Source organism: Arachis duranensis, chromosome 3 (genome assembly GCF_000817695.3).
Source record: "Arachis duranensis cultivar V14167 chromosome 3, aradu.V14167.gnm2.J7QH, whole genome shotgun sequence".
Taxonomy (NCBI): domain Eukaryota; kingdom Viridiplantae; phylum Streptophyta; class Magnoliopsida; order Fabales; family Fabaceae; genus Arachis; species Arachis duranensis.
In genome coordinates this window covers 119,924,994-119,995,749 of record NC_029774.3, presented here as the reverse complement: position 1 = coordinate 119,995,749, position 70,756 = coordinate 119,924,994, and the positions used below count along the sequence as shown (strand labels likewise).

General features: G+C 35.3%; 8 protein-coding genes, 1 long non-coding RNA gene and 1 other non-coding gene across 10 annotated transcripts in view; 4 read left to right on the top strand and 6 right to left on the bottom strand.

The window, feature by feature from the left end:
* Positions 1–12,579: 12,579 nt before the first annotated feature.
* LOC127746023 (small nucleolar RNA R71) lies at positions 12,580–12,683 on the bottom strand. The gene has a single exon (XR_008007644.1). It is a non-coding gene; the product is annotated as a small nucleolar RNA R71 (small nucleolar RNA).
* Positions 12,684–21,200: 8,517 nt separating this feature from the next.
* On the top strand, positions 21,201–23,576 carry LOC107480798 (50S ribosomal protein L21, mitochondrial). Its single transcript, XM_016100972.3, has 5 exons — positions 21,201–21,782; positions 21,873–21,953; positions 22,228–22,329; positions 22,862–22,936; positions 23,018–23,576. The coding sequence occupies exons 1-5, from the start codon at positions 21,321–21,323 to the stop codon at positions 23,135–23,137; spliced, it is 840 nt and encodes a 279-aa protein (XP_015956458.1). The 5' UTR covers positions 21,201–21,320; the 3' UTR covers positions 23,138–23,576.
* A 15,221-nt stretch (positions 23,577–38,797) lies between these two features.
* LOC127745474 (uncharacterized) lies at positions 38,798–41,003 on the top strand. Its single transcript, XR_008006660.1, has 3 exons — positions 38,798–39,357; positions 40,121–40,184; positions 40,302–41,003. It is a non-coding gene; the product is annotated as an uncharacterized LOC127745474 (long non-coding RNA).
* Positions 41,004–41,022: 19 nt separating this feature from the next.
* On the top strand, positions 41,023–45,266 carry LOC107480799 (probable ubiquitin-conjugating enzyme E2 24). Its single transcript, XM_021139002.2, has 7 exons — positions 41,023–42,620; positions 42,711–42,848; positions 43,068–43,502; positions 43,592–43,655; positions 43,764–43,903; positions 44,208–44,519; positions 44,762–45,266. Exons 1-7 carry the CDS (start codon positions 41,187–41,189, stop codon positions 45,017–45,019), a joined length of 2,781 nt encoding a protein of 926 aa, XP_020994661.1. The 5' UTR covers positions 41,023–41,186; the 3' UTR covers positions 45,020–45,266.
* A 496-nt stretch (positions 45,267–45,762) lies between these two features.
* Positions 45,763–49,365, bottom strand: LOC107480801 (pentatricopeptide repeat-containing protein At2g15980). The gene is made up of 3 exons (XM_021139005.2): positions 49,041–49,365; positions 48,756–48,860; positions 45,763–48,300 (listed from the first exon to the last, which is right to left on the bottom strand). The coding sequence occupies exon 3, from the start codon at positions 48,078–48,080 to the stop codon at positions 46,611–46,613; it is 1,470 nt and encodes a 489-aa protein (XP_020994664.1). The 5' UTR covers positions 48,081–48,300; positions 48,756–48,860; positions 49,041–49,365; the 3' UTR covers positions 45,763–46,610.
* A 692-nt stretch (positions 49,366–50,057) lies between these two features.
* LOC107480723 (pentatricopeptide repeat-containing protein At2g33760) lies at positions 50,058–52,279 on the bottom strand. Its single transcript, XM_016100884.3, has one exon. It carries the CDS (start codon positions 52,255–52,257, stop codon positions 50,491–50,493), a length of 1,767 nt encoding a protein of 588 aa, XP_015956370.1. The 5' UTR covers positions 52,258–52,279; the 3' UTR covers positions 50,058–50,490.
* A 239-nt stretch (positions 52,280–52,518) lies between these two features.
* On the bottom strand, positions 52,519–53,880 carry LOC107480724 (CASP-like protein 1C2). The gene is made up of 3 exons (XM_016100885.3): positions 53,661–53,880; positions 53,451–53,553; positions 52,519–52,798 (listed from the first exon to the last, which is right to left on the bottom strand). Exons 1-3 carry the CDS (start codon positions 53,816–53,818, stop codon positions 52,574–52,576), a joined length of 486 nt encoding a protein of 161 aa, XP_015956371.1. The 5' UTR covers positions 53,819–53,880; the 3' UTR covers positions 52,519–52,573.
* Positions 53,881–63,794: 9,914 nt separating this feature from the next.
* On the top strand, positions 63,795–65,562 carry LOC107480804 (protein LOL2). The gene is made up of 3 exons (XM_016100978.3): positions 63,795–64,043; positions 64,698–64,807; positions 65,097–65,562. The coding sequence occupies exons 1-3, from the start codon at positions 63,893–63,895 to the stop codon at positions 65,163–65,165; spliced, it is 330 nt and encodes a 109-aa protein (XP_015956464.1). The 5' UTR covers positions 63,795–63,892; the 3' UTR covers positions 65,166–65,562.
* Positions 65,563–65,592: 30 nt separating this feature from the next.
* On the bottom strand, positions 65,593–67,735 carry LOC107480803 (uncharacterized). Its single transcript, XM_016100977.3, has 8 exons — positions 67,529–67,735; positions 67,332–67,421; positions 67,005–67,064; positions 66,868–66,907; positions 66,658–66,751; positions 66,062–66,121; positions 65,867–65,958; positions 65,593–65,723 (listed from the first exon to the last, which is right to left on the bottom strand). The coding sequence occupies exons 1-8, from the start codon at positions 67,642–67,644 to the stop codon at positions 65,631–65,633; spliced, it is 645 nt and encodes a 214-aa protein (XP_015956463.1). The 5' UTR covers positions 67,645–67,735; the 3' UTR covers positions 65,593–65,630.
* Positions 67,736–69,456: 1,721 nt separating this feature from the next.
* The window catches only part of LOC107480805 (E3 ubiquitin-protein ligase RMA1H1), a 1,699-nt gene continuing 399 nt past the window's right edge, over positions 69,457–70,756 (bottom strand). Inside the window, exon 2 of the mRNA XM_016100979.3 lies at positions 69,457–70,618. Within this exon, the coding sequence (XP_015956465.1) occupies positions 69,830–70,549 (720 nt within the window). The 5' untranslated portion in view covers positions 70,550–70,618 and the 3' untranslated portion in view covers positions 69,457–69,829. The remainder of the gene's footprint in view (positions 70,619–70,756) is intronic.

Here is a 70,756-nt window from a genome sequence, read left to right as displayed (position 1 = left end):
ATAAATAAGAACAAGGTCCAGGCATGGCCGAATGGCCAACCTCCCTAAATGGCATATGAATTCAAAAATAGGGAAAAAGACCCCTAATACAATAGGTAAAAGTTATATTTATACTAGACTAGTTATTAGGGTTTATAGAAATAAGTAAATGATGCAGAAATCCACTTCTGGGCCCACTTGGTGTGTGCTTGGGCTGAGCATTAAAGCTTTCATGTGTAGAGACTTCTCTTGGAGTTAAACGCTAGTTTGTAACTTGTTTTTGGCGTTTGACTCTAGCTTGCAACTTGTTTCTGGCGTTTAACGCCATAATAGCGCAGAAAGCTGGTGTTAAACGCCAGTTTTCGTCGTCTAAACTCAGACAAAGTATTGACTATTATATATTGCTGAAAAGCCCTGGATGTCTACTTTCCAACGAAATTGAAAGAGTGACATTTGGGTTTCTGTAGCTCCAAAAAATTCCATTTCGAGTGCAGGGAGGTCAGAATCCAACAGCATCAGCAGTCCTTTTTCAGTCTCTGAATCAGATTTTTGCTCAGGTCCCTCAATTTCAGCCAGAAAATACCTGAAATCATAGAAAAACACACAAACTCATAACAAAGTCCAGAAATGTGAATTTTGCTTAAAAACTAATAAAAATATACTAAAAAGTAGCTAGATCCTACTAAAAACTATCTAAAAACAATGCCAAAAAGCGTATAAATTATCCGCTCATCACAACACCAAACTTAAATTGTTGCTTGTCCCCAAGCAACTGAAAATCAAATAGGATAAAAAGAAGAGAATATATAATAAATCTCACAATATCAATGAAACTTAGTCCCAATTAGATGAGCGGGGCTAGTAGCTTTTTGCTTCTGAACAGTTTTGGCATCTCACTTTATCCTTTGAAATTCAGAACGATTGGCATCTATAAGAACTCAGAATTTTGGATAGTGTTATTGATTCTCCTAGTTTAGTATGTTAATTCTTGAACACAGCTACTTTATGAGTCTTGGCCGTGGCCCTAAGCACTTTGTTTTCCAGTATTACCACCAGATACATAAATGCCACAGACACATAACTGGGTGAACCTTTTCAGATTGTGACTCAGCTTTGCTAAAGTCCACAGTTAGAGGTGTCCAGGATTCTTAAGCTCATTCTTTTTACTTTGGATCATGACTTTAACCACTCAGTCTCAAACTTTTCACTTGAACCTTCATGACACAATCACATGGTTAGGGACAACTTGATTTAGCCGCTTAGGCCTGGATTTTATTTCCTTGGGCCCTCCTATCCATTAATGCTCAAAGCCTTGGATCCTTTTTATCCTTGCCTTTTGGTTTAAAGGGCTATTGGCTTTTTCTGCTTGCTTTTTTTTCTTTTTCTTTTTTTCTTTTAATTTTTTGCCACTTTTTTTCACTACTTTTTCTTGCTTCAAGAACCAATTTCATGATTTTTCAAATTATCAATAGTATTTCTCTTTGTTCATCATTCTTTCAAGAGCCAACAATTTTAACATTCATAAACTTCACTATAAAAAATATGCACTGTTCAAGTATTCATTCAGAAAATAAAAAGTATTGCCACCACATGAAAATAATTAAACTAATTTCAAGATAAAACTTGAAATCCAAGTACTTCTTGTTCTTTTGTAATTAGGCACATTTTTCATTTAAGAGAGGTGAAGGATTTATGGAATTATTCATAGCTTCAAGGCATAGATACTAGACACTAATGATCATGTAATGAAGACACAAACATAGACAAACATATAAAGCATAAAATCGAAAATCAGAAAAATAAGAACAAGGAGATTAAAGAACGGATCCACCTTAATGATGGCGGCTAGTTCTTCTTCTTTGAAGATCCTATGGAGTTCTTGAACTCCTCAATGCCTCTTCTTTGCCTTTGTTGCTCCATCCTTAGTGCTTTTGGTGCTCCTATCCTTAGTTGCTCCCAATAGTTATGTGGAGGAAAATGTATTCCTTGAGATATCTCAGGGATTTCTTGATGAGAGAATTTCTCATGCTCTTGTTAAGGTCTATGAGTGGGCTCTCTTATTTGCTCAATCATTTTTCTAGTGATGGGCTTTTGAGATGAATCTCTCCATCTTCCATGACTCGGAGGTGGAAGTTTTTGCCTTTCTTTTCCTCTTTTTAGAGGTTTCTCCGGCCTTAGATGCCATAAATGGTTATGGAAAAATAAAAAGTAATGTTTTTACCACACCAAACTTAAAAGGTTTGCTCGTCCTCGAGCAAAAGAAGAAGGAAAAAAGAGGAAGAAGAAGAAAATGGAGGAGATAGAGGGTGGAATGTGGTTCGGCCAAGGGGTTAGGAGAGGATTTGTGATGTGTGAAAATGAAGGAGTAGAGAGGGGTATTTATAGGAAAAGAGAAGGAGGTTGGCCGAATGGAATTGGGTTGGTTTGGGAGGGAAAAGTGTTTGAATTTGAAAGTGAGGTAGGTGGGGTTTTTGGGGAAGAAGGATGGAGGTGATTGGTGAAGAGAATATAGGGAAGAGAATAGGATTTGATAGGTGAGTGGTGTTTTGGGTAGAGTGTTATAGAGATGTATGAGGGGGAGAGGTAGGGTAGGTGGGAATCCTGTGGGGTCCACAGATCCTGAGGGGTCAAGGATTTTTCATCCTTGCTCCTTTTGGGCGTGCAAAACGCCCTTATTGTGCAATCCTGGCGTTTAACGCCAGACTGCTGCTTGTTTCTGGCATTAAACGCCAGTTTTTATTCCTTTTCTGGCGTTAAATGCCAAGCTGCAACTTGTTTCTGGCGTTTTACGCCAGTTTGTTGCTTCTTTCTGGCGTTTAACGCCAGTCTGGTGCTTTTTTCTGGCGTTTAACGCCCAGAATGGTGTCAGACTGGGCGTTAAATGCCCATTCTGCTACCCTTTACTGGCGTTTAAATGCCAGTAAGTTTATCTTCCAGGGTGTGCTATTTTTAATGCTGTTTTTTATTTTTCTTTAATTTTGCAGTAATTTTTGTGACTCCACATGATCATCAACCTAAAAAAAAGAAATAACATAGATAAATAAAAATTGGGTTGCCTCTCAACAAGCACTTTTTTAATGTCAATAGCTTGAAAGTGGGCTCTCATGGAGCCTCACAGATATTCAGAGCATTGTTGGGACCTCCCAACACCAAACTTAGAGTTTGAATGTGGGGGTTCAACACCAAACTTAGAGTTTGGTTGTGTCCTCCCAATACCAAACTTAGAGTTTGACTGTGGGGGCTTTGTTTGACTCTGCATTAAGAGAAGCTTTTCTTGCTTCCTCTTCATGGTTACAGAGGAAGATTCTTGAGTTTTAAACACAAGGTAGTCCTCATTCATTTGAAGGATCAAGTCTCCTCTGTCCACATCAATCACAGCTTTTGCTGTGGCTAGGAAAGGTCTTCCAAGGATGATGGATTCATCCTCATCCTTCCCAGTGTCTAGGATTATAAAATCAGCAGGGATGTAAAGGCCATTGACCTTTACTAGCATGTCCTCTACCTGTCCATAAGCCTTTTTCATGGATTTGTCTACCATCTCTAATGAGAATTTGGCAGCCTATACCTCAAAGATTTCCAATTTTTCCATTACAGAGAGTGGCATTAAGTTTATGCCTGATCCCAGGTCACACAGAGCCTTCTCAAAGGTTATGGTGCCTATAGTACATGGAATTAAGAATTTACCAGGATCCTATTTCTTTTGAGGTAATGTCTGCCTAACCAAGTCATTCAGGAGCAAGGGAGTTCATCCACCCAAGTCTCATTACCAAATAACTTGGCATTCAGCTTCATGATTGCTCCAAGGTACTTAGCAACTTGCTCTTCAGTAATATCTTCATCCTCTTCAGAGGAGGAATAGTCATCAGAGCTCATGAATGATAGAAGTAGGTTCAATGGAATCTCTATGGTCTCTAGATGAGCCTCAGATTCCTTAGGTTCCTCAAATGGGAACTCCTTTTTGTCTAGAAGACGTCCCATGAGGTCTTCCTCACTGGAATTCATGTCCACCTCCTCCTCTCTAGGTTCGGCCACACCAAGTAAGGTTATGGCCTTGCACTCTCCTTTTGGATTCTCTTCTGTATTGCTTGGGAGAGTACTAGGAGAAATTTCAGTGACTCTTTTACTCAGCTGGCCCACTTGTGCCTCCAAATTTCTAATGGAGGACCTTATTTCATTCATGAAACTTATAGTGGCCTTAGATAGATCAGAGACTATGTTTGCTAAGCTAGAGGGGCTCTGCTCAGAATTCTCTGTCTGTTGCTGAGAGAATGATGGAAAAGGCTTACTATTGCTAAACCTATTTCTTCCACCATTATTAAAGCCTTGTTGAGGCTTTTGTTGATCCTTTCATAAGAAATTTGGATGATTTATCCATGAGGGATTATAGGTGTTTCCATAGGCTTCACCCATATAATTCACCTCTGCCATTGCAGGGTTCTCAGGATCATAAGCTTCTTCTTCAGAAGATGCTTCTTTAGTACTGTTGGATGCATTTTGCAATCCATTCAAACTCTGAGAAATCATATTGACTTGCTGAGTCAACATTTTATTCTGAGCGAATATGGCATTCAGAGCATCAATTTCAAGAACTCCCTTCCTCTGAGGCATCCCATTATTCACAGGATTCCTTTCAGAGGTATACATGAACTGATTATTTGTAACCATTTCAATGAGTTCCTGAGCTTCTGTAGGCATTTTCTTTAGGTGAATAAATCCACCTACAGAATGGTCCAATGACATCTTAGACAATTCAGACAGACCATCATATAATATATCCAAGATCGTCCATTCTGAAAGCATGTCAGAAGGACACTTTTTGGTCAGTTGCTTGTCTCTTTCCCAAACTTCATAGAGGGATTCACCTTTTTTCTGCCTGAAGGTTTGAACATCCACTCTAATCTTGCTCAGCTTTTGAGGAGGAAAGAATTTGGCTAAGAAAGCCATGACCAGCTTATCCCAAGAGTTCAGGCTATCTTTAGGTTGAGAGTCCAACCATATTCTAGCTTTGTCTCTTATAGCAAAAGGGAAAAGCATAAGCCTGTAGACCTCGGGATCAACTCTATTGGTCTTAACAGTATCACAGATCTGCAAGAATTCAGTTAAGAACTGAAAAGGATCTTCTGATGGAAGTCCATGAAACTTGCAGTTCTGTTGCATCAGAGAAACTAATTGAGGCTTTAGCTCAAAGTTGTTTGCTCCAATGGCAGGGATTGAAATGCTTCTTCCATGGAAGTTAGAATTTGGTGCAGTAAAGTCACCAAGCATCTTCCTTGTATTGTTGTTGGGTTCGTCCATCTCTACTTCTTTTTCAAAAATTTTAGTAAAGTCCTCTTCAGAGTGTTATGTTTTAGCTTCTCTTTAGCTTCTTCTTTAGAGTCCTTTCAGGTTCCAGATCGGCTTCAACAAGAATGTTCTTATCCTTGCTCCTGCTCATGTGAAAAAGAAGAGAACAGAAAAGGAAAGAAATCCTCTATGTCACAGTATAGAGATTCCTTTATGTGAGTAGAAGAAGAGAAGAATAGAAGAATGATGTAGAGAGAAGAGATGAAGAATTCGAACACAGAGAGGGAGTGGGGGTTCGAAATATGAGTAGAAGAGAAGTGTTAGTAAATAAATAAATAAATAGAAGGAGATGAGAGAGAGAGAGAGAATTCGAATATTAAAAGAAGAGAAAAGAGAAATATTTTTATTTTTATTTTATTTATGATGTTAGTTTCAAAAATTAAGAGAAGAAATAAAATTAAATTTAAAACAATTAGTTAATTAAAAGAATTTTGAAAAAGAGGAAGGTGATTTTCGAAAATTAGAGAGAGAAACGTAGTTAGGTGGTTTTGAAAAAGATAAGAAATAGTGAAACAAACAAAAAGTCAATTAGTTAATTGAAAAAGATTTGAAAATCAATTTTGAAAAGATAAGAAGTTAGAAAAGATTTTGAAATTAAAGTTTGAAAAAGATATGATTTGAAAAAGATATGTTTGAAAAGATATGATTGAAATTTATTTTGAAAAAGATTTGAAAATGAAATTAAAAAGATTTGATTTTTAAAAATTAAAGTTGATGACTTGACTAACAAAAAACTAAAAAATATGATTCTAAAATTTAAAGTTTGAATCTTTCTTGACAAGAAAGTAACAAACTTGAAATTTTTGAATCAAAACATTAATTGTTAGTGTTAATTTCAAAAATTATGAAATAAAGATAGGAAAAAGATTTTGAAAATCAATTTAAAAAAAATTCGAACATATAAAAGAAAAATGAAAAAGATTTGATTTTTGAAGAAGATTTTGAAAAGATAAATTTTTGAAATTGAAATCTTGATTTGACTAATAAGAAACAACTTATTTTAAAAAATTTTGACTAAGTCAACCCAAAGATTTCGAAATTTATGAGAAAAATAAGGGAAAGATATTTTTTTATTTTTGAATTTTTTAATGAGTAAAAAGAAATACCACAAAATGACTCAACACATAAAAATGTTGGATTAAAACAAATGATGCATGCAAAAATACTATGAATGTCAAGATGAACACCAAGAACACTTTGAATATCATGATGAACACCAAGAACTTATTTTTGAAAAATTTTCAAGAAAAGAAAAACATGCAAGACACCAAACTTAGAAATTTTTATTGCTTAGACACTAAGGATTCAAAAATGCATATGAATAACAAGAAAAGACACAAAACAATAAAATGTAAAGATCAAACAAGAAGACTTACCAAGAACAACTTGAAGATCATGAAGAACACATGCATGAATTTTCGGAAATTTTTTTGAGAAAGATAAAAATATGCAATTGACACCAAACTTAAAAATTGACTCTAAACTCAAACAGGAAACACACAATTTTTTTATGATTGTATTAAATTTTTTTTGTAATTTTTCGAAAATTATTTTTAGAAAAAACGAAAAAGAAGAAAGATTTTGAAAGATTTTTTTTGAAAACTTTTTGAAGATAAAATAAAGGTTGAAACAAGTAGAAAAATACCTAATTTGAGAAACAAGATAAACCGTCAGTTGTCCAAACTCGAACAATCCCCGGCAACAGCGCCAAAAACTTGGTGCACGAAATTGTGATCTCAATGGTGCCAACAACTTGGTACGCACAATTGTAATATCACTCTTTTTCACAACTTCGCACAACTAACAAGCAAGTGCACTAGGTCGTCTAAGTAATAAACCTTACGTGAGTAAGGGTCGATCCCACGGAGATTGTCGGCTTGAAGCAAGCTATGGTCATCTTGTAAATCTCAGTCAGGCGGATTCAAATGGTTATGGAGTTTTAATAATTAAAAGATAAATAAACATAAAATAAAGATAGAGATAATTATGCAATTCATTGGTGGGAATTTCAGATAAGCGTATGGAGATGCGTTATTCCTTCTGAATATCTACTTTCCTACTGCCTTTATCCAATCCTTCATACTCCTTTCTATGGCAAGCTATATGTTGGGTGTCACCATTATCAATGGCTACTTCCCGTCCTCTCAGTGAAAATGGTCCTCTACGGTTTCTGTACGACTAATCAATTGTCGGATTGCTCGTCTAGAATGAAAAATACCATGCACAGATATCGTATGGCTAATCAGCTATTGGTTCTCAATCGTGTAGGAATAGGATTTTCTATCCTTTTGTGTCTGTCACCATGCCTTACAGTCACGAGTTTAAAGCTCGTCACAGTCATCCCATCCCAGATCCTACTCGAAATACCACAAACAAGGTTTAGACTTTCCGGATCTCAGGAATGCTGCCAATGGATTCTAGCCTATACCACGGAGGTTCTAATCTCATATTCAGATGCCCCATTGTCAGAAGGGAGTCGATGTGAATCGTTGATTAGAAACCCAAGAGATATACCTTCAAGCTTGTTTTCATGTAGAACGGAAGTGGTTGTCAATCACGCGTTCATAAGTGAGAATGGTGATGAGTGTCACATAATCATCACATTCATCATGTTCTTGTGTGCGAAAGAATATCTTAAAATAAGAATAAGCATTAATTGAATAGAAGAACAATAGTACTTTGCATTAATGCTCGAGGAACAGCAGAGCTCCACACTTTAATCTATGGTGTATAGAAACTCCACCGTTGAAAATACATAAGAACAAGATCCAGGCTGGCCATTCCTAAATGGCATATGAATTCAAAAATAGGGAAAAAGACCCCTAATACAATAGTCAATAGTTTTATTTATACTAGACTAGTTTTTAGGGTATACAAAAATAAGTAAATGATGCAGAAATTCACTTCCAAGCCCACTTGGTGCGTGCTTGGGCTGAGCATTGAAGCTTTCATGTGTAGAGACTTTTCTTGGAGTTAAACGCCAGTTTGTAACTTGTTTCTGGCGTTTGACTCTAGCTTGCAACTTGTTTCTGGTATTTAACGCCAGAATAGGGCAGAAAGCTGGCGTTGAACGCCAGTTTGCGTCATCTAAACTCGAGCAAAAGTATGAACTATTATATATTTCTGGAAAGCCCAGGATGTCTACTTTCCAACTCAATTGAGATCGCGCCATTTGAGTTTCTGTAGTTCCAAAAATTCCATTTTGAGTGCAGGGAGGTCAGAATCCAACAGCATCAGCAATCCTTTTTCAGTCTCTGAATCGGATTTTTGCTCAGGTCCCTCAATTTCAGCCAGAAAATACCTGATATCATAGAAAAATATACAAACTCATAGTAAAGTCCATAAATGTGAATTTTGCTTAAAAACTAATAAAAATATACTAAAAAGTAGCTAGATCCTACTAAAAACTATCTAAAAAGAATGCCAAAAAGCGTATAAATTATCCGCTCATCACAACACCAAACTTAAATTGTTGCTTGTCCCCGAGCAACTGAAAATCAAATAGGATAAAAAGAAGAGAATATACAATGAATCTCACAATATCAATGAGCGGATAATTTATACATTTTTTGGCATTATTTTTACATAGTTTTTAATATGTTTTAGTTACTTTTTAGTATATTTTTATTAGTTTTTATGCAAAAATCATATTTCTGGACTTTAATATGAGTTTGTGTATTTTTCTGTGATTTTAGATATTTTCTGGCTGAAATTGAGGGACCTGAGCAAAAATCTGATTCAGAGGCTGAGAAAGGACTGAAGATGCTGTTGGATTCTGACCTCTCTGCATTCGAAGTAGATTTTCTAGAGTTATAGAAGCTCAATTTGTGCGCTCTTAATTGCGTTGGAAAGTAGACATCTTGGGCTTCTCAGCAATATATAATAGTCTATACTTTGCCCGAGATTTGATGGCCCAAACTGGCGTCCAAACACCCACCAGAAACCCTTTTCTAGCGTAAAACGCCAGAACTGACACCAAAGTTGGAGTTAAACGCCCAAACTGGAACCAAAATTGGCATTTAAACTCCAAGAAGAGCCTATGCATGTAAGAACTTCAATGCTCAGCCCAAACACACACCAAGTGGGCCCCTGAAGTGGATTTCTGCACTATCTACACTTAGTTACTCATTTTCTGTAAACCTAGTTTACTAGTTTAGTATAAATAGCACATTTTACTATTGTATTCCTATCTTTAGATCATTTTTAAGACTATATTTGGATCAATTTTGATCTCTTGATCACGTTTTGCAGGCTGGCCATTCGGCCATGCTTAGACCTTCATCACTTATGTATTTTCAACGGTGGAGTTTCTACACTCATAGATTAAGGTGTGGAGCTCTGTTGTTCCTCATGAATTAATGCAAAGTACTATCATTTTTCTATTCAATTCATGCTTATTCTTTTTCTAAGATATTCACTCATACTTCAACCTAATGGATGTGATGATCCGTGACACTCATCATCATCCTCCCTTATGAACGCGTGCCTGACAACCACCTCCATTCTATGTGCAAGAGCTTGAGTGTGTATCTCTTGGCCTCTTGGTTCACAACACATGGTTGCCTCTCCTGACAAGTGACAACAGAGCCTTCCATTCCGTGAGATCAGAGTCTTCGTGGTATAAGCTAGAATCAATTGGCAACATTCTTGAGATCCGAAAAGTCTAAACCTTGTCTGTGGTATTCCGAGTAGGATCTGGGATGGGATGACTATGACGAGCTTCAAACTCGTGACTGTTGGGCGCAGTGACAGTGTGCAAAAGGATCAATAGATCTTATTCCGACACGATCAAGAACCGATAGCTGATTAGCCATGCGGGAAACCGTAGAGGACATATTTTCACTGAGAGGACGGATAGTAGCAATTGACAACGGTGATCCACCAACATACAGCTTGCCATGTAAGGGAGTACGCATGATTGGATAAGAACAATAGGAAAGTAGAGGTTCAAAGGGAACAAAGCATCTCTATACGCTTATCTGAAATTCCCACCAATGAATTACACAAGTATCTCTATCCTATTTTATGTTTTATTTCTCTTTTTATTATCAAAACCTTATAACCATTTAAATCCACCTGACTGAAATTTACAAGATGACCATAGCTTGCATCAAGCCGACAATCTCCGTGGGATCGACCCTTACTCATGTAAGGTATTACTTGGGCAACTCAGTGCACTTGCTGGTCAGCTGCGCGGAGTTGTGAGAGAAGTGTGAACTCACGATTTCGTGTACCAAGTTATTGGCGCCGTTGCCGGGGATTGTTCGAGTTTGGACAACTGACGGTTCATCTTGTTGCTTAGATTAGGTAATTTTCTTCCTGTTTCAACCTTTATTTTATTTTCAAAAAGTTTTCAAAAATCTTTCAAAAATTTCTTCTTCTTTTTTCGTTTTTCCAAAAAATTTTCAAAAAAATTATAAAATCATAAAATAAAAAATATTTTGTGTTTCTTGTTTGAGTCTAGTGTCAATTTTTAAGTTTGGTGTCAATTGCATGTTTTTATTTTTCTAGCATTTTTCAAAAATTCATGCATTATGTTCTTCATGATCTTCAAGTTGTTCTTGGTGATTTTCTTGTTTTATGTCTTTTCTTGTTTTTCATATGCATTTTCGAATTTTTAGAGTCAAAAGTTTAAAAATGTTTAAGTTTGGTGTCTTGCATGTGTTTCTTTTCTTAATATTTTTCAAAAATATGTTCTTGATGTTCATCATGATCTTCAAAGTATTCTTGTATTCATCTTGACATTCAAAGTGTTCTTGCATGCATCATTGGTTTTGATCTTAAATTTTCATGTCTTGAGTCATTTTGTTGTTTTTCTCTTTCTTTTTTAAAATTCAAAAATAAAAAAATATCTTTTCCTTATTTCACTCATAAAATTCGAATTTTTGGGTTGACTTAGTCAAAAAATTTTAAAAAATTTAGTTATTTCTTATTAGTCAAGTCAAAATTTCAATTTAAAAATTCTATCTTTTCAAATCTTTTTCAAAAAAATCAAATCTTTTTCATTTTTCTTCTTAATATTTTCGAAAATTTTAAAAATTTATTTTCAAAATCTTTTTCTTATTTTTATTTCATATTTTTGAAAACCTTGCTAACAATTAAGGATTTGATTCAAAAAATTTCAAGTTTGTTACTTTCTTGTTAAGAAAGGTTCAATCTTTAAATTCTAGAATCATATCTTTTAGTTTTTTGTTAGTCAAGTCATCAATTTTAATTTTAAAAATCAAATCTTTTTAATCTCTTTTTCAATCATATCTTTTCAAACATATCTTTATCAATCAAATCTTTTTCAAATCATATATTTTTCAAATTTTCAAAATCTTTTTCTAACTTCTTATCTTTTCAAAACTTAATATTTCTTATCTTTTTCAAAACTACCTAACTACTTTTCTGTCTCTCTAATTTTCGAAAATAACTAACAACTTTTTCAAAAATCTTTTTTCTTTTTTAACTAATTATTTTAAATTTTAATTTTCTTCTATTCCTTTAATATTTTCGAATTTTTCTTCTCTCTCATCTCTTTCTATTTATTTATTTATTTATTTACTAACACTTCTCTTCTTCTTAAAATTTAAACCCTCTCTCCCTCTCTGTGTTCAAATTCTCTTTATTTTCTCTCTACCTCATTCTTTTCTTCTTCTCTTCTTCTACTCACATAAAAGAATCTCTATACTGTGACATAAAGGATTCCTCTTCTTTTTCACATGAGTAGTAACAAGGATAAAGATATTCTTGTTGAAGCCGATCCTGAACCTGAAAGGACTCTGAAGAAGAAGCTAAGAGAAGCTAAGAGAAGCTAAAGCACAACTCTCTGGAGAGGACCTGACAGAAATTTTGAAAAAAGAAGAAGACATGGCAACCGAAAATAACAACAATGCCAGAGATGTAAGGAAGATGCTTGGTGACTATGCTGCACCAACTTCTAACTTCTATGGAAGAAGCATCTCAATTCCTGCCATTGGAGCAAACAACTTTGAGCTTAAGCCTCAATTAGTTTCTCTAATGCAGCAGAACTGCAAGTTTCATGGACTTCCATTAGAAGATCCTCAACCGTTCTTATCTGAATTCTTGCAGATCTGTGATACTGTTAAGACCAATGGGGTTGATCTCGAGGTCTACAGACTTATGCTTTTCCCCTTTGCTGTGAGAGACAGAGCTGGGACATGGTTGGACTCACAACCTAGAGAAAACCTGAACTCTTAGGACAAGCTGGTCAATGCTTTCTTGACCAAATTCTTTCCACCTCAAAAGATGAGTAAGCTCAGAGTGGATGTCCAAACCTTCAGACAGAAGGAAGGTGAATCCCTCTATGAAGCTTGGGAAAGATACAAGCAATTAACCAAAAGGTGTCCTTCTGACATGTTTCCAGAATGGAGCATCATATGTATATTCTATGATGGTCTGTCTGAGTTATCCAAGATGTCATTGGACCACTCTGCTGGTGGATCTCTTCATCTGAAAATGCCTGCAGAAGCCTAGGAACTCATTGAAATGGTTGCAAATAACCAGTTCATGTACACTTCTGAGAGAAATTCTGTGAATAATGGGGTGACTCAGAGGAAAGGAGACCTTGAGATTGACACTCTGAATGCCATATTTGCTCAGAACAAAATATTAACTCAGCAAGTCAATATGATTTCTTAGAGTTTGACTGGATTGCAAGCTAAAGACGCCTCCTCTGAAGGAGAAGCTTATGACCCTAAGAATCCTGCAATGGAAGAGGTGAATTACATGGGAGAAGCCTATGGAAACACCTATAATCCTTCATGGAGAAATCACCCAAATTTTTCATGGAAGGATCAACAGAAGTCTCAACAAGGTTTCAATAATAATAATAGTGGGAGAAATAGGTTTGGCATTAGCGAACCTTTTCCATCATCTTCTCAGCAACAGATAGAGAATTCTGAGCAGAGCCTCTCTGGCTTAGCAAACATAGTCTTTGATCTATCTAAAGCCACTCTCAATTTCATGAATGAAACAAGGTCCTCCATCAGAAATTTGGAGGCACAAGTGGGTCAACTGAGTAAAAGAGTCACTGAAACTCCTCTTAGTACTCTCCCAAGCAATACATAAGAGAATCCAAAGAGAGAGTGCAAGGCCAGTAATATGACCAAAATGGCCGAACCTATAGAGGAGGAGGATGGCATGATTTCCATTGAGGAAGACCTCAATGGACACCCACTGACCAATAAGAAGTTTCCTATTGAGGAACCACAGGAATCTAAGGCTCATCTAGAGACCATAGAGATTCCACTAAACTTACTATTACCATTCATGAGCTTTGACGAATATTCTTCCTCTAAAGAGGACAAAAATGTTACTGAAGAGCAAGTTGCTCAATATCTAGGAGCAATCATAAAGCTGAAAGTCAAATTATTTGGTAATGAGACTAGGGAGGATGAACCTTCATTGATCATCAATGAACTAAGTGCATTGGTTCAGCTGAAGTTACCTCAAAAGAAAGAGGATCCCAGAAGGTTCTTGATACCTAGCACCATAGGCACCATGACCTTTGAAAAGGCTCTGTGTGACCTAGGATCAAGTATCAACCTCATGCCACTCTCTATAATGAAGAAACTAGGGATCTTTGAGGTACAAGCTGCAAGAATCTCACTGGAGATGGCAGACAAATCAAAGAAATAGGCTTATGGACTTGTAGAGGATTTCTTAATGAAGGTTGAAGGCCTTTACATCCCTGCTGACTTCATAATCCTAGACACTGGAAAGGATGAGGATTAATCCATCATCCTTGGAAGACCCTTCCTAGCCACATCAAAGGCTGTAATTAATGTGGATAGAGGAGAGTTAGTCCTTTAGTTGAATGAGGACTACCTTTTGTTTAAGGCTCAATGATCTTCCTCTGTAAACATGGAGAAGAAGCATGAAAGGTTTCATCCAATTCTCTCCATACAGAGTCAAGCAGAGCCCCCACACTCAAACTCTAAGTTTGGTGTTGGGAGGCCACAACCATGCTCTGAGCAATTGTGAAGTTCTGAAAAGAGCTCACTATCAAGCTATTGACATTAAAGAAGCGCTCATTGGGAGGCAACCCAATTTTATTTATTTATCTATGTTAGTTTATGTTTTCTTTATGATGATGATCATGTGGAGTCACAAAAATAACTGCAAAAGTTAAAAGCAAAATAAAAAATAGCATAAAAAATAGCACACCCTTGAGAACGAGCTTACTGGCGTTTAAACGCCAGTAAGGATACCAAAATGGGCATTTAACGCCCAGCCTAGCACCATTCTGGGCGTTAAACACCAGAACTGGCAAGCAAACTGGCGTTTAAACGCCAGTAAGAGTAGAAAAATGGGCGTTTAAACGCCCATCCTAGCACCATTCTGGGCGTTTAAACGCCAGAAAAGGGCATCAGCTCGGTGTTTAAACACCAGGAATGGCACATAGAGGGCGTTTAACGCCAACAAGGTGCAGGGATGAAAAAAAATCCTTGACATTTCAGGATCTGTGGACCCCACAGGATCCCCACCTATCCCACCTCACTCTCTCTCTTATTCACACTTCTCCATAACACTCTACCCAAAACACCATTCACCTATCAAATCTTACCATCTTCGCTATATTCTCTTCACCACTCACATCCATTCCCTAATTCCCATAAACCTATCATACAACCCACCTACCCCCACCCACTCAAATTCAAACCATTTTCCTCCTAAACCCAACCCTTCTCACACGAACCAACTCCCTCTCTTACCATATAAATATCCCTCCTTACTCCTTCATTTTCACACATCACATACACTCAAAACCACCGTTGGCCGAACCTTCTCAAGCCTCCATCTCCCACTTCTCTTCTTCTACTACTCTCTTCTTTCTTCTTTTGCTCGAGGACGAGCAAACCTCTTAAGTTTGGTGTGGAAAAAGCCTTGCTTTTTAATTTTCCATAACCATTAATGGCACCTAAGGCCGGAGAAACCTCTAAAAAGAGGAAGGGGAAGACAATTTCTTCCACCTCCGAGTCATGGGAGATGGAAAGGTTCATCTCAAAGGTCTATCAAGACCACTTCTACGAAGTTGTGGCCAAGAAGAAGGTGATTCCCGAGGTCCCCTTCAAGCTCAAAAGGAGCGAATATCCGGAGATCTGACATGAGATTAGGAGAAGAGGATGGGAAGCTCTCATCAATCCCATTCAACAAGTTGGAATCTTAATGGTTCAAGAGTTCTATGCTAATGCATGGATCACCAAGAACTATGATCAAAGTATGAACCCAAACCCAAAGAATTGGCTCACAATGGTTCGGGGGAAATACTTAGATTTCAGTCCAAAAAATGTGAGGTTGGAATTCAACTTGCCAATGATACAAGGAGATCTTCATCCTTTCACAAGAAGGGTCAACTTTGATCAAAGGTTGGACCAAGTCCTCATGGACATCTATATGGAAGGAGCCCAATGGAAGAGAGACTCCAAAGGCAAGCCGGTTCAACTAAGAAGGCTTGACCTTAAGCCTATGGCTAGAGGATGGTTGGAGTTCATCCAACGCTCTATCATTCCTACTAACAACCGATCCGAAGTAACTATGGATCGGGCTATCATGATCCATAGTATCATGATTGGAGAGGAAGTGGAAGTTCATGAGATCATACCTCTAGAACTGTACAAAGTGGCTGACAAGCCCTCCACTTTAGCAAGGTTAGACTTTCCTCATCTCATTTGTCACCTATGAAGTTTAGCTGAAATTGTCATAGAGGAAGACATCCTCATTGAAGAGGACAAGCCCATCACTAAAAAGAGGATGGAGCAAACAAGAGAGCCCACTCATGGACCTCAACAAACGCATGAGGAAGTCCCTCATCAAGAAATCCCTGAGATACCTCAAGTGATGTATTTTCCTCCACACAACTATTGGGAGTAACTCAACACCTCTTTAGGAGATTTGAGTTCCAATATGGAGCAACTAAGGATGGAGCACCAAGAGCATTCCATCATCCTCCATGAAATTAGAGAAGACCAAAGAGCCATGAGGGAAGAACAATAAAGGCAATGAAGAGACATTGAGGAGCTCAAGCACTCCATAGGATCTTCAAGAAGGAGAACTAGTCGCCATCACTAAAGTGGACCCGTTCTTTAATTTCCTTGTTATTTGTTTTTCTGTTTTTCGATTTTTTATGCTTTATATTTTTCTATGTTTGTTTCTTTATTACATGATTATTAGTGTCTAGTGTCTATGTCTTGAAGCTATGAATGTCCCATGAATCCTTCACCTTTCTTAAATAAAAAATGTTCCTAATTACAAAAAAACAAGAAGTATATAAATTTTAAATTTTATCTTGAAATTAGTCTAATTATTTTGATGTGGTGGCAATACTTTTTGTTTTCTGAATGAATGCTTGAACAGTGCATATTTTTTATAGTGGAGTTTATGAATGTTAAATTTGTTGGCTCTTGAAAGAATGATGAAAAAAAAAGAGAAATGTTATTGATGATCTGAAAAATTATAAAATTGATTCTTGAAGCAAGAAAAAGCAGTGAATAACAAAGCTTGCGAAAAAAAAGGGTGGCGAAAATTAAAAGAAAAAAAAAGGAAAAGCAAGCAGAAAAAACCAATAGCCCTTTAAATCAAAAGGCAAGGGTAAAGAGGATCTAAGGCTTTAAGCATTAATGGATAGGAGGGCCCAAAGGAATAAAATCTTGGCCTAAGCGGCTAAATCAAGCTGTCCCTAACCATGTGCTTGTGTCATGAAGGTCCAAGTGAAAAGCTTGAGATTTGAGTGGTTAAAGTCGTGATCCAAAGCAAAAGAGTGTGCTTAAGAACTCTGGACACCTCTAACTGGGGACTCTAGCAAAGCTGAGTAACAATCTAAAAAGGTTCACCCAGTTATGTGTCTGTGGCATTTATGTATCCGGTGGTAATATTGGAAAACAAGATGTTTAGGGTCACAGCCAAGACTCATAAAGTAGCTGTGTTCAAGAATCAACATACTGAACTAGGAGAATCAATAACACTATCTAAATTCTGAGTTCCTAATGGATGCCAATCATTCTAAACTTCAAAGGATAAAGTGAGATGCCAAAATTGTTCAGAGGCAAAAAGCTACTAGCCCCACTCATCTAATTGGGACTAAGTTTCATTGATATTTTGAGTTTATTTTATATTCTCTTCTTTTTATCCTATTTTGTTTTCAGTTGCTTAGGGACAAGCAACAATTTAAGTTTGGTGTTGTGATGAGCGGATAATTTATACACTTTTTGGCATTATTTTTACATAGTTTTTAATATGTTTTAGTTACTTTTTAGTATATTTTTATTAGTTTTTATGCAAAAATTATATTTCTGGAATTTACTATGAGTTTGTGTGTTTTTCTGTGATTTCAGGTATTTTCTGACTTAAATTGAGGGACCTGAGCAAAAATCTGATTCAGAGGCTGAGAAAGGACTGAAGATGCTGTTAGATTCTGACCTCTGTGCACTCGAAGTGGATTTTCTGGAGTTACAGAAACCCAATTGACTCGCTCTCAATTGCGTTAGAAAGTAGACATCTTGGGCTTTCTAACAATGTATAATAGTCCATACTTTTCCCCAGATTTGATGGCCCAAACTGGCGTCCAAACACCCATTAGAGACCATTTTCTAGCGTAAAACGCCAGAACTGGCACCAAAGCTGGAGTTAAACGCCCAAACTGGCACCAAAACTGGCGTTTAAACTTCAAAAAGAGCCTATGCACGTGAAAGCTTCAATGCTCAGCCCAAACACACACCAAGTGGGCCCCTAAAGTGGATTTCTGCATTATCTACACTTAGTTACTCATTTTCTGTAAACCTAGTTTACTAGTTTAGTATAAATTGGTAGCATTCTTGAGATCCGAAAAGTCTAAACCTTGTTTGTGGTATTTTGAGTAGGATCTGGGATGGGATGACTGTGACGAGCTTCAAACTCGTGACTGTTGGGCGCAGTGACAGTGTGCAAAAGAATCAATGGATCTTATTCCGACATAATCGAGAACTGACAGCTGATTAGCCATGCGGGAAACCATAGAGGACATATTTTCACTGAGAGGACGGATGGTAGCCATTGACAACGGTGATCCACCAACATACAGCTTGCCATGGAAGGGAGTACGCATGATTGGATAACGACAATAGGAAAGCAGATGTTCAGAGGGAACAAAGCATTTCCATATGCTTATTTGAAATTTCCACCAATGAATTGCACAAGTATCTCTATCCTATTTTATGTTTTATTTCTCTTTTTATTATCAAAATCTTATACCCATTTGAATCCGCCGAACTGAGATTTACAAGATGACCATAGCTTGCTTCAAGCCGACAATCTCCATGGGATCGACCCTTACTCATGTAAGGTATTACTTGGACGACCCAGTGCACTTGCTGGTTAGCTGCGCGGAGTTGTGAGAGAAGTGTGAACTCACGATTTCGTGTACCAATCTTCCCTTGTTGAGTGAGGCACTTTTACCCTTTCTGTGTTGTTCCATACCCGACAAATGTACATGGTAATGGCCTGAAATCTAATTTGTGCTTGTTGAAAGGTGTTTGGTGAGGAAAGCATGGGCACCCAAACACTCTTAGGTTCTCATAGGGAGGTTTCTTCCCAAACATTTTTTCAGTAGGCGACTGTCCATGTAAAACTGGTGTAGGTAATACATTAGTCAACTGGGCTACTGTTATAAATGCCTCTCCCCAAAATTTGGTAGGCATTAAGGCTCCAGCCAACAATGTTAGCCCCATCTCAACTACATGCCTATGTTTCTTCCCTGATTATAGTTTCTTGAATCTTCATAATTTCTTGAATCACTATAATTTTCTCTTCTATACTGCCCCCTTCCATAGCCAAATGAGGACTGGCCTTGTGTTGCTTTGCCTCCATTGTATAATTCTTGTGCCATTCTGTCGCTTGTATATGAGCTTCTTTTGGAGCCAAGGAATGTACAGCAAGCATTTCAATCCCCTGAATGGAAGGCAGCTATGAATTTGGAATATGAAGCCCTGTTGAAAAACAAAATGTGGAAACTAGTCACTCATCCAAAAGGTTAAGCTGATAGGAGAAGGTAACACTAATGGTTATATCTCTAACACTCCCCCTCAAACAAGAGCCCCTTTTGGGGTTGTTTGATTTTTTTGCATAGGCTTTCTTTTCTCTTTTATTTGCCTTATGCTATTTTTTACTTTTGGAGTTCACCAATGATCGAACTCTTGACCTTTCGAATATAGAGCTCTGATACCATGAAAGGTATCAAGAACCTAGATCAAAGATTCAAAGAGCTAATAGCAGGTTCAGAGAAAATAGAAGAAGTGAAGAAGAGAGAAAGAAATGAATATGTGAATTGCATTGTGAAAATGAAAAGTAGTTACTGTAGCAGTGGGTTTTGCTACTTATAGTAAAAAAGTCTCTAGAATTTTCTAGCCACTAACTAGTTTCAGTTTAGCAGTTGACTGGCTAACCAACTAGCTCAACTAAAGGTAGTTACTAAAACTTAAGCATACCTAACATACATGCATACTAAGTATGTATATTCATGATTTAACGATTGAAATGGATATCAAAGAGACGTCTAATAAAATAAAAGATATTATCTGTACACTAAAAAATCAACTATCAAAATCACTTATCATATATTTCTATACAAATATATATAGTTTAATTCGTTTTTAATATATATTTAATATTTTAATACGTATTCGATATATACTAGTAGTTTAATATAATTTAATAATTAATTTTAATATACACATATATGCTACAATGAGCAACTTAACTCATACACTTCATCTAATTACAATCTTTACTCTTTATATAATTTATTTTTTATCAATTATTTTATATAGAATTAGTAAATTATTGAAAGGAAAAAATGAGAAGAAAAAGACAAACAAATATGTGTGCATGGTTGCTTTATTAATTTGTACAACCACTTTGTTGAAGCCAAGTTGTATTTGTATATGTACGAATGTTATGGTAATACTACTAAAATGTAACATACTATATTCTCTTCCATTTATATTATTATGTTAGAGGCGTTAGCCCCTCCTGCTCACAAAGAAACAAGAGTCTTATCGTCATTTTATATAAACAACTGAAAGTTGTCTTGAGAATAACAATATTAACGATAATAATTAGTAACTACTAACTTGCCTTAATTTTATGTTTATCTATATCATGTTCTTTTATTGGTTGTCAGTTGTCACGTTGGCTGAATTATTAGGTGTTTAGCAAAAGTGAATAGCCCCACATATTATCAAATACAATAATAAGGGATCAACCTTAGCTTGTTATTTTATTAGGGAAACGATTACTACTATATATTTTATTTGTACATTGTTACGTAATGCTTTAGTGATTAATCAATACATAGTTGCGTAGACATGTTTTAATTTTGTGGATTACAGCTTAATCCTTCTATTATAATGCAACTAAAGCAAAGTTAAAGGCCATGATATTCGTGTGATTTCTTTTACTTATTTAATTTAATGTTAAGTGACCTTCAAAACCGAAAGTTAAAGTCAAATAAAAACAGTTGTTCACTATATAACTTTTAAAAAAGCTAAACTTGTCTATATATCTCTTTCTTTTTTATTTTAATTTGAGATTAAAAAAAATGCATAAAGACAAACACGTTATAAACGGATTAACGCAAAAACAAGAAATCATTATTTATTTTATAATTGAAGGATTAGCATACCCAAAAAAAATAGAAAAAAAGGAAAATATAATCAATAATTGATCATAATAAATTAAAACGCAAAAAAATTTGTCGAATAACTAGAATATACTGAGCTCATTTGCCCCAAAAGAAAAATAATCTAATCTCAATTTTCATGGGCTTTCCCTTTCACAATTTTTATACAAGATAGTTGTTTCAGCTACAACTCTATGTAGACATACAAAAAAGGTTAAACTATTTTTGTCCTAATTTTTGGGCTTAGGCCCAATTAACAGGAAAAAAAATGGAGAAAGTGATGAAAACCTCTCCAAAAACCTAACTTTCCTTCGCTTCTGCAAGTACTGCTTCATCGTCCATGGCGAGCAGGAGGAGGTGTCTCCAAGCTTTAGCTTTAACGCGCCAAGCTGCAAACTTTGCCCTCAATAAGCCTTCATCGATCTCATTTCCAAACCCACATCTCAATTCTAACCTCTCGCCAACTTTTCTTCCCATTTTCACCCAATCACTATCTCGTTCTCTTCCGCAATGGCACCATCCGCGGTTTTTCTCTTCTTCCGGTAAAGAGGACGATCGCGCGAGCAAGGACGATAGTGGCGTGGAAGAAGACGAGGATGAAGATGATTACGATGATGATGAAGTTGATTATGAGAGCGAAAGTGGGGAAGATGAGAGTGGTTTGAGGTCAGGTGGGAAAAGAGTGTACACGCCGGAGGAGAAGGAAGCGGAGGCGGCGAATATTGGGTACAAAGTGGTTGGGCCACTCACCAAGGGTGATGATGTTTTCAAGCCGTACGAGCCTGTTTTCGCTGTTGTTCAGGTTCACTTTATTTCGCTCACCATGTGTTTGTATAAATGTTTCGGTTTAAACTCGATTTTAGCTTTGGTAACTTTGTTTTTGTTGGTTTAGATTGGTTCGCACCAGTTTAAAGTGAGCATTGGTGACGCCATTTTCACTGAAAGATTGAAATTTTGTGAAGTGAATGATAAGGTCAGTGGTCCTTTTGCTTGCAATTGCAAACACATGTAATCTTTGTCAATACTTGTACTGTTGTACATGTGTTTAGGATGGGTGAGCGAGTTTTACTGTAACTTTACGATAGTTTTAAGGATTTTTGAAGCAATTACATTCTTGGTCTGTATATGTATGTCTCTTTCAATATAATGTGTATGCTAGTATTGTTATTAGCAATGGCTTCTGTGTTGTGTACTAATTATTTGTTATAGATTCTTTCATTTTGTTTGATTTAAATCTTCCCATGCAGTTGACTCTGAACAAAGTTTTGTTGCTTGGATCCCCTAGTCAGACAATCATTGGCAGACCCATAGTGCCAGATGCAGGTGTTCATGCTGTTGTTGAGGAGCATGTAAGTTTGAAACTTCTCAGCTTAATTGAATTTCTTTAAAGTTGTTATAAGGACTTGGTTTTCTTAGCTTAAGATGGCTCTATGGCAGTAGGAATCGAATATATTTCAAATAGAGTGATCTTTCCTCTTTCAGTTAGGTTGCAAATCCTTTTCTTTAATTCTTTCCATTAAAAGACTTGCTTCCTGCTATCATGATGAGATGGAGTCAGAATTATGATTTAGTTTTTAAATGTCATAAGTTTCTCATCTTAAGATGACTGCAAGACTTATATAGTACACTTAATTCTACAATTATAATCATTTGATTTCATTATAATAATATTATAGTTAAACCAAAAACTGATGATTGCATGCATTTTCGTTATGTATGTGTATTAAAGGGTTTCTTATTGAATTTTAGTAGTGAATTTGAAGACGACACTTGGTAAAATTTGTAGACATTTCATCTTGCCAAATGGTGGGATTAAAATATTGAATATCTATGTTTTCTATGTGGAAATTTGTATGATTGCTCATGTTTCTTATTTATCAGGCATTAGATGCAAAAGTTCTAATCTTCAAGAAAAAGAGAAGAAAGAATTACCGAAGAACCAAAGGGCATCGCCAGGTATGTTGGGATCGAATTATTTAATCAAATGTAGTTTTGCCCTATTTGTTAATATTAAATATGCTTGATGCCTATGTTCAGGAGTTGACCAAGTTAAGGATAACTGATATTCAAGGAATCGAGAAACCTGAAAATGTCCCAGCTTCAAAGCCTTCAAAGGCTGCTAAAAAGGAACAGGAAAAGGTTGCTGCTACTGCTTAATAAGGATGTATCCCCTTGGCTGTTTACAATAGTTGCTATCTTAGGTTTGACAGTTGGATGCCGTGTAATGAGCATGATTTTGTTCTTGAGGCACCATCTACATCTGGAAATTCATTTTAGGTGGACATTGTCGATGACCCAATGAGTTGGCAAGTTTTGTAGGGATTTGTCACACAATTCTTTTCCCCCTTGTAATGTTATATTTAGTGGTGCAAAATTTGATCACAAAATCCATTGATTCTTAAACAGGCTAAGTTCTAAACAAATTATGTATTCACTTCTTTACTTCGTTGTTAGTTAACAGCATGACACTTGATTGTACCAATTTCTGACACAAATAAAATGGTCTCGGAACTTAAGCTTTCTCGTCCTGTTCCGACCTTCTGGGTAAAGGAAAGAGGGAAGGAGATAAAGGATTCTGTGCTTCTTACACTGCAAACTATGTCTGGTTCTGTGTTATCCAAAATATCTGCATTTGTCTGTGACCATTACTTTGTTAATATCTTTTGCTTAGAGGGTTGAAAGTTGGAACACGGTTCCACTGAGGTTTAAGTTTTAGCTTAAGCAGCATCCAGTCTCTTGAGATTGTGTGATCAAATCTCAAACATAAACACGTTTCTTTATGGATGTACCTTGAAAGAGCCAAAGAGGTGTTACTGTTACACTAATTGTAAGTTATCACATTTTAACTGGAACCAGAACTAGAGTATTAGTTGGGTTCTTAAGAGAAATTCAGCGTAACTCAGTGATACCCTGGTTTATATTATAATGTTCCAACACATGCTTATGTTGGTCACTGTTAAATAGGGCTGGCAATTCAAATCTTACTCGCGGGTACCCAACCCGGTCCAACCCGCTCGGATAGGATAGGCTATCCGACCTGCTGCGGATAGGTTTAAGTTTTAGCTTAAGCAGCATCCAGTCTCTTGAGATTGTGTGATCAAATCCCAAACATAAACACGTTTCTTTATGGATGTACCTTGAAAGAGCCAAAGAGGTGTTACTGTTACACTAATTGTAAGTTATCACATTTTAACTGGAACCAGAACTAGAGTATTAGTTGGGTTCTTAAGAGAAATTCAGCGTAACTCAGTGATACCCTGATACCCTGGTTTATATTATAATGTTCCAACACATGCTTATGTTGGTCACTGTTAAATAGGGCTGGCAATTCAAATCTTACTCGCGGGTACCCAACCCGGTCCAACCCGCTCGGATAGGGTAGGCTATCCGACCTGCTGCGGATAGGGTAGGGTACGGTCCATGTATGCTTACAGGTAGGGTAGGGTAGGGTATGGGTTTAGGGTGTATCCTACCCTACTCTACCCGCATTTCATATATAAGTATATAACACATATTTTATAAAAATTAGGTATATAATGAAGGAAGTGAAAGTTGAACCCACAACCTCCTTTAAGTAATGACTTACAATAAGTAAACAACCACTAAACTATTTAGTTAATTTAGTAATTTAAAGCATTAGTTTTTTATTTTTTATGTTATTAATATGTATAAATTTTGAAATGATTGAATTTTATATTTACTTTGAAAAAATTAGATATTTCTGCAGGTAGGGTAGAGTAGGGTAGGGTTTAGAACTTTAAGGTGCAGATAGGGTCAGGGTTAAGAGATTCTCAACCCGCAGGTAGAGTAGAGTAGAGTTTTAATAAAATTTTCAAACCACGGGTAGGATTAGAGTAGAGTCCAAACTCTACCCTACCCTACCTATTGCCAGCCCTACTGTTAAATTAAAATAGTGGGACACACATTTCATAGAAGTTACAAAATCAATGGTGATTAATCTTTCACTTTACTACTTTATCAACTTCCTCATTTTAGAGGATCCAAATTTGTTGGTGGCATCATATGTTGTGGCCTATTTTTTTGGATATACACCAAGACAACAACATAACCTATTTTTTGCATGATGAATCTGCTAAGATTGCACACTTTCATTCATAGCCATTCTTGTATGCAACTAAAGAGTAAAGAGTATACTTGTCATGCTTTGTCAATTGTCATTGTGAAACACGTTTAATTATCCCCAAACTAAGGACATCTACAACACATTGCATAGTGCCATTAACTGAGTTTTGCATTTTCAACAGTTTCCTATTATATTTGGAATCAAAATATCCCAAGCTGAAAACCTTTTCTCCTGTTCTATTGATTATTTCAGATGGGCAATGGCAAAATTTATTATACCACTACCAAATTGGGTAAACCCCCGAACCCATAATATATTAAGGCTCTCCCATCTTGAAATGCATATTATGCTTGGAATCATACTTCAAATTCATGAATATCCTCTGCATTGATCCCTTTATATCACACATCACAGACATAGACATGACCAATGTGCCAGTACTGCTGGACTTTCTCTTAACTGGACATTTGGTGATTTAAAGTTTTAAACTCACCACTAAATTTAGTCTGCTATATGAACATCTGATTGGTACTATTTACTTCCAACTTTTATAATTTGTACTTTATACATAGAACATTAATCCCTTAAGAAGTTTGCATTTATATTTTTTATAATTCCAAAATGTACTCTGCCCATTTTATTTGATTAGAAATATTGTTAGTCATTCTATTAAGAAATTATGTTAAAAGAAAAAAAAAAGAAACAATATATTGTAAATTTTTAAAAACTATGTGGAATTTCAAATACTTAAGAAAATAAAAAATGTGTGTTAGACTTTTCTTTTTGTTTCCTCTCTGCTGCCTTCTAATATTGTAAGTTGGTGGGTCATTGGAATGGTTAGGTTAATTAAAAAGAAGATTATTAGAAGAATAATATCTGGTTCGATGGAAGAAAGTGGCTGTAAGTGGAGTCACTTTCTTTGTCAGCTATCAATCTTCTCTAGCTACATTGCATATTAGGACTTGCCACATTGTAAAGCACTTCCCCTTAACTCCCACTTTCGTTTTAATTATGATTATGTTAATGAATTGTTTGTTGCAATAGTTACTCCACTTCTTCCCACTACCCACTATATACTATACAATATAGATATATATATAAACGTTTTATTTAGTCCTCCAGGTTATGTTTCATGATTCAATTTATATATGTAACTCCTTTTTAAAATAAGTCACAAAATATAATCTTGAATTCTGAATTAAATCGTGCTTACAAAATCAAAAACTTATGGTGAGTTGTATGGTGTCTTTGTTATGGTATCCAAATTATCTAACTTATCTTTTAAAGTAAAAAATAAAATATTTAAAATAAAAAATAAATCATGTAAAATTTATTAAATATTATTTATTTATCCTTTTTAGTAATTTAGGTACAATATGATAGGCACCATAATATTCACTTAATATTTATTTATTTTTCAATTATATATTTATTTAATGCCATGGTGCATGTTGGGTTTCGATTAGAATCTATTAGCAAAACATGGGCCACTATCTTAAAGGTTTTCCATTCTGGTCAGACAAATGAGAGAAAGATCATGATTTTACAAAATTCATAGTTGGAAAAATAAAAATATGTTATGGGTAGATAGATATGTACCCAGTGGCGGAGCTTGAAACGAAATTTTGGGGGGGCCAGATAGAAGATAATTGTCAAGATGCTTTTGATATGAATCTCATTTAAGATAAGCTCGTCTAACCTCATCTTTCTGATTTGGGTAATATTGCCAAATTTAAAACCATTTTTCAGGGTATCGTTCTAAAGAATTAAGGTCAAACTCATCAGACGTAACTCTTTAAACTTTTGAAGGTTGTATCTTACTTTCTTCGTGATTCATTAAAGTAGAAGAACTATCTACAAATGTTGATATTATAAAAGTTATATGTTTTTCTTTTTGAATATTAGCCTTCCTCTTAAAAAATGCATCATCAACTCTTTGATTTTTTATGACTATTTTATATAAAAATTTGAATATATATCCAGTAAAATATGTAAAAAAGAAATTAGAAGGACAAATATTAAAATTTATAATATTTATTGAATTTTTTTATCAATTTATACGCATACAATAATATCAATACTTATTGAATATTCTAATATTTTTTATCATATAAAAAATTAAATTAAATAAACGGTAAAATATAAAATAATATTAAATTACATAAATAAAAAATACCTAATTTTTTATATTTGAACTCAAAGGTAAAGGGAGTGTTGCTTATTGAATAGAGAGCTGCGAAATGCGAATACACTCAATTCATTCCAAATCTAATATATTTTGAATGTTTAAAACTAAAAATTATTGTGCAATAAAAACAAGAGATGAAGATTAAACTTTGATATTTTAAGTCATAATAAAATATTTGAGCCAACTGAACTATTTTTTATTTTTTAAAAAAATATTACTAATTTTTTTAATAAAAGTTTGGGGGCCATGGCCACCCCTTGTCTGAACTAAACTCCACGACTGTATGTACCGCTATAATTGCATGGGTGCAGTGCTTGACTGATGCTAAGAAGGTTCAAAGAAACAAAAGGAAAAAAAATCTTAGTATCAAATTAAATAAATGCACGTGTGTGTTTGTGAAAGTCCACTTCAGTAGTGTTGTGACTTTTGAATAATATATTTACCAGCCAGAAGCACTACCCCACTTGTGGTGGGTTCCAAATTTCACAGTTGGAAATTGGAATGCTATTTTACTTGTTTATGTAATTGTGGTATTTAGCGGAGGGAAAGCTAAGGATTATTTTACTACTAACCATGGATTGATTTTAGGTGTGTGTAGTCATGATTACTATGTTATCAATCAAAATTTTACACCACAAATTAAATTGGATATTTAATTAAGGTGAGTTCTATGATGTAGAAAGGAAAAAATTTTTATATCTATAGATATGTGTTAATTTATTAGAGAGTTTGACAAGTGTTTAAAATGAAACAAAATCTGCACTCTTTACAGAAACAGTACAAAAATCTTGTGTTTTTTGCAAGTGATTAGTTCAAAATTTTGATTGACTAATTATATTAATTAAAATTAAATTTAGTAAGATGATGATAGATCTCACCACAAAAATTATTTTTCTCATCGATCTTTAACAACTATTAAAAAAAGGCTTCAGTTTATATATTTTATTTTGTTTGAACTTTGAATTATCTTAATCTTTTAATAAACTAACTTATTATTTTTATTTTTAATCCATATTTATTATTGTTATTACTATTATAGTAAATTTTGCTAGATCTAAATAAAGATTTAATTATTCCGTTAGTTCTTATAGTTTTGCAAAATTTTCAATTAAATTTCTATATTTTTTTATTTTTAATTTGGTCTTTGCACCAAATTTTTTTTAATTAGGTCATTTTTAACAGTAATTAATTTAATTGTATAGGAATCCAACTAAAAAAAATTTTGGTGTAAGAACCCAATAAAAGAAAAAAACGGTATAAAGACCCAATTGAAAAAAATTAGAACAAGGACTCAATTAAAAAAAAATATAAAGACCTAATTAAAAATTTCGTAAAAGTATAGAGAAATAAAAGACATATTCATTATATTATATTGTAAGCCAAAATACAATTGTAATGTATTCCAGAAATACAGCTCACATATTACATAATTAGTCATACTAACAATATCGATTTGTAATTAATTTTTTTCTTTTTTTTATATTATGAGCAATGTATACTGAATGATCTTTTTATTATTAAAATAAAATAAATTACACTAATTTTTGCTAACATCTAAATTCACTAAATACATTTAATTAAATTAATAGTTAACAATAAAAAATACCACTTGTCATATTGTTATTTACAATTTTTAAATTTTGTGACAGTGAACATATTTCTAAGACATTTTAAGAATATGAAACTTATGACACAAATATTTTTTTTATTAGATATATCATACAACCGTTTATTTTTAAACAATATTGCCATATAAACTAATTTACTATATATTTTGTAAATAAAAAATAAATTTGGATTAAATGGTTAATACTTGATACATGTGTTTCTTTTATTGGTTTGGCAATTTATGATTTGTTAGTATAATAAATGACCGCTTAGACTGAGTCGTTATTTTTCGAACAATAATAAAAAAGAAATTCAGCTTATGATGAGGTCTGTTGTTATGTCAACATAATTAGTCATAATGAAAATAATTACTCACTTAAACTTTATGCTAAAAAAGAAAGTTTTTCTGTATCATTGCTGCAAAGAATATAGACTTTGTTTCTCTAAATATTTGTCAAACTTTTTAATCAGTCAACATATATCTATAGGTATAGAAATCCTCTCATTTCTATACTATAGAACTTACTTTTAATTAATAAATGCATAGTAGCATATTAAGATACACCACATGAGACGCGACACGCAGATATACAAATTTTAAAATTTTATAAAATACAAGACCAGAACATATATATAAAATATAAAGTATTTTTAAATAAATTATAATCAGTAGAATTTTGACTTCTAATAGATATAAAATAATATGAAATTGAACATTACTCACAATAATACTCGCTATATATTTTGTAAAGAGAAAAAGCAATATGAAAGATTTCTTCTAACCAACTTTATAAGATGATGTAAATAAGGATATTGTTATTGTTATTAACTTCGATTACAATTCTAGAGACGTATATATAATATTTCTATGCTATAACTTCAATGAATAAGAATAAAATTCTCCGACAAAAATTTTTTATTAAACATTTTTGAGTTCTCTCTTATTAAAACTCATTTATTTTACTTCCTAAAATTACTCCTATCCTTCCTTTATTCTCACAATTCTCCACCTCGGTCACAATTTGAAATCTACTCAAATTTTGGACGATCAAAATATGGTATTCGTATCTCCATACCTAACATGGAACAACATTGAGCAATTTCAAACAGTGTTAGAACTTGCTTTCTGACACTACTTTAGTCAGCATGTCTGCGAAATTTTCATCTATGTGTACTTTTACAAGAGAAATGTTGCCTTTCTCTATAATATCATGCACGAAGTGATATCTTACATCAATATGCTTGGTACGAGCATGATGAACCTGATTTTTAGCCAAATAAATTGCACTTTAACTATCACAACTCAGATTCACGCAATTTTGCTGAAACCCCCAAATCATCTAAAAGACCCTTTAGCCACAATGCTTCTTTCACCCCATCTGCTACTATCATGTACTTAGCCTCTGTAGTAGATAGTGTCACTGTAACTTGTAGCATCGATCGCCAACTAACTGGAGCACCTTGTATTTTATATACATAACCGGTCATAGAACGTCTTCTGTCTAGATCACTAGCATAATCAGAATCAACAAAACCGTTGATTTGACATGATTTTCCACTAAAGCATAAACTTATATCAATGGTACCCTTCAAGTACTTTAATATCCACTATACTGCTTCCTAGTGTGCTTTATCCGGATTTGCCATGAACCTGCTAACAATATTGACTGCCTGTGAAATATCTGGGCATGTACACACCATAGCATACATTAGGCTACCGAGTACCGACTGCACTAGCATAAGGTACATTTTTCATGTAAGCATTGTCTTCTGCTGTTGTGGGAGATTGTTTACTAGAAAGCTTGAAATGTGGAGGCAACGGTGTTACTACTGACTTAGCATTTTTCATTTCGAACCTTTCAATAATGCGCTCAATGTACCTTCTCTGGCTCAATAACAATTTTTGGCTTGGTCTCTTTCTTTTAATTTTCATGTCTAATATTTTTCGTGCAACATCCAAATCTTTTGCTTCAAATTCTTTACCAAGTTGAACCTTTAACCTATCTATCTCCACCTTGCTCTTAAAAGCAATAAGCATGTCATCCACATACAATAGAAGATAGATATAATCACTTCCAGAAAGCTTATGAATGTATACATAATAATAATTATTTTTGAAAAAATCTTGTTTTAATATAAAGGAGTCAAATTGCTTATACCACTGTCGAGGAAATTGTTTTAATCCATATAGCGATTTATTTAAGCGACATACCTGATTTTCTTTACCCTTAACCTTGAAACCCTCAAGTTGATACATGTAAATTTCTTCCTCTAAGTTACCATGCAAGAAAGCTGTCTTTACATCTAGCTGTTCCAACTCAAGATCACCCTAAGCAACAAGACTCAAAAGCACCTTTATGAAAAATGTACTTCACCACAGGAGAAAATATCTCGTTGTAATCAACACATTCTTTTTGTGCAAATTCCTTTGCTACTAACCTTGCTTTGAATCTTGTATCATCTGACTTAGTAAGATCTTCTTTTCTTTTATACACCCATTTACAACCAATTGCAGTCTTTTCTACGGGCAACGGGACCACCTCCCATGTCTTGTTCTTATGGAGAGATTGCATCTCTTCTTTCATGGCGACCAACCAACTTTTTATATCTTTGTCTTTGATAGCAAATTTGAAGGTGACCGGCTCATCATCCTCCACCGAGAGTACATAATCTACCAAGTTTACCTGCCCATAATGTCTCTGAGACTTGTCTGACCCAAATTTTTGAATGAATTTATAATTCCTCTTTGGCCTAGTGGATGCCAAAAAATCCTGCTGCTGCTGTTGTAATGCATGTGCATTTTCTTACTAAATCTCCTCATGATCAAGTTTATCCTCTGCATCTACTCGAGTAGTATTAGGATGCTCCACCTGAACATTATTAGAATCTATTTGTTGATATTTAGACTCTATCTCCACCACTTGAGTATTTGAAGTTTTTTCAACATCACCATCATCTAACATCGTATCTTTAGACAAAGCTACCATAGATCGTTCATCAAAAGTAACATCCCTACTAATTACAAACTTAGAATCATTTACGCTCCAAAGACGATACCCTTAAACTCCTCTTGAATACCCCAAAAAGATTGCCTTTTTAGCTCTATCATCAAGCTTATTATCTTTGACATGATAATAGACTGTACATTCAAAAATTCTGAATTTCTCATAATCTGCATGTTTCCTTGACCACACCTTATAAGGTGTGTCTCCATCTAGAGAAGAATGTGGGGATCGGTTCACTATGTAGCAAGCTGTAGCAACTGACTCCGCCCACCATTCTCTGCCTAACCCAAAATTAGAGCGCATACATCGTGCCTTCTCAAGTAGTGTACGATCAGTCGTTCAATGATTCCATTCTGTTGTGGTGTTTCTCTAACTGTCCAGTGTTTCATAATGCCTTCTCGATCACAGAACTCTTTGAAAACCCCATTTGTGTACTCTGTGTCATTATCTGATCGTAGAGTTTTCAGCTTCATACCTGTTCGGTTTTCAACCATTGCTCTTTATCGCTTAAAAGTGTCGAATACCTCATTCTTATACTTGAGGAAGTAAACCCAAACATATCTGAAATAATCATCAACAAAAGTAACAAAATACCTGGAACCACCCTTGGAAGTAACTTTAGACGGGCCACAAACATCAGTATGCACGTAGTCTAACAACCCTCTGCTTTTGTGCTTGCTTGTAGAAAACTTCGCCCTGTGTGCCTTTCCATACACGCAATACTCACAATTCTATTTGTGGTTTTTTCATATTCTTTAGCAAACCTTGTCCACAAAGCAATGATAGACATTTCTCTGACATATGTCTAAGCCGCATGTGTCATATTCTTGTGCAATTTGTTTGATCTCTACTTCCACCAATTTCAATTGCTAACTCATCTGTGACTGTTGTCCCCAAAAGAGAATAAAGATTACCATAACGAACTCCATTCATCACTACCAAAGAACCACGAACAAATTTTAGTACTCCATTTTTCGTAACTATTTTGCAATCATTTTTCTCCAACAAACCTATGGAGATAAGATTTTTTCGCAAGTCTGGAATATGTCTCACATCCTTTAAGGTTATTACTATTCCATCATGCATCTTGATTCTTATAGTACCCAACCCCACATTTTTACAAGCATGATCATTGGCCATTAAAATTGTGCCACCATTTATGCTTTGATAGGTAGTAAACCACTTCCTATTTGGGCACATATGGTGAGATGCTCCTGAATCAAGAATCCACTTATCGAACATTTCATAAGATTTTTCTGTCACAGAGTAACAGTCCTCCTCATCATTTGAAATGTAGCTTACTTCTTGCTTTTCTTTTGGATTGTCATTGTTCTGTTTCTTAAAAGTCATCTTCTTATTTGGACAATTTGTTTTGAAATGTCCAGACTTCCCACATTTAAAGCATGTTCTCTCCGTGTAAAGTCTAGATTTTGACCTAGACTTTCCATGCTTATTACCTTTTTCTCTTTCATTAGTCCGTCCTCTAACCGCAAATAATCCTTGTGCTTGATCATTATACTCTTTTCTATTTGGAGATGACATTACACTTGTAGCAACCTTACATAGATCATCCGCTAAAAATGATGCTCTTGTCTCATCCATGGTCAAAGTGTCACCCACCAGTATCAATGTCTGCACCAGATTTTCATAGGACTTCGGTAATTAAAGTAACAATATGAGTGTCTGATCCTCATCATCAACTTTCACATCTATATCCTTTAAGTTTGATATAATCCTATCAAACTTATTGATATATTCTCGGATTGAGGTATCTTCTTCCATCTTGCATGTATACAATTTGAATTTTAAGTAGATCCTATTAGTTAGAGTCTTCGTCATGAAGTTATTCTCTAACTTTGCCTAAATGTCTGCTACAGTTGCTTCTTCATTTACCAAAAAAGTAACATCCCTCTCAAGGCATAAGATTATTGCAGCCCGCATCTCAAGATCTAATTCTTCCCAATCATCATCTATCTTTCATTTCCTCTAGCTTTTTCTCTTTTTTTGCCAGTGTCTTGTGTAATTTTTGTGATATAAGCAGATTTTTCATCTGCATCCTCCAATAAGAAAAATCATTTTCCCATTAAACTTTTCGATTTCATATTTACTTACTTTAGCATTACCACTAGTAGAAGCCATTATATTCAAAATTAAATTTTACCACGCAAATAATGAATAATATAACGTTGGCTCTTGATACCAATTGTTGAGTCTACAGTGAAATTTTGACTTCTAATAGATACAAAGTAATATGAAATTGAACACTACTCACAATAATGCACTCGTTATATATTTTGTAAAGAGGAAAAACCAATATGAAAGATTTCTTCTAACTAACTCTATAAGATGATGTGAATAAGAATATTGTTATTGTTATTAACTTCAATTACAATTTTAGAGACATATATATAGAATCTCTGTGCTATAACTTCAACGAATAAGAATAAAATTCTCCGACAAAAATTTTTTACTAAACATTTTTGAGTTTTCTCCTATTAAAACTCATTTATTTTACTTCTTAAAATTATCCTTCCTTTATTCTTACAATATATCATTTCTAAATTCATTTCAAGAATACAAGTTAAGAATAAGACTGGATACGTTGACATGTAATGATATTTAGGTCTGTCCAAGTGTGTTTGAAAATTTTTTTTATTTTATTAAGACATGATATGGTTGGACACAGCAGACACAGGTGTCGATAAATGTCGTATCTGAAATATATCTGACATATAATACGACAACTTAACAAAGTGTCCGTGTTTTATAAGTAGCATATATAAATTAGAGAACGAAAATATTTAATAACAAAAAAATTTAATAAAAAATAATTAAAATTTATTTTATTTAATATTCATTAATTATCACAATATTTAATATTATTAAGACAAATTCTATTTTTTTCCCTAGCATTTTGCAGAAATTGACTTAACATGTTCTCAACCTCTCATTTACTCTATGATAGCATGTTTTTTGTTTGCCACTGACAAGTGACATTGTTGTTCTGAAAGTGCTCCTAAAATCACATAAATAATCTATTTCACTATGCATGATAAGGTTAATTTAATTAATTTTATTAACAAAATGGAAAGATGACTCAAATTTGAGATTTACTATGGCAGTACATACATGTGGCCCTATGTAATAATCTTGCTCTAAAACAAAATCATGGTTGATTGAGGTGCTGTGTTTTCCTGCATAAGCATGAACCACCTTAATTAGCTTGTCATTTTAAGACGTGTGCAATCTCTTCTGCCACCTATGATTTGCATTTAATAAGCTTGATGGTTTAATATCTATAGTTTTCCATCACAATAATAATTAAGTAAAACACTGGACAGAGACAAAAATGACACGCAAACAAACCATTTCACAAGCATTTAATTAATTAATAATTGTAATGGTAGTGCCAATTGCCAAAGGTGGCTCAAATCTTGATGCACCTAGCTTTAAGTATATTCCTTCAAGATTTACATCCTCCATATTCTGCATGCACGCACCATGAACAAGAGGGATCAGTAAGTGGATATTGGCCATTATCGTAATCAATTTTTAATTTCTCATGTTATCTCCCAATTTAATAAATTAAAAATTAATTTTATTATAAATTTAAATTTTATTTAATAATTTATTATTCGTCAGTAAATTATTACATACATAAAGATAAAATCTAAGTTTTTAACATTTATTTAAAATAGATAAATAAATTAGTTACTTAACTAATGTAATTTAATTATATCATAATGAATTAACACGGAGTCTCATAGCCATATAACTATAGTCTTATATAATGGTCTTAATTTACTCTTAACTCTTAAAAGGTATTTCTTGTTCTATGTAAAATCCAAAACATTCCTTGATAACCCATTTATTTGAACCCAATAATTTATAGCATCTTCGCTTGTTAGACAATATATTAGTTAGTTGATTAGAGTTATAATCTATCTATATATAACGAACTCTGGTGTAACTCTCACTTAAATTCGACCAATTTTTTTCCATATATTTAAATTTCCTTTATATATATATTAGAAATATTTCTTTGATTATTTTTTTTATTTTTATTTATTTATTTATTTATTTTTGCTATAATACGTTCACTTTATGAGTGGCAATAGGGCGGATTTTTGCCCTACGCTACAATTACCCACATTGCTCCATTTCTATTTACGGATAGTAAAAAGTTAAACCCTAACCCGTCTTTATAATTATTAAAATCTAACAAATAAAATTAAATTTTAAAATTTATATAATCATAATTACATACATAACATAAATTAAAGTAAAAATTTAAATATGATACAATATTATTAATCATTTTACTAATTATTTTATATATATATCGGGCGGGTTTAACCTAAACTTTATCCCGCCCCGTTAAAAAATCGTCCCGAACGGAAAAAGACAGGATAGGTACCTACAGATTCGGATAGTGTTACTATCCCTAATTCATTTGAGCACACTGATGATCTACCTAGTTGTTAAATCCAAGTGATCCACTATGCAAATAATTTAATGTACCAGAGACAAATTGTTGAATTTAAAAAAAAAAAACAAGAAAAGAAATAAAGAGGAGCTTTGGCAACGACTGGAATATATCCATGTAGCATTTATGGAAACTTTTTTTTTTTGCTTTACCAAAGTTTGAGCACTTGTAAAATGGAGCAAAAAATTGAAGAAAAATGCAAGTTGCATTGCAACTAATCATCCAAGAAATTGAGAGATCGATGACCCAGCACATATATTTAAAAAACAAAAGTTAGTAAATTTAATTAGCACCTGTCTTTCTTCACTAAGGTCAAGAAATAAATACTTCCAAGTTCTTTTTGGCACTACAATACAATTATATATGAAGATTGGTTAAATTTTTCTGACCTTATTCTACAGTGACTAATAGCATTTTGTCAAATTAAAATTCTAAATTAAACTCTTCGCATACACCTAAGAAACATGGATTGTTGTTGATTCCTAAATGATATTCAAGTTCTAGTTTTTGAAACTAAAGAAACTTGTGAGATAATAAATTAAAGTAGTTGGGTATAAAGAAGTAATAGCTAGGTTAGATTTGCAACACCCAAAACACTGCCACAAATTAAAGTGCTACTTTAATTTATAAATGCTTTATTATTAAAGAAGAACCTTCGTATACTCCATTGCAATCATCAAAGAGTTATTGGGATTTGGAATGAAATCTAAATCTAGAGAGCACATTCATAAAAATGAACAAAGTACAAAAAGAACAGTAGTCAATGTGGAATCCACCCATGAGAGCAAAAAGAGAAAAGAAAAGGTTTTTAAAACTCTCATAAGGAGGTTAGTCATTTTCAGTTTATATATATTATGCGTTTCCAACTGGACATATACCCACCTTATTTTAAAAAATCTAAATAATTTCCTCTATTCTTTTGGTTCATTCAATTTCATATACATAATAAATACTATAGGACAAATTGATTGGGTCCTATAGAAATGGTTGGATTACTTGTTAGATCAAGCAATAACTAATAATGCAACATTTTGGTGTAAAACATTCCCACTAATTATGCAAGGATATTCTTAGATTTGGCATATGTCAATAACTTATCCTTATTTTGGATAGGATATTCTTTCTTATTATGAGAATTCTTTTATATAGCAAATCTTTAGATCTTAAATTGCAGTTTGCAGTTACAATTGTAGATGTAATTAAAATTTGTATCGATATTTTATGACTTATATTAAATGTTGGTTTTTTTTATTTTATTACAATTTGATTTCATAATACTATAATTTCAATTTTACTATAATTATTGAATAATAAAAAAACATGTACACACAAAAATTAGCTATTATATATTTAAATATATTATGTTACGTGTATACTAAAATTAGTCACTAAAATTAACTATTAAGTATAAAATAAAATATATATTAAAAATAAATTAAATTGCATATATTTTTTTATAATATTATAATATCGTCACTTTTTTCAGTCATATCCACTATATTATGACTCCCATCACTTGATGTGGTTAGCAATTTAATAATTTTATACCATTCTTAAAAGTTGTTTGGACCAGGCTAACACAACGCTTTTATGTAAAAACCACCCCCCGCTAAGTTTTAAAGCATCAATAAGCAAGGATATTCCTTGTGTTGCCTAGAAATTTAAAGCGCCATGTATATGTTGATGATATGGATATCCAGAAGAATAAACCCTAGCTTTACCGTCCTTAATGGCTAGATCCATATATTTAGTGCTTTTATCACTAAAATCATATAAAATGGTCGATCCATGTCACAATATATTATGACATTTTTTTTGGCTTTAAGTACTTCATTTTTTCCTCTGATGACAAATGTTGCTATCACAGCTTCATATCTTAAGAGATGTTTACTTTTTCTTTGTTATGACTTCACGTTAAGTTGATACTTGAAAGCCGTTAGATGATTTGATTGATTTGACTAAATTTTTATCTAACGGTTCTGAGGTATCAACTTCACGTGAAGTCGACTTCACCTGAGTTTTTACCTTATTATATATTTAGTTTAGTTAACTAAACAAAAGATGAAGTTAATTATGACTAATAATTAATTATCCCCCCCCCTCTTTTTACTGTAGTGTTATTTTCTCCTTTTAGTGATTATATTGATAGTGATGCATGCACAAATATTATGAGTGGAATAAACGAAAAATTAATGAAAAATGAAGGTGAAAAATAATGATATTTACATTATTTTTTGGATATAGTTTTTACAATTTAAAAATATTTTTTTATATTTTTATTCATTATTTTTAATATTAAAATCTAAAAATATGCAAAAAAAAAACGTATGATTTAAAAATTCTACGATAGAAGTGTGTACTTTCACTTGTTCTCAACTCAACCGTCGAATCAGGATCTTTCTTTCTTACTTTCTTTCAGTTGGAGAGTTCTAATGAAATACAACGAGGACAAACACGTAATTACACTCTTAACTGTCTTTGTGACAGTGACAGTGTTTTGTGTCTGATACTGTTTGGTATATTCTCTTCCCTTTCCTTCTTTCTTTCGATTCCTGTTGGCTGTTTTTTCAAATAGTGTCTCCTATTTCTATGTAAGGAAAAGCTTCCATTCACCTCACACCAGAGAGATAGAGAGAGAGAGAGAGAGAGAGAGAGAGAGAGACTGTGTGTGTGTTTGTGTCTCCCTGCAATGGTGGTTCCAAGGCTCGGTGGTGGGTTGGAGGATGGTGGAACCGGGCGTGGAACTAGGCCTATCTGAACAAATAACCATTTCTTCCTTCTTCTAAAAACCACAAGAAAAAAAGTTATTATCTAAGAAGAAAAGAGAAAGATAGTATCTTTCTTTTAAGCTGAAAGCAAAGTTCTGATTTTTGAGAGGTACCCTACTTTCAAATTTGTTATGTTGTGGGTGGAGTTCCTTCTTTTGTTGTTTAGAGTGATGAGGCTTTATTGGGTCTATATCTCTTATACCCTTATATGGGTCCAATCATCTCAATGGTGCAAATGGTACAGTTTTCTTGCTCTGCAATTCACCTTCTTTTCTTTAACTATTCATCACCTTCAATTTACTTGTTTGTTTTGGGGTTTTGTATTTCAACTTCTATCTCAGTAAACTCATTCTAATGATAGAGTTTGGCTCTTCCATTAACTGTTATTGTCGTTTAAGAACGTTTAGGTTCGACAAAATCCAAAAGAATGCTTTTGATGAGTTTATTCTTACCACCAAAGCAAATAAAACTTGTAGTTTAATTGACAAGACATTATAGATTGTGTCATGCATGGTAAATTATAATTGTTTCCTATGTGTACGTTTTTCACCCTGTTTCTTTCTCTTGACTATTTCACAGACCAAATTCTTTTGTCATTGTTTCCTTGTTTCCGTACAAAGTTGGGTGCTAGCCACCGTGTTAGGTTACTTTCATGCATTATATTTTTCAATTTTAATTTTATATAACCATGTGATTATATGAAGATGGAAGGAATCTTGAGAAAATTAGGAATTCTCTTTTTTTAAAACTTCTAGTTTCTACTGTTACTGATTTAAACTCACAGAGGTTACTATAGATTCCATTTATTTGGTTTACAATTAAAGTTTGTTCATTTATTAAAGGAGTTTACCAGTTTGATCTTAATATCAGCTTTCTGTCTTTCTACTACTATTACAAAAGAAAGGTAGCTTCCTGTCTGGAAGTTCATTCTTTTGTTCCTTCCATTTTCTTTTCATATTGAAAGATGTTAGAGAAAGTAATCACTAGTCATCATGTTGCAGGATCAAAAGAGTTGATCTGGTAAAAGATTAGAAGCCCTTTTGCCATTGATGATTGTGTCATCTGGTAATTGCCTGTCTAACTGTGAATCAATTAGGAGCAGAAAACATTTCTGTTGAATTGCTAATTACAACTCTGAAATTTTATTGGTTCTATGTTTTTTCCAATTTAACTTGGTACCAGATACAGCTGATGTGTGCTTGGCTTTGTTGTCGAGGCAAATCTTCTTTGGCAATATGGAAGAGGAATTTCTTTTTCCTTTATGGCAATTACTTATGTTTGAAGATTAACTGAAAAGGGCAAATCTCCTTTGGCAGAAAGTTCTTTAATTTCTTTTGGTTGGATTCATTCCAGTAATAATATATGAAAGTAACTTTTTTTAGGCTGTAAAAGTAGTATCATTCATATGTGATTCTTCTAGGAACTCCACCCTTTTTGTAGACAAAATCCCCTTTGGCTTTTTTTTATTATTGGTTTGTTTCCTCCAATAGCTAGAAATTTTCATTCCAGGAAACCACTACTCAAAAAGAGGGAGGAAAGAAAAAAACAGAAACCCAAAAAAAAAAAAGAATCTGATAGCTGTAGCTCTATGATATTGTACTTCTGGAAACCTCTCTCAACAGTTTCTTTCTGTGAAAATATTCAGTCCAAATTGGGCAAATCTCCTTTGGCATTTCGGAGTCCTTTGTTGACTCCCATTATCCTATAAGGGCATATCTCCTTTGGTATCAAATCTCCAGGTTCAGTGGTGTAAGATAATCTTTTGGAGATACTTGACTAACCATCTGTGACAGCAAGAAGAGTCAGTCAGAAATTGATTGTACTACACTCAATTGACCCTCTTGTGATTAAAGCTAACACTTACACTGGGATTTGATAGTTCAATTTGCTCAGCTTAATTACCAGTATTATTCCTTTCTTCTCAAGTTATTATTGAGTGGAGATTATTTCTGATTCCATCTCTGATGAGAATTCCTGTGCATGGAGAACACAGCTCCATTTGTCCCTATTGTTGTCTTATCATGTTATTTTTTGTTGTAGTTTAGTTTGTGTTACCATCAAAATATTATGACAGGCATATTCTTCATGGATGCACTCGTTAGTGATTCAGACTGGGAGACTAACAGTGAAAGCAACAGTGAGTATCAAGAGGACATCGATTTTCTCTACGGGGGCCAAGCGCAGAGCATATTATCAAGTTTAGAGGAAAGCATCGGGAAGATTGATGGTTTCCTCTCATTCGAGAGAGCCTTTGTCCATGGAGATGTTGTCTGCTCCTTGGCAGACCCATCTGGACAGATGGGAAGGGTCATTGGTGTTGATATGTTTGTGGATTTGGAAAATGTTCAGGGAAAGGTCTATAAAAACGTGAACTCCAAGAAACTTAGAAGGATTCGCTCTGTTTCGGAAGGTGATCATGTAATTAAGGGGTCATGGCTTGGTCGGGTTCATAGAGTGGCAGAGAAAGTTACAGTATTGATGGATGATGGAGTTGAATGTGATATCATTGCCTTGGAAAAAGAGAAGCTTTTACCACTAACTCAGAATTTCCCTGAAGATTTTCCATATCCATATTATTCAGGGCAGAGAGTGAAGGTTAAGTCCCCCAGTGGTTCAAAATCGGCCAGATGGCTATGTGGCACTTGGAGGGATTATCAAGATGAAGGAACTGTTTGTGCTGTGGAAGCAGGTCTGGTGTATGTTAAATGGCTTGCCTCGGTTGCCACGGATTGCAGTTTGAATGTGAATGCACCATTATGCTGGCAAGATTCGAAAAACTTGACCGTGCTGTCATGCTTTTCGCATGCAAACTGGCAGCTTGGTGATTGGTGCATGCTATCAGTTGCAGAACAGAAAGAACACATTGCTCCTACTACAATGGTGCATAAGATGGCAAGAGGATACAAGAGAAGAAACCTTGACTCTAGAGAGTTGTTTACTATTGGGAAGATCAAGACCAAAGTTGATGTTGTGTGGCAAAATGGTGAGCATTCTACAGGACTAGATCCAGAGGAATTACTCCCTGTGAATGTCATAAATGCACATGAATTTTGGCCTCATCAGTTTGTGCTTGAAAAATGTGCTTCTTATGATCCTCTTAAGCCTAATGATCAAAGATGGGGTGTTGTCCGATGTGTCGATGCATTGGAGCATACTGTTAAGGTACAATGGAAAGCTGTTTCCATTTCCAATGAAGATAATTTTGCTGGAGACAAAACGGAGGAAACTGTGAGCGCCTACGAACTTGTAGAGCACCCGGACTACTCCTTTTGTTTTGGTGATATTGTGTTTGCGGCTCAAAAACAGCTTGGGGACCAAGCTGGTAAAGATAATGGCAAGTCAGTGACTGACTTGAAGGCGGAGGCTACTCTTGAAGATGGGAACCAAGTTCATTGTCTAGATGAGTTCCCTGATAATCCTTTCCTGTGCTGTGTCGGGAATGTTACTGGTTTCGAAGATGGTAACATGGAGGTGAATTGGGCTAATGGTTTCACAACCAAGGTATGTCCTACAATTATCTGTAATCTGTATGCATATGCTTTAGTTAAATGAGTAAGCTAGCAAGTTATTATATATTTATTTTCTCAACAGGTTGCACCTTATGAAGTTTTTCGAATTGAAAAACCTGAAGGTTCAGCTGTTACCTCCATTCCTCATGAAACTAATGTTGATGAGTTACCTCAAGAGATAATTGAACACAGAAGTCTACCCTCTGACAAGAAGGAAAAGGTGTGTAATATGCATTTCCTTGAATATTAGTAGCTGTTGTTAACTGAATTATTTAGGTGACACTAAGACACAGGTCTCACCATGGAAACTATAATTGAAAACATCTAGTTCTAGTTCTAGTTCTAGTTCTAGTTGTTGCTGTTGTGTTGTTAAGATTCTTTACCAAATGCAAGTATGCAACTGTCTAATTCCAAACTGAATGTCATGTTTGATGAACAGGACTTGTTAAATAGTGATGGTGTTAGAGAGATTTGTGAAAAGCAATTCGGGGAGTGTAGTTCCTTTTCCCTTCCTCGAGCCGCCTTTGAACTTTTCTCCAGCATTAAAGCCAGCATATTCCAGACACTTGGTGCAACACCCCTTTCAGGAGCAGTTTCCTCAGTACCCACATATGAAGAGGAGAATGGATCTGATTTTCTTGATAATAAAGATTTGGAAACTTGTAACCAATGCACTCACTCACATCCAGTGGATAAGTTGCAATTTATTGAAGAAATAACTCCAAATCCAGAAGTCATCAAGACTCATGAACATAATGATTCTCCATTCTCTTTCCACAACAATAATTCAAATCAGTTTCAGCAATTTGACATAATAGAAAATTGCTCTGACCATCACTTCTTTGGTGATGGTAGAGCATTGACATTATCTCAGGTTAGAAATTAAAATGTGATAATTCAAATTGACATAATTACATTGAAACTTTTAGGCTAATTGTTTCATCTTCTTTGGACCCTTTGTAGGTGAAAAGAGGCTGGGCAAAAAAGGTTCAGCAAGAATGGAACATCCTCGAGAAAAATCTTCCTGGTTTGTACTTATTTGTTTTGAAATTTTGAATAAAATCTTCTATTAATTACTTGCGTAAAAAGAAATATTCAGCAAATACACTTACCATCTCTTTAATGGTCCAAACAGAAACTATTTATGTTCGTGTGTTTGAAGAAAGAATGGATCTCATGCGTGCAGCGATTGTTGGTGCATCCGGAACCCCGTATCATGACGGGATGTTCTTCTTTGATATATGTTTCCCTCCTGAGTATCCCAATGAACCACCTGTAAGCTTTTGAATTTAGTTTGCAGTTCTATATATATATGCCTCATGCTTCAGCATCCTTGTTTATAAGTTCCTTCACTCAGTTTAACCATGCTTTTGTTTAGAAAATATTTCAGGCTTACTTGTGAGGTGGTTGGTTACTTACACGAAACCGTCTTTATGCGAAGATGATAGTTAAGATGTAGACAAATATTATGTTAAACAGTTTAATCAAACATGTCAAATCATCTAATAATTCTTAGCTATCATCTTCATATATGTGAAAACTCTTATGATGTCATCATGGCATTTGAAATACCATGCAGATGGTGCACTACAAATCTGGTGGACTCCGCTTAAACCCTAACTTATATGAGTCCGGGAGAATCTGTCTGAGTCTCCTGAATACTTGGACTGGTGCAGGCTCTGAAGTTTGGAACCCGAGAAGCTCCACAATTCTACAAGTCCTTATCTCTCTGCAGGCCCTTGTCCTTAATGAGAAGCCTTATTTCAATGAGGCAGGATACGACCAACAAATCGGCAGAGCCGAGGGAGAGAAGAACTCTGTGAGTTATAATGAGAATGCCTTCCTTGTCACAACCAAATCAATGTTGTATCTGCTAAGAAATCCACCTAAGGTACATTATATTACTACTCCAATACTTCGGTTTCCTTTGTAGTTGCATTGTTGAGATAGTTGAGATAGTAGAGACAAAAAAATTATCCTAAAATAGAGAGATTTTGCTTGCCTTCCTATCTGTTCCAAACATGTTTGTGTTTCCTAATATCTCTGTATTTCCTAGACAATATGAATCTTTGGATATTGTTATGCCATATATGTAGGATTTAATTTTAATTGACACTATTATTCCTAATGCAGCATTTTGAGGCACTTTTGGAAGAACACTTCAGAAAACGGTCCAAACATATTCTTCTTGCATGTAAAGCATATATTGAAGGAGCTCCAATTGGATGTGGTTTTGAATGTGCGAAAACTGAGCTTGAAACCCAGAAGGGGACTTCCACAGGGTTTAAAATTATGCTTTCTAAGATCCTCCCGAAGCTAGTAGAGGCCTTTTCTGATATGGGAATTGATTGCAGTCATTTTGTTGAGCACCAAAATTCAGTTCCCTGGTAAAAATTGTATTTCCCGACCAAGATATTCCAATCATATGTATATAATATTAGTATGTTTACACGTATCTGTTGTATACGTTCAAGTATCAAATGTATGCTTTTCTGAGACACCAATCTCAGCTGGGTTTTGTACACAATAGATTAGAGGTTGTGGCATCATGTATGTGTAACTATGTATCATATGGCTTGCAGCTGTAAAATATGAAATAAGAAATAAAATAAATTATTGAAGTGATTTGCATGAATCACCTGTACATGTCAGAGAAGTATAGTAAGATCCAATAAATTCTATTTTCTATTAGTTAAGATATAAGCAACTTTTTATGTCAACTAAATTCTATTTTCTAACTTTTTATGGTACCCTAATTGCCATATAGTACATCCTCCATCCTTCAATATATTCCTGGATTTGTTATACAGTAATACAGTAATCTTTCACCTTCATCAGTTGTGCTAGACAGAGGCATAATTTTTTTTTTTTGGGACATTCGAAAGCCACGTGCAATTTAACAGTATATAATTGAATTGAATGTCTATAATTCTATATAAACTTTTGGAGTTTTGGGTAAATTACACACCCCTTGAAAATTTTCAAAATTACACCCATAATCTCTTTCCTCTTATTATTTTTTTTAACGTTGTTATGAATGATATTTTTGTCATTTCAATTGAAATAAAATAAAACAAAATAAACATTAATATACATGTAACAACTATCAAGCACATGTATAAAAAACTGTTAGTTACAATGACATCAAACTGTCTAATTCAGGCTAAATTTTAACATGGAACTAGAATGTGTGAATTTTATGTATATTGCCATTTTTGTGGTCTTTTCTAAAACATGGGGACTGTTTAACAAAATCGTTGGATCCGATTTCTGTTTACGAGATTTTTTTACCTTTTGGAAGAAAAGTGGCTGGGTCCGATTTTGTGTTTTTAAAATTTTTTACTTTAAAATAAAAATCGGTTGGTCCGATTTGTTCTCTATTCAAATTGCCAATACAAAAGTACTTTACCTCCCTATCTTCATGTATGTGTATTACACTCAAGTTTGGCCAATATCAAAATTACTTTGCCGTCTAATTCATCACAGGGAGTGTAAGTGTAATTTAACCTAAGCTTTTTTATTGAAATGAGCAATATATACAAATTAACTCTAAAAAATAAAACCAAAATTAAGCTTACATTATTCAGGGGAATTAAATGAGAATTACAAAGATGGTAATAGTCTAAGGTTAGAAAGAAAGGTTGCCAAGACAGAAACCATAAAAAGAAGACCATGATTGCATATATCTGGTACCCGTTGCGAAGTTGTGGAGGGGAAAAACTCCCATGGGAATGGAGTAAGGCATCCAAAGTTTTGGAGGACAAAAACACCCATGAGAGAATTTTAATTATCTTTTTATATTAATAAGATAATTACCACACTTCGATTCAATCTCAAGCTTTGATTTCTATGTAAAATTAAAATGTCATCTATAGCTAAACAACATTGTGATAACAATCTACTTAGATACATGCAAGACCACCAAAACCTATAAAAAAAATTTGTCAAATAAATTTCAACAATAGAGTAAAAATAGAAAGTACTAGTCTCTGAAACTCTGCATCTGTGTTTGCACCATTTCCTTCCTCAAACTTTCTGCCATTTCATCCTTCCCTTGCCTAGTGTACCCATCAACAAAAGCACTATATATCTCTAAATTCGGTTGATGATGCCCTATTCCTACCATCTCTGCTTGAAGCTTCAAAGCTTTTTCCATTTTCCCTTCAGAACACAACCCCTTTATCAACACCTCATAACTCTTCTCTTTGGGAACCAAATCATATCTACAAACTGCATTCCCAAGAAACTCAATTGCTTCGTCAACCCTACACTTATCACAAAGTAACACAACCATCATGTCAAGGATCAATGCACAAGGCCTAAATCCCCTCCTACACATATCATTATATACAAGAACAGCTGAATCAACATCCCCAATACTGCAATATGCCTTAACAAAATGCTCATAAGTTGCATTAGTGCTGTCAATACCACCCAATTGCATCTTTGTGAAAAACTCCTCAGCTCTACCAACATCTCCAATTTTGCAAAACCCACCAATGATAGTATTATAACAAACAACATCAAGTTCCATTTTTTTATTCTCCATTTCTTCCCACAACCTCTCAGCATCCACCATTCTTCCTTCATCACAAAAAGCAGCCATCAATAGAGTGTAGCTATATGCATTGGGTGCACAATTCGATGTACCCATCTCATTCCAAATTTCTTCAACTTTCCCCATCAAACCATCCTGATAACAACGTAGCATCAATACATTATAGGTATGTGCATTAGGGGATACCCTAAAACCAAAACCCCTTTTCAAAATCTTGTCTTTTACCTCAACCAACCCAAAAAACTCCCTATAAATCCCGTGGCCAGCATCAAAACCTTGAAGCTTGCAAACCCTAGAAAGCAAACTGTTCAATGTGCAAACTTTGGGAATGTTCCCGCGGGACATTAACATTCTAACGATCTGAATCGAAGGTTCAAGCTTATTGGACTCCAAACAAGAGCGAATCAACAAGTCGAAGACGAAGGGGGCAGAATCACAGAGCCGATAGGTCTTGATAAGGTGCTCAAAGAGCTTCAAAGGTGGCGAATCTAAACTAGAATGTTCGTGGTTTAGGGAGGCACGAATGGCGAGAGTGATGGCTTCTTGTGCATGAGTTTTAAGGCGGGCACGTGCGAGAAGGTGGATGATGGTGGAGTAAGAGTGAAGGTTGTGGTTGCAAAGGCATTTGGATTTGGTCCATTGGAAAAAATGGAGGGCGAGGTGGGGTTTGTTCTTTATGCCGAGGGCAATTTTGGAAAACTGGATGGGGCTAAAGCCGTTGGGGTAAAGGGAGTGGAGGGTGGTCCAACGGGATTTGGAGCGGTTGTGGGTGAGGATGCATATGGCGGTTTCTACCACATCCTCGGAGGATGAAGAATATGAGAAGGAGAGAAACAGAGGTTTCGTGATTATTGGGAAGCGTTTCAATATGAGGATTTGAGTCGCCATCCACATTGGTGTTACCCCGGCTTCACTTTTGAACCATAAAAACTGGGTACAAGGATCTATATCATTTAATCTTTATGAATTGGTGATGCTCTGCTAATATAACCCCATGACCTCAAAAAGTTAGAAACAACTTGTTATGTACTAACTTCTATCCAAGAATAAGTTCCTCAAAATTGTATTTTGGGTCATTGGCATTCTTGGTGATGATACAATCAAATGGATAAGCCTTTAAAATGAAGGAAGAATTTCTCTCTTAGAAACCAAATAAAGCAAAAACATTACAAGGTAAGAAACTACCAAAGTAAAAGAAGAGGTATTTATACCCTTTGTTAACTTTAAAAGTTCAGAGTCATTTAAGGCTTATCAAACAATGTTTATAGTTTCTAGACACCGAAAAAAAATTGTTTATAGCTTCAGCAACTTACCCTGAATGTTATACATGGCTATCTCAAGAGTCTAACTGCTTTTAAGAACTAACTATAACAGCTGTGTATATCTATCCATAGTAAATTGATTAGATATTGCTCAAATGTTTCCATAAGATGTATATAACGTTTTACCAAAAGAAAAATACGATTCGTCATCAAGTTATTGAAATCTACAAGCAACATTGGAACCATGAAATTGAAAAAAGAAGTCAACAATTAAGATGAAACCAAAACAACAAGAATATATCAATACCTTAATTCTCCAGAGCCACTAGGACCACTAGTTCTAACTGTAACAAGGCCTTCCTCTTCCTCTTACAGTTCTTGCATTCTTGGACAGATTTTACAAGTAAATAGACTGCACAATTTGCGTATTTGACAGCCACAACTTAGCAACACATCACAAAAATCATGAATCATGCAAATTTAACAAGAAAATTCAATAATTATTTCATGAATCAGTTTAACATGAACCAAACCCTGGAAATCAAGTAGCTAACACAAGAAAATCACAAAATATATCGCTAGAAAAACGAACCTTAATGGAGCTAGCGGCGACCAACGGTAGCACGAGACCAGAAGGGCTGTAAGGGAAGCAGAACAAGACCTAGCGAGTGAGGCGGAGGGGAGAATGAAGACGGCGTCGCCGTCGAATGAGAGGGAGATAGGAAGCACAAAATCAGATTGGCGGAAGAAGTGAAGAAGCACCAGCAGCAGAACAACAAAGAAGGCAGAGGCTAAGCTAGCGATACTAGGAGCGCCGCCGGAGGTGAAGGTGGCGAACGGACGCGGAGAAGGTGTCTATCCTAGGATTTGTTGCTTTTAACGTTTTGTTTCTCCTTGCAAAAACGACGACGTTTGAATTTAAGATTTTGTCAGACAAATAAACATTAAAATTTACACAACCCTTAATCTTTTAAAGGATTAGATTAGATACATTGATAGTTCTTAATATAAAAAAAAATTCTTATTTCTTTAAAAGTGATTAAAAGATTGAAATTAAAAGAGAAATTCTTAGAGGATAATAATTTTTAGTATTTTTTATAATTATTTGATCTGTATAAATATTAAATTGTCTTTAACAAATAAATTTAATAATTTATGTATACACACTTTAAAAAATATACGTGTAAATTATATTGATTTATATGTGCAAAGTAAACATAGATATAAATTATATATTTTTTATGTATAAAATATCAGTAAATATAAATATAAATTATTACCGATTATTGTGATAATTGTGAATATAGATTTGATTGTGCTGGATTTGATGAAACTAGAGAAAATTAGCTAAACATAAATAGAGGCAAAAAGGCTCCTTATGCCCAGAACATAAAAGAGCTGATAGAACTCAACAACTTCCTATTTTGTATTTTCAATTTTGTTCTTTTTATTTTTTGTAATTCAATAAAAAAATCAATTAAAGAGGATGAAATTTCACTGAATTCACCTCAAAACTCTACTTCTTGATGAGTATTAAATTGTGCAGCCAGAATTTTAAATACCAGTTTTTACAAATATCAATGTTGAGTGCCAAAGATATAACTGTCGTAGTAACATCTTTATGTGTGCAAAAGTAGCAGCCGAGTTTCTTAGGCATTCCCAAGCCTTTACCTTCATTTCTGGCAAAATAAAGCAAAATTTCTTTAATTTCTCCTCTTCAAAGGTTTCAGAGCAAAGTTTGCAATAAACCCTGCCTGGACACAAGTACAAGATAAGGCTTTCTCCCTTCAATCCACATATGAAACACAAAAAAATCCTTAAACTGGGTGAGGCAGCACTAGTATTTGCTGCTGATCAGAACCATACAGTTTTATTGGGTGAGCTATATAATATAGACAGGACCTTGTAATCTATTTGCATGTCATGTTATATTACTTCTGATACATAGTTTGGTTATATGTGTCTTGAAAACACTATTATTCTCATAGAGAGTGTTCTCAAAAGAATCCCCTATCAGTAAGATCATGCAGGCTTAAATCCTATCACCAATAATCTAAACAAGAGCACGAGCCTTCTCTAAAATGATGGAAACGAAGCTTGTCCCGAATGATTATCTCTCTATTTGTTACAACAGAGATGAACTTAATTGCTGAATGACAGTCTTCACATATCCTAAGGTTCTTAACGATCCTTAAAGTCTTTCCATGGCTACTTTTCATCAGCCCAAATGCCACGGCAAGCTTCTCACTATGGTATCTGAGGGCATACTCCCTCTCTTCTTCTTCCAACTCGTGCATCGCGGATTCAGGAACAGGTGCGTAACCCGCTTCCTTGCACCTCCACATTAATTCATCAAGATACTGATAAATTTCATTGGTCTCAGGGTGGGACTTATCACCCATACTAAAAAGAAAGCCTTTGTTGTTGACATCAATGGTACTATAGCCTACTTGCTTCTTAAGGCCTCTTTGGATCATAACATTTCGAACTGATTCCACTCTATCCATCCTTCCTGCCAATGCATACATGTTAGAAAGCAATACATAATGGCCAGGGTTCTCTGGCTCCAGTGAGATGAGATGTTCAGCTGCTTCCACACCAAGATCAAAATTTTTATGCATCTTGCAAGCCCCAAGCATCGCGGTCCAAACAGCGGGAACAAGCTCCTCAAGACTAAGTTCCTTGATGAACTGGTACGCTTCACTAAGCAAACCAGCTCTCCCAAGCATGTCAACCATACAAACATGGTGTTCTACCCCTGGAACAAGACCATACTCTTGTCTCATGCTTGTGAATGCTCGGCGACCTTCATCTACAAGGCCTGCATGAGCACATGCAGATAAGACAGCAACAAAAGTGACCCTGTTTGGAACCAAATGACATGCTTTCATCCTGTGAAAAATCTCCATTGCTTGAATACCATAACCATGCATGCCATACCCAGATATCATAGCTGTCCAAGCAATAACATTCCCCTCATTCATCGAATCAAACACAGCACGTGCTCTCGTCACATCACCACACCGCGAGAACATGTTTATCAACGAGGTAGCAAGAACCACATTCACACGAACCCCATTGTTAACAATATAATCATGCACCCAGCACCCCAGTTCAAGTGAACCTAGTTGAGAGCAAGCAGATAAAACACCAACGAAAGTCGCGGAATCAGGATCAACCCCACACTCACGCATCTTCCTAAACATCACCAAGGCTTCATTGGCAGCCCCATTCTGCTCATATCCCGAAATCATCGAGTTCCAGGCAACAACACTTCTCTGAGGCATTTCGTCGAACACTCTCCTTGCAACACCCAATGCACCACATTTCGAATAGAACGCAACGATTGCTGCCTGCACGAACGAATCTGAGCCATACCCACAAGCCAAAACATGGGAATGAACAACCCTGCCGAGTCTCAGGGCAGAAAGATCGGCGCAGGCCTTGACGACAGAGGTGAAGGTATAAGTAGAAGGTAGAACGTGGGAGAGCAGCATGAGGCGGTAGAAGATGACGGCGTCAAGGGAGAAACGGAACTTGGAGGAAGCCTTGATGAGGGAATTGAAGAGGAAAGAATCTGGGTCGTGGACGGTGGTTAGGAGGCGACGAGTGTAGGCAATGGAACCGGCGGCGCAAGATAAAGTGAGGAGCTTGGTGAGGAGGGCTCGGCTACGGTGGCAGCCGGTGACGATGAGGTGAGCATGGACTTGCCGGAGAGGTTTCAGACGCGGCCCCGCGCGTAGCAGTGCTTCGTACTCTGCAGATTTTGGCGGGCATTCTGCGATTTCGATTTTGTGCTTCGCTTCCATCACAATTTTGTCATTAGACAAACTATATAAAGTGCGTTTTTGTATGTTTTTTTTTTTAATTTCTTCTCTTTCTTTTTTAGTTACTAAATACATAGGGGACTATTCATTTTATTACTAAGGCTAAGAAAGGACTTTAGATTTAAAAAAAAAAAATTCTAATAAATATATAAAATTCTAAACAATTACTTGATAAGATTTAATGAATAATATTAAATATGAACGAATATTATAATTTCATAATGATAGATATTTGAAACAGCATTATCAACTTGTAATTTTTTTGTTGACCTAACATTTTCCCGTGAAAGGGATAGTTTTACAGGAAGAGAGGGTTAAGTATAAAGTGCATAGAAGATAACACGATTAATAAGTACAATATAGCTGCAATAAAACCGGCAACGAGAGCTCCACTGACATGGTCACAAAATTTAGGAACTTGTCCACAGATAGGTAGCCACCCTGCATGATTGTTGCCTTTCTTCCCCACATGAGCTATTGCCACTGCTGCTGAAATGCTCGAAGACAGTAACATTGCTATCACCTGATCCAACAATATTCCCAAAATTTTGACATACAAAACATTTCTTTTTAGTTCTAATAAGATAACACAATATATGGTGCAAAGGGAGACAGAAAATGGTTAGACAAATAATAAAGTTAATATTCAATTTAGTCTTTCAATTTTCATATAAATTTTAATCTAGTCCTTAAAATTTCATTGTTTCTATTTAGTTTTTAAAATTTGCAAATATGACTCACATTAGTTATGGGGACAAATTTTGACACACAAATATTAATGAAATCTAACGTAGACAGTTAGATACCACACTGGTACTTGTAAAATGATGTGTTTTGATTTTGGTGTTCAAATAGTTCAAAAACAATGTCGAATCACTTGTTTTAAAAAAAAGTTTCAATAAACATAACTTATAATGTTTTTCAGCTATTTGAATGCCAAAACAAAAACGACGTCGTTTTGCAGAATTTAACGTGTTATCTCTCTATCCACATTAGTGTCGGTTGTGTGTGCGTCGAAAATTATTTTCGATACTAACATGAGTCACATTCGCAAAGTTTAGGGACTAAATAGAGACAATTGAAATTTCAAAAACTAAACTGAGACTCCAAGACAAGTTCACGGACCAAATTAAATATTATTTCACAAATAATGATTTATGGTTGGTTTTGATTACCAAATCTAAGATGAGAAGCAAACGCCTAAGTGAATTTTGGGAATATGTGAAGAGAACAATGAGGCTGTATGCACTTGCTATGCCTTCTGCTATCACAAAGTACCTAGACAGCAATAACCATTAATAAACAAAATATGTAGGTCTCATAATAATTAAGTCACATTGAAATGCTTATGTTGATGACGCATTTAGAGCAAAAAAAATCCTCACTTGAAAGCAGGTTCGTTGCTATATTTTGCAGTGAAGGTTAGGTTGAGGACCTGAGCAGAGTCATGGCTTGTCACCATAACCACCACTGCTGCCACAGTTGCCCCAAAGGCCAGCAGCCTCAGGATAAGAGAGATGAGGACTCTCTTGCTCTTTGTCATAGAACTGAACACACACTACTCACAAGGGATATTAAATTGGTACTTAGAGAATAATCTTATAAACTTTCAAAGTTGAAGAAATTAAGCTATATATAAAAATACATGCATGTGCCAGCTGGTGAAGCAAGTGTATGTTAGGTTGCCAAAATATATTTAGTAGTCTCTTGAATGCATTTCATTCAAAAAATGGTGCATTTGATGGTTTACCTAAGTCTAGTATTCAGACCAATTATTTGGTTAGCATGGGTGGTGGACACTTCACACTTGTTCAGTGGGTGAAGCGGCCAGGTCACTTTGGACTTGGAGACTAATTCATGACGCCATCGTACTAGATTGAGCGAAAAATAATGAAAGTCAATGAGTTTTGATGAACTACTTAACTGAATTATGGTGCTGCTTCTCTTTGTAATGCCACATGGGGCTGAAAAAATTATACTGCTATGGGTCAAATATAAAATGTAAATTGTGTTTTGTACTAGTTTATTTTTTTATTTTAAAATTCACAAAACGTAGGTTACGTTTTGGAATTTTAATTTCTTTTTTAGACTAAACTCAGGTTGTGTTTTTTAAGCCAAAAAATTTAAAATTTTTTTGAAGCCCACAAAATGCAGGTTGCGTTTTGTTAGTATCAGAAATTTTTTTTTGGAAGCCCCAAAACGCAGATTACGTTTTGTACACAAAATAATATTTAAATTCACAGCTTTGTCTATAAATACGAAGTCCAGTTTCATTCATCTTCATCTTCACTTCTCTTTTTTACTTTTTCTTACATAAAGTCCTTAGTGGTGTGCTTTTTTGGCAGATAACTGTGTCAAAAAATAGAGCTAGTTGAAGCTGAAGTTATGAAAGGTATTGCAAATTTGCAAGTATATTATAACGGTGAGGTTATACTAAACACACATGAAGGAGTGGCTTTTGTTTGTGAATGTTTGTTGTCATTTGCTATTCCATGTACCATGAGTTTTGTGGAGTTGCAAAATGGTCTTTGTAATAACATTCAAAGCCACATTTTGAAAATGGTGAGCAATCTTTTATACAGAAGTCCTGTACAAGTATTTGGTGGGCTAATACAGTTTCAAATAATGCCCATCATTGACAATACCAGTATGCAACAGATGTTGTATGTTTATCAACAAACCCAATCTCACGTGCCGATGATAGAGCTGTACATTGAGTTTGAACAGCAGTCGGGGATTAGGGGTGGTAGGAGTACCCTCGGGGCGGGTTAAAACCCGACCCGGAGCGGGGGCAACCCTAACAGCTTCACTCCTTGTCTCCTTCAGATTTGAGGCTTTGTGCCCCCATTCCCCCAACCCTAACAGAGAAAGTTCACACCTCACCTCTTCTTCTTCAGCCGCAACCCACTTCCTCTCCCGCCGAGCCAATCACCGCCGCGACGCTACCTTCCTCCGAGCCCCTCGCCCACTTCCTCTTCCTCTTCAGCCGCAACCCTCTTCCTCTCCCGCCGAGCCTCTCACCGCCGCGATGCTACCATCCTCCGAGCCCTCGCCGAGTCTTCATTTGCTGAACAGTGAACCCCTCGCTGTGTCACTGCGCTGCCGTCCTGCTCTACCGAACCTCTGCGCTGCCCTCTTTGTCGCCGTATTCCTCCTATAGTAAATGGTAAGTTGCCCCTTTCTCTATCTCATGCTCTCTCTGCTACCATATCTTAAAGCTTGAGTGCATTAATATTGTCATATCTTAGTGAGGTTATGTAACTATATTTTTGTTCAGGTCTAGCATCACATGTATATTCATTTGCAGGAACAATTTTAGTTTATGGGACCGATTTTGTCACAGGATTAACTGTTCAAAAGAATAAACACTGTTTGGAGAAAATTGAGATCTTAAACTTCCTTTATTTTCTGTACTAAAAATTGAATACGAAGGGAAGACATTTTTTCTATCTCTGAATAAAGATATTTTTCTATCTCTGAATCTTTATATTTGTGTCCTATTTTAGTTACCAAACACAGCCTTGATGAATTCATCCTTGATTCACACTGCATTATAACCATTAATTCATGCTGGGTTAGTGTGTGGTTTTATTGAGTGAATTAGAGTATTATTCTTCTTTTTCATTCCTTTGAAGTCATATATTCAACATGTGCAGAATACTTTGAAGTCATATATTCTTCTTGTATTTTTTATATTAATTAAACTTTCAATTTGATAACAAACATATTCATCCTTGATTTTTAATATTTTAGCTGAGTATGCTATTCTTTACAAACAAGATGGGCTTACCGGTGGCCATGCGATCATGCTCGGTGCGGATCCTTTGAGCAAAGCTGCTGCACTTGAAGCATTGCATGCTTATCCCAGTATGGTTTTCTAAATGCTGCCACTGATTAGTGGCATTTGTGTTTTCTAAAGGAACATATTTACTAAAATTTTGTGTTCTTAATTGTTATTGAGAATGATGTTGTTGAAAGTTGAAACATGAGTCTTAGCAATATACAAGTTATGTTAGCATTTTCATTGTCCTTTATGGTTGATGAAATGTTTAAAACTTACACAGATTTTTTCTCTGCTGAACTTAAATGTGGAGGACTGGTAAAATTTAGGCGGTTTGCAAGTTGGAGGGGGAATAAATTCAGACAATTGTTTGAGTTACATCGAGGAAGGAGCAAGCCACGTCATTGTCACATCCGTAAGTTCTTCTTTGAGTTTTTCCACCTTTTAATTGCCATTAACTTTCATCCATTGAGAAAGTATTTGTATTAACTCTCTCAACCAATTATGTTATTCAAGAATGCCACTTATGTGTTATTTTTCAATGAAAATAATTTAGTCATGTTGTATTTAATTGATTTCTCTCTTTATAGTATGTGTTCAACAATGGTCAAATGGATCTCAAAAGACTAAAAGATCTTGTTAGAATTGTTGGAAAAGAGAGACTTGTGTTGGACTAGGTGATGTGAACATGATTCAGTTTGCAAATTCTTAAATTTTGTTTTGTATTTTTTTAATTGTCTCCTCTTGTTCATATTTCCTCTTATTTGTTTTTTTTTTTTCAGGAGGATCCATATTTCATTCTTTTGCTCTCAAAAGCTGCTCTCTCTTATCTTATTATTGTACTCTAATTCTATTCCCTGTTGATTCTTGGACTTGTGTACTTGAACCTGAATTCATCAGATTCTTCAGTTTCTATAGATTTTATTTAATTATATTTATTAATACAGTATATGTTGAGTGAATTAGATATCAAGCTATGTTGAGTGTTGCTTTCTTTCTTGTGTTTGAGTGATGGGAATTGAAATTAGATATTGAAATTCTTCTTGTCACCCTTGTGTTATTACTAATTTTACCTATATTAGATTTGTCATAATATAAAGCATGCTTTCCCAGTGACATTTATTTGTGGACAAGAATTTGTTACTTTATTGTTGTGATTCATTCTCCATACTTATATATCTCTAGTTTATATGCTTTGTGTTTTCAATGTAGGTTTGTTAAGGTAATTTTATGGCTAGCAATGCTAGAGAAGATACACAAAGCAATAATGTGTAAAATTTAAAATGTAGATTTGTTAATTTAGTTATAAATTTTAAGTTTGTATCTTGATTTATATATGAATGTGTAAAATTTAAAATGTCATTTACTTTTTATAGGGGCGGGTAGGGGCGGGGCGGATACCCGCAGGGACGGATTATGGTTCAACGTTTTACTACCCGCAGATAGAAGCAGGGCAAATTCTATACGGGTTGTTGTACGGCGGGACGGGGTCGGATAGAGCAAAAACTCGCCCCTACCTACCCGTTGTCACCAGGTCAATGTTGATGAGCTCAGGGATATAGATTGGAAAGAATATAATAATGACAGCAAAGAGGAATTCGAAGCTAACTATGAAGTCAATGACGAAAACGATAACGGAGACTTGGCAGGCAATCCGGCAGTGCAAAATGAAGCAAATGCGATTGTAAGCCAACACCCATTTGGTGTTCTGTCTTTTATGCGGACTTTAGATCTCCAAGCCATGCATGCCCCGGAATTTTCTGAGTATGCGAATACGGGTATGTTATGATTATTAACTCAAGTTTCCTAAGTGCTTATTTTATTTGCCTTGTCCGACTGATGGTGGTGCACATGTTGTAGGTGAAGGCAATGTTGCGGCAGAAGATGGCGAGTTTAGTGTCGGAATGGAATTTGGTTCGACAGAGTCGGTGATATCTGTAATAAAAAATTACACCATCTCTAGAGAAGTTGATTACACTGTATATGACTCTGAGTCGCAGACATTCTATGCGAAATGAAAGGGGTATGGTGCAGGGTGCGACTGGCTTATCCGAGCTAGCTTGATTCGAAAAAAAGTTTGTTGGAAGATCAGGAGATACAATGGCAAGCACACGTGCACCATAGGCACGATTTCACAAGATCATGCCAAGTTGGCTGTTGGTCGAAGTAGAACCCTCAATAAAGGTGAAGTCTGTTATTTTAGAAGTTCAAGGTAGGTTCAACTACACTGTGAGTTACCGCAAGGCTTGGTTAGCAAAGCAGAAAGCTATCACAAAAGTTTTCAGTGATTGGGAAGTTTCTTACCAGACTCTGCCAGTATGGTTGAAAGCAATGACAGTGAAGATGCCACGGTCTTGTGTTCAAATTAAAGCACTCACTGTTTACCGTGAGAGTGAGGAGGTTCAACGTGTAAGAGTTCTGCACCGCATTTTTTGGAGCTTCTATCGATGTATTGTAGCATTCAGACACTACAAGCCACTGGTGCAGGTTGATGGCACGGACCTGTACGAAAAATATAAAGGTGCACTTCTAGTAGCGGTTACACAAGATGAGAATTAAAACATTGTGCCTATTGCATTTGCGATTGTCGAGGGCGAGACAGCAGACGCATGGGAGTTTTTCCTAACCAATTTGCGGAGATATGTTATCACCATTGATGGTGTGTGTATTATTTCTGACCGCCATACCTCCATCGACGCTGCAATAATAGCTCGCAGTAACGGTGCATGGTCACCACCAAGGACGTGGCACATGTACTGCATCAGGCACATCGGGTCCAACTTCTTAAGGAGGTTCAAGGCTCCAAATTTGCATAAACTCGTGGTGAACATAGGTATATCAACTCACTGTTATGGTTCTATTCATAGTAAATTTGTGGCATTTGCTTATGATTAAATGGTTTGTTCAACAGGCTATTCTAGGACGGAGTAGGAGTACAACAAAAACTGCTAAGGGTTTAAAGAGTGGGGTGAAGCATATACTCAATGGTGCGATGAGATCGATGTTGAGAGATGAGTGTTGGCATTCGATGGTGGTCATCGTTGGGGACATATGACGACAAACTTGGTAGAGTGCATAAATTCTGTCCTGAAGGGTGCACGTAACCTTCCTGTGACTGCCCTTGTCCGGTCAACTTTCTATCGGCTGAATGAGTTGTTCACTCGGCAGAATACCGAGGCTCATGAGCGTCTCCGCAATGGATTTATGTATTCAGAATTTGCAACGAAGAGAGTTGAAGAAAGCTTCCGACGTTTAGGAAACATTGTGGTCAATCGGTTTGACTGGTGCAACGAGATGTTTGAGGTTCGCGAAATACAAGATGATATCATTTACACTGTTAACCATGCGCAACGACACTGCGACTGTGGCCATTTCCAGGTCGAGCGACTTCCATGTCGCCACGTGCTTGCAAGTTGCGCCAACCAGCATCTTAATTGGCAAGTGTACGTGCACGATGTGTACAAGATGTCTGAAATTTGCAAGGTGTACAGAGGCGAGTTTGTTCCGATGGGTGACCCATCTACGTGGGATAGATACGAAGAAGCGAAGGTGATCGCCAACTGGACATTGAGGCGCACGACAAAAGGAAGCCAAAGTCAACCCGATACTTGAATGAGATGGATTCGCGGGATATGCGTGGTCCTCGCCGGTGCACTATATGTGGACGCGAGGGACATAGCCGCAGTCAATGTCCTCAGTGCGCAGGTCCAAGCTCCGCTGGAGATCATTAGTGGTTAAGCTTTTCAATGTAACTTTGTTATGATGTACTTCACAATTATATGTTACCTTTTTTCTAACCTCGTCATTTACTTTAACCTAGTTAACGATTTATAATAAATAAACTTTTTAACCTCGTTATTTATTTTTTTAGAGAACAAACATTTCGATCCAAACAGAGTTATACGAGAACAAAGCTAAATATGTCATAATAATAATAATACTGAACAGAATCATCTAAATAAAAGATACGATACTGAATACAAATCTGAATACAATGCTGAATACAAGATCAACTGCAACTGACTACTTCCTCGGCGCCTTCTTCGAATACAAGGATGGGGTGTATTTGTTCGGAGGTGCAGTCTGTGTCCGTAAGTTATACGAACGACCCTGAGACACACCGGCATCCAGCCCACTGCCAACGTTAGGACCATCGAAATTTGTCATGCTCGCACCACTAGTGTCATAGAAACTGGAGCCACTCATCCCTGGAGCACTCGCTCCACCAAGATCATACCAGTGCTGCAAGTCGTATCCCAAGTCTCCCTCTTCCTGCTATGGGTACTCGTTCAAACCAAACAACTGGCCGCGTGGTGGTGCGGAAGGACCGGACGGATCTACATGACCTGTCAACTGATCAAAGTCGAAGTCACTGGCATGACCTGAAGTGGCGCGACGACCACCAGAATGCTGAGATGTAGCAGGCCCTTCCTGCGGTGGCGTCGAAAATAGAAAATCTGTATCTCTCAGGACCTGAGAGAAGCTGATGGTGTCAGATCTACCCAACGGACTAAAGTGATCCTCGGCTGGAATTACCAGCTGTGGTATGTAGGGCTCAGGTGCCTGAGGAGGCTGTGGTTTCGGTATATATGGTGCCTGCTGCTGATATGCCGGTCACTCCTGGGCATATGCCGGATCCTGGAACTGATGGGCATTTGCCGGATCCTGAAACTGCTGGACATATGCCGGATCCTGAACCTGGTGCTCATATGCCGGCACCTAATTAACAATTAAATACAATTAATAGTAATTACTGATAATAATTTATAACCCTAAAAATTGATAATAATCATCATAATACTAGTAATTAATAATAATACTTGTTCTACTGCTCATGAGGCGGGACTTGCTCCTGAAGGTTAGCTGGTTCTTCCCGTTGCTGCTGTGGTACATCGGCGCCAACCTCTTCACCTGCAACTCTATCTGACAGTCACTGGTGCATCCCATACTGCTGTGTGTACCACTCGTAGTACACTGGGAGAGGATGGAAGTCAATAATCTCCTCGCCTAACTGCAATGTGTTATAGCGGTCAAATCTCCACTTGTTAACCCATTGACTGTAAATCTCTCCCCAGTCATGGTTCTGCGCTCCTGTCAACCGCTTGCAATGATCACAATTCACGACCAAGGTCGAACGCCGGGCCTGGTGGAAGTTATTGCATCCCGAACTGTCATCTAACTCGGCCTGTCGGATGCCATTCTATGCACTCGAATGACACTGACAGTGACTGGGTGGAGCAGATAACCAAATGGGGAGCGAAGACATCCGGAACCCCCACTCCCATATACGGCTGCCATATAAACTGCACATTAGTTACCAAGAGGCCGATTAGAAAAATTATTCTTCTGAATAAAAATATTTAACATTAATGGTTACAACTTACATCATTAAATCCCATGTCGTCGAGTGCTCGCCTAAAATGCGCAGTAGGCCGCCATATATATCTTGTATGTCGGTGTCAATGACTCCACCTAACAAAAAGCAGTATAAGTGGGCCATCCATCTCTTTGCAGTTGTATCGTGATGCACGACACAACGATCTGTATAGGTGTGTCAGACTGGCTGCCCCCAACTGTATGCTGAAATCCAGTGGAAATCCCGAAGTAGCGGTAGAAATTTCGAGTTCAATGAAGTGGTCGACTTATTCGGAAACACAACCGTTCCGAGCACGTAGAAAATGTTCGCTCGGACGTAACTTTCAATAAACTCCTACGTGTCACACGGCTCGGTATCTCTGCACCGCCGGACCCAGGGTATACTAACCTTACCCAATACGTGATCCTGCGGACTGGACTCCTGACCAAAACACGTGATGCAGTTCTCCACCAAAAACCGGTGACTGCTGTCTGATCTACCAGTAATGGGCTCCCTATTAACCGGGAGACCAAAAATATATGAAACATCTTTCAGCGTCATTGTCACCTCACCAACCGAAAGATGAAAATGTATGGGTCTCTAGCCTCCATCTTTCGACCAAAGCACTCAGTAGTCCAGAATGACCTCTCAATTCGCCTACTCGTAAAACGTGTTAAACCCCAGTCAGTACTAATGAAGCTGCAGCTACTTCGTTAAAAGTCTCTGACAAATCTAATTTTCTAGACAACAAATTCTTAATAACCTGTGAAAAAAAACAGTATAATAATAATAATAATAATAATAATAATAATAATAATAATAATAATAATAATAATAATAATAATAATAATAATAATAATAATAATAATAATAATAATAATAATGACAACATTACTAATAATAATAGTATAGTATAATTACAGTAGCAATAATAAACCCTAATAATACTGTTAATAATAACGATAATAATAATAAAATTACGTATTATAATACACAATAAACAATATTCGAATATATACATATATATTTTTAAATATTAAAAAAATTACTTACCAATTGAGGATAATCTAAGTATTCAATAATGTGTTTTTTAGGTTTAGTAAAATTATGAATAATTTTTTGTTTTATAATATTTAATCTAAATTTTCTATTCTTTTTCTTCCTCACAACAAATTTCAGTAGAATCTTGCAACTTAAAACCCCAGTAATTCTTTCACCTCTTATACCTTTGCTTCCTGCATTTTGCTTTTAGTTTCGGTTGTATAGACTCTATCCCTCTCACCTCTTCTACCTTTGCTTCTTGTGTTTTGCTTACAGTTTCGGTTTTATAGACTCTATCACCGCTCTCTTCAAATTCATGCAACTTAGGAGCTGCCAAACGCAACTTGTGTTTTACTCCTAACTACTGTCAAATGTAACTTATATTTTAGGAGTTCCAAGTGCTCAACACGTTCAATCATTGCCTGCATACGAGGAGTAGGACACGTTTCGAGGTTTCAACCTGTTTCTCTACTAAACGCATGTTGTATTTTAAAACCTGCATGTAAGTCTGCTATTTTTAGGTGCATTCAAAATATAACCTGCATTTTACATGTTATTGAGATTTACAGATTCACATTTATGGATTACATTTCATGCAACGATATATGAGAACAACACCATTTTTACTTCCATTCTTTAAATAATTTTCGGCCACTACATGGACTTGCTGCTTCTTTTTTATCATTTTGCATTATTATTGGGTTGATTTGTCATTTGTATAAATTCGATTTACTTACTTTATTAGAACAATTAATAAAGTAACACCCGATATTTAATATAATATAGAAAATATGTTCGTGTTTTTTAAGTAATTTTTCATACAGAAATACGTTTGTAAAAAATTCAAAGAAAATAAATTATCTTAATTCTTTCAGTTTAATCACCAATAGTAAATTAGTAGAATGCTCAAAAACCAAATTATACGCAAAAACAGTTTTATTAACAAATAATCATTGAACTAAGTTTTATTTTGTAATTTTTCAAAACGTGTCATATGTCTATAAATTACTATTGATTTGAATATTCTAGTACACTTTAAAGTTTAATTAAAATGTTTATAAGAAAATGTTTGATCACATAAATAAAAATGATAAAATTATATAATTATTCAATTAAATTTATATTTTAGATAATTTTTAAATAATATATTTAAAAATTAAATATCTATATAATTTTTTTACATTATTATTGTATAAAATTAAATCCTATTAATAATAACTATGTTGTTTAAAATTTGGAACAAAATAATTTCAAAAGTTCTTCATAAAGAGCAAAAATAACTATTATATATTTATATTTTATACATGTTAGTTATTTAACACATTTTTAAAATAAATAAGTACCAAAAAGTTTATGGAGAAATACCCAACCGGAATTTGACTACTTCAGAGTCAGCAGCCATTAGCGGTGGGCGGCATAGTTTAGGGCTTAGTATAGCGATGATGCAGATTGATGAAATCAAGACACAGCAAGTAGTAGGAGAAGACGACGATGGCCCGCCACCGGGTTGGCAACCCATCCATACGCCACCGCCACAACCGCCTCCACAGTCACAGTCACGGTCACGGTCACCACCTCGATGTCCATCCAGTGAGTCACTATTTCTGCATTCACTCATTCTTATTCTTCTTTATCATCTTTGCCCTCTGTTTCGAATTTGAGTAATTAAAGGATACCCAGTTGGATTTATCCTAGAAATTTATCGACTTTTTGAAATTAGTTATGAGTTTAAGCTATCAGCAGCTGCACGATTAAGATTTCATGAACAGGGGGTTTCCATTTTGTCCTTGATTGAAATCTTCAAACTTGCAATCCTATTTTATTATATGAGCATTAACCAAAAGTATTGAACTTGATGAGAACTCTCTGACTGGTGAGTGCGCCAACAGATTTGGGTCAAATAGTTTGTGGGTCTTGCCATCGCCTGCTTGCATATCAGCGAGGTGCCAAACATGTCCAATGTGTGAGCTGTCAGACAGTTACTATTATATTGTTGGTCTAAGTGCCCTATTATACATTCTCTTTTGCTTCTGTAAACATTTTCATGTCTGTATCAAAGTTATATCTTTAATATTGAGGGAGGAGGGGGAAAATGGTTTTCTGATCTTCCTACTAATGACCTATCAAATTTGGATTTGATGGTGCTATATATCATGCTTCAACTTTTAGTAAGCTTAATTTCTTTTACAGATATATACCTTATGGAACTATATTTTATATTAATAGCTTATTCCTTCTTTACAGCTGATCAGGTTGGACAAGTTAAGTGTGGGGGCTGTGCAGTATTGCTAATGTACCCATATGGTGCTCCACAAGTTAGGTGTTCCTCATGTCGATTTGTGACAGAAATTGGGGTATGCTACCTGCTTTCCTTCACAAGTTGGTTTGATTTGGTTTCAGTCTGTGAATTTCACTAATGCGACCTGCCAACCTTGTGGTTCTGTATAAATTTAGTGGCACTCATCCACACTGAGTAGAACTAAGTATTTTATTCGGGTCACATAGGATTGACAGTGTTTTAGTTTCTTGTAAAAGTTTCTATCAGGATTGGATCCTAGGTCTCCCTACAGTGCCTTTATGTTTTATTGCCTGAATAACCCGGGTATTCAATTAAACAACAATTTGGCCATGATTTTTGTTCAGGCACACAACAAGCGACCTCCATGGTCTGAACAACAAAGGAAACCAACCCTACCTAAAACTGCTTGTTAGTGATCAGTTTGTTTGCTCATTATATGGATGATCCTTATGTTGTCACACTTATTGATGAGAGGATTTGGATAGTTATACTACTCAGGCTGAAAGGCCTACAGAAAACAGATGGCTTATACAAGAGCTATACGGTTTAAAGTCTTCAAGAGGATGTTAGAGCTGGCAACCGTGTATGAGAACGGCAGCAGCAGCAAGTGGAGTAAGGCATCAAAATCAGAGCAAATTATGTATAGGGAAAATTATATGTCTTAACCACATATTGCACTGAATAATCACAGTTTATGACTTATCATACTCACATCGTATGGAATTTGTCTTCTAAACATTATATATCCGTCAGTTGACTGTAATGAAAGATTAAAATGAAATATATTTACTCTGTTGTTTTTACTACTGATTACTATTTCCAGTAGAATGAATAGAATTACAATTACTGATTGGGGATGAATTGTGGGGTCTTGTATTTCACTCCTCGTCATCAGGAGGGAAATCATCATCCGAGGTACTTTCCAAGAATGAGCCTAGAGTTTTCCTTAAAATGCTGAAAGTTTTATCGTCCTGTGTGAGAAAAGGAATTAATAACAACAAATAATAAATTAGAGATGCTCGAGTATAAGTGAGCATATACACGTGTAATTTGTGAGTTGCGAAAAGCATAGGAAAAATGCTGCTGAAAACGTAGATCGGTCTGCTCAGTATACCTGTTTCTTCTTTTTCAGCGACTCTTCCAGCTGGGCAATTTTATCGTTGCATGCCTTTTCTTGTTCAGATATAATACTTTTTTCCTTCTTCCCTGAAATACTAGCAGTGTTAAGAAGGGAAGATTGTAAAGAAGTAGATAAAATAGTGAATTTCAGTTGCCGTTTTTCAGTTTTTCGTGAAGGCGGATAGCTTACTTAGTTGTTCATATCTTAGGAATAGCTTCGCCTTTTCCTCTTCAAATTTAGAGATAATATCTGCCACATGACATTAGCAACTACCAATTAGTATATAACCAGAAATGTGTTTAAGATTTTATCCAAGAAATTTTAACTCTATTTATAAATCACTCAGTCTTAAGATTCCAGCAACTCATGATCTTTTTACAGAAAACATTTTCTGCTACAAACCGCAGCAAGCTAGAGCCTGCAGTTGACACTAAAACAATCAACGACTCCACAAAAGACCAATTTAATCCGAGTTTTTGGTGAACAGACTGACAATGTGTGCAATATAATACCTCTGTTTCAATTTTCTAAAAAGTTTAGTGTAGACTAGAATCTTAACAGGATTAATTATACAGAAATGGCATAATGAAAAAATTGCAAAAGCAATTATATCGGACTGCATTTCATAGAATTATCCATTTACAATACTATTTCATATAATTTTTCAATATACCATAAGGTTATTACTGCAAACTATTTAGCGGTTTCAAACAAAATAAACTTATATTAAATGATGTTGAATCATCAATTAGTCTACCGTGATAACGTTAGGGGTCAGAAAATACCTTTCAAAGCCTGTAAAGAAGCAGCTTTGTCCTTGGAAAATTTTTCATGAAGTGCTTGAAACTTGGATGTTTCATTCTTCAAAGCACTCTCACACTGCAATAATGCTCGCAATCACAAACACAAATTAAGGTAAGTTCTGGGCAACATGTAAGATACCCTTACCACCCATGACTCTAAATCTCTAATCAACCCTTGTAGTGTCTACGAACCTCTTTAGAGCTCTTTGAAAGTGCTTTAGCAAAAGTTAGCCTGAAATTGGAAAATCGTCAGTACAGTGAAACAGAAACAAAGAATGTGGCCTAAACAGAGGGCCAGCGTGCATGTACCATTCTAAATTTGGATTTACCTGTCCTTCTCTAATTTGGACCTCAATTCCTCAATCATAGCCTTTATCTCAGGAGCCACACTATCAAAGAAAAAGAAAACAACACCACTCGGAAACCTTACATTGCAGTTCAGTCATATTTCTAGAAATCATATAATTGAATATCACACAAGCCGCAAGTAATCGAAAAAACGAGATCTAAGACCAATACCAAAGTTAGAATATAGATCGCTCGGATCTTCTTACACGTATGAAACTCAATCATTCTAGTTACAGTCTTCAACAAAAAAACCTTGTTAAAACTTAAGTTTCAGCTGAGACCGAGTCAGAAACACAAAAACGCAATACCTCGAAATAGTTTCTTCGTTCTTCTTCTGGCCATCCTTCTGAGCCTTGTCTCTAATCAGGTGCAGCGCCGACACGATTCCTTTGATATCACTGCAGTAAAAGGAATTCAGCCATAGATTTTCAATTATACAGAATTCTTATCACGATTTCACCATAACAAAGCAAATAAACGGTAATAAGATGCATGGAAGACGAACTCAGAGAGATCGAAATCGAAATCGAGATTGTCTGTGGCTGATCGGTTCTTCTTGTCGGATTTGCTGCAGTCGGGTTCGGATACTCGCTTCCTGGAGCTGGATTTGGTTGCAGACATAGCGAATTGGTTGGAAGCTCTGTGAAGAGAACACAGGAGACGCTTATCGAGTGAAGTTGAGTCTCAAGCTTTCAAAGCTACCTGCGTCTGCGCGCGCTCACACGGTTATATTCCCGAATTTCAAAATTTCCACGTTACTTACATACACCCACCTCACTCTTCCCGTTTTCAAGAGTTTGCATGTCCATTTGCAAAATAAACCTTTTTTGTTAGAAAATAAACCAATTTAAAATTATTTAGTCAAAATATGTTTTCATACAATTTAAAAACATATTAATAAGTACCCCATTATACACAAATATTTTTATATGCTTCATATCAGTCTTTACGTAATTAACTTTCATTTTCTTTTAATATTGACCTAAACATAATTATTACATATGAATTTAGTTAAATTATGTGACACTTTTAGTAATTAGTATACAGAAACTGATGTATCACACTCAAATATAGTGATAAATAAAAATACAAATTAAATTAACCTTTCTTTTTTATAACTCCACTATTTCTTTTTAAATATACACAAAATTTACGATTTTTATACGATGTGTTAGGCTTTTACAACTATAAATATAATTGATATTCAATTTTTTGCTTTTGCTATTATTAAAAGAGTTTAATTTTAATCCATAAAGTACAGGACGGAGTTAGAACAATTCTTAAGAGGCGTCAATATAAAAATATAACTTTAAAAGAAGAAAAATTAAAATTAAAATGGACTAATATAAAAATTAGTGATCTTTATACATTAAAATTTTTAATTTGGGAGGCTATTGCCCCTTTCTCCAACACTAGCTCTCGCTCTGGTAAAGCATTTTATACCGTCGTATAATTACATTCATTTTGTTAGATGACCATTCACGCTAATTCTTATTAAAATCATCTAAATAAGTATGTTATTGCTACCTTGTACATTTCTATTATTTTGTCATATAATCATATATGACAAAGTATTCATATTAATAATTTAATATTAATTTTTTTTAATGAAGAATGATGTTGGATGAAAAATAAAAATTATATTTAATTTTTAACTTCATTCTTCAGTGTAGTATTACCCTTAATATTATCTCTAATGTTTTTTCCTTCTACTCGTATCACAAATATTTTTAAAATGATTCGATGTTATCCCATCTTTAATTTCATAAAAATTACTAATGAATGCGGTGACATATATAGTAAACATTGCATGTGCCATGCTCTTAGTATACTATTGTGAATAAATTTAAAAATAATTAAATAAAAACTAAAGGTTAAAAATAATAAAATTGAAAACAAAATATAAATTAAGAAAAATTAACTTATAAAATATTTAGATATTATGGTATTCTCACCCATTCCACATCATCAAGTTTTTATATCTATATAAAACTACATTTTCTATTTTTCTCTACTAAATTGCATAAAAAAAGAATTTGGAAAGATATATATATCTCCGTTATTATTTTTGGTTGAATTAAAAATGAGAATTACATTGAGTTACTCTTAAAACTTTTGGGGCACAAATAAAACCAAAAATAATATTTGCCACAAACATTTGGGATATATTATTAGAATTATGTCAAGACAATTAATTTTTCGTGTTGGCTCAATGATCCTTACTCATCAAGGAGCTTAAACTTTTTTAATTCCAAATGGTCCCTTAAACCTTGAGAGAGTTTGAAAGAGATACAATATTATGAATTTATGATGATTGTATTAGGGTGAATACAACAGCTCATTTCTTGAACACAATGTTATCCCCTGTAGAATTATCAAACACTAATAATTATTAGTGGCGTTGTCTTCTTTTATCCCGATAAACTCCAATGATGACTAAAACAAGAAATAGTTTATGCATTTAAGTATAGAACACACAATATAATGTGATAGTAAAAACAAGTTAAATGCTTGGAATAACCCACTGAAGTACTCTCATGATCTATCAACTAATCCTTCCAACATGAATGACACTTTTGCCCCCGAAGAATAAAATGTCTTTCTGCAAAATGATGTAAAATCTCAGAGAGGGAATCTTTTTTCTGCAAATTGAGCTCTGATATTTCGCAATGAATTGTTGGAGAACACAAGATCATGAGCCAATATAAAGGAAGCTAATCTACCTGGTTCTTAAGCTTACACCAATACCACTTTACAAATTATACAACTAAGGGAAAAAAAGACAACACAAATTTCAATTGCTACCTCAAAAGACAATAAGACATAGAATAAAGCAACATAGCAGGAAAATGGAGATTCTGTTCAATGACTTATCTGCCTGCATCTCTTGCCTTCTCAACCTAGGGCTAATACTTCCCATCGTGTGATAAGAATTTGGGTATCCATACAAACTTTCTGAGTTGCCAAACACTCTGGTGTAGAACATCTCCCCAAACATTCCAACCATCGGGTGGGGGAGGAAGGCCGGCGTTACAGAAGCACCAAGATTCAGCATTTGCGAAGCATTGTCCTCCTCTTGCGCGACGCTAAAGTGTTGACCCTGGTAAGGATTCCGATAAGGAAGCCGCTGCTGGCCATTCTGAGACATGGACAGCAAAGACAGGGGACCGGAAGCAGGTGGCCTCGGCGGGACACAAATGTCCCTGCATGAGGCCGCCTTCTCTTCACGGTTGCTGTGGCCACGGCCGTAGAGGGGAACCATCGTGGCATGGGATATTTCAGCTTTGCAGACAGGGCATAGCGGCTGCTGGTTGTAGGCAAGGGAAGCGCTCTGGACATGGAGCCATTTGTAGATGCAAGGCCAGCAGTAGAGATGGCCACAAAGCGTGACAACTGGCTCGTTTGCAAAGTCTAAGCATATGTTGCAATCAAAACAACCATTGGAATTGTTATAATTTTCTGTGTCTATAAGGGAATGTGGCAGAGTTTTACATCCCCGGGAATAGTAGTTATGATCGAAGGCCATCAACTATATAAGGTGTCCCCAAATTGATTACAAAACCCTTGGAATTTTTTTATCAATGCTTCGTTACCCCTGCAAATGTAACAAGAACCCTAAATTTAAATTCATAGATCCAAAATCAAACAATAAACGAATACAATATATCAGATCCATCTAATCTAACCCAATTAAATGAATACAATATAATTCAACCAAGAAAGGACTCTAATA

Coding starts and splice junctions, on each gene's coding strand:
- LOC107480724 (XM_016100885.3), bottom strand. CDS start 53,818: ATGACAAAGAGCAAGAGAGTCCTCATCTCTCTTATCCTGAGGCTGCTG. Junction 53,554..53,660: donor AGCAACGAACCTGCTTTCAA/GTGAGGATTTTT, acceptor ATTGCTGTCTAG/GTACTTTGTGATAGCAGAAG. Junction 52,799..53,450: donor TGCTTCTCATCTTAGATTTG/GTAATCAAAACC, acceptor TTGTTGGATCAG/GTGATAGCAATGTTACTGTC.
- LOC107480723 (XM_016100884.3), bottom strand. CDS start 52,257: ATGGAAGCGAAGCACAAAATCGAAATCGCAGAATGCCCGCCAAAATCT.
- LOC107480803 (XM_016100977.3), bottom strand. CDS start 67,644: ATGTCTGCAACCAAATCCAGCTCCAGGAAGCGAGTATCCGAACCCGAC. Junction 66,752..66,867: donor TTTCAAAGAGCTCTAAAGAG/GTTCGTAGACAC, acceptor GCATTATTGCAG/TGTGAGAGTGCTTTGAAGAA. Junction 66,122..66,657: donor TTCTTTACAGGCTTTGAAAG/GTATTTTCTGAC, acceptor GTCATGTGGCAG/ATATTATCTCTAAATTTGAA.
- LOC107480801 (XM_021139005.2), bottom strand. CDS start 48,080: ATGTGGATGGCGACTCAAATCCTCATATTGAAACGCTTCCCAATAATC.
- LOC107480799 (XM_021139002.2), top strand. CDS start 41,187: ATGACAGGCATATTCTTCATGGATGCACTCGTTAGTGATTCAGACTGG. Junction 43,656..43,763: donor CCTCGAGAAAAATCTTCCTG/GTTTGTACTTAT, acceptor TGGTCCAAACAG/AAACTATTTATGTTCGTGTG. Junction 44,520..44,761: donor TGCTAAGAAATCCACCTAAG/GTACATTATATT, acceptor TTCCTAATGCAG/CATTTTGAGGCACTTTTGGA.
- LOC107480804 (XM_016100978.3), top strand. CDS start 63,893: ATGATGCAGATTGATGAAATCAAGACACAGCAAGTAGTAGGAGAAGAC. Junction 64,044..64,697: donor ACCACCTCGATGTCCATCCA/GTGAGTCACTAT, acceptor CCTTCTTTACAG/CTGATCAGGTTGGACAAGTT. Junction 64,808..65,096: donor GATTTGTGACAGAAATTGGG/GTATGCTACCTG, acceptor ATTTTTGTTCAG/GCACACAACAAGCGACCTCC.
- LOC107480798 (XM_016100972.3), top strand. CDS start 21,321: ATGGCGAGCAGGAGGAGGTGTCTCCAAGCTTTAGCTTTAACGCGCCAA. Junction 21,783..21,872: donor CTGTTTTCGCTGTTGTTCAG/GTTCACTTTATT, acceptor TTGTTGGTTTAG/ATTGGTTCGCACCAGTTTAA. Junction 21,954..22,227: donor TTTGTGAAGTGAATGATAAG/GTCAGTGGTCCT, acceptor CTTCCCATGCAG/TTGACTCTGAACAAAGTTTT.